General features: G+C 46.8%; 1 long non-coding RNA gene across 1 annotated transcript; it reads left to right on the top strand.

The window, feature by feature from the left end:
• The first annotated feature begins 14,036 nt into the window (after window positions 1-14,036).
• Window positions 14,037-52,861, top strand: LOC144148115 (uncharacterized). Its single transcript, XR_013317979.1, has 4 exons — window positions 14,037-14,203; window positions 31,465-31,500; window positions 42,675-42,710; window positions 51,354-52,861. It is a non-coding gene; the product is annotated as an uncharacterized LOC144148115 (long non-coding RNA).
• Window positions 52,862-72,089: the final 19,228 nt, after the last annotated feature.

The raw sequence follows: 72,089 nt of genomic DNA, 5'->3' as shown, positions 1-72,089 counted from the left end.
CGTTGGCCAGGCAGGAGACTTCGCAGCCCGGTAACGGGCGGGGGGCCTCTAACCCTGGTGGCGACAGCGAGGACGACACTGGCCAAGTCTGAAGTCTTAACCTGGACTTCAACCGCAGGCACAATAAATGTTTTTCCAATACAATCACGATGAATGCGTCAGAAAACGCAGCTTTGATCCCGGCTCGCTTGTGTGGCTTTCTCAACACCTGGCCTCTCCGCAAAACTGACCACTAAGTACCATGGCCGTACAGAGTCATTGATCGCACTTCACCTGTCAATTACCTTAATGAACCAGTTGCACGAACCACACATCATCGCCGCCGAGGGCGTCAAATTGCTCACATTGATCGGTTGAAGCTCTACTACGACCCTCTAGTTTCGAAGTACCCTTAAGTAGCCAGGATTGCTCCTTTTGCACCGGGGGGCGATTGCAACAAGAAGACAAGAAGAGTTAACGCGGCACAACAATGAAGAGTAGATACCGAAGCGCAATCCGCCAAATTGGCTATGCTCCGAGGGTTATCGTGAAGACGAAGGACAAGCTCGGACGTCCATGCCCACGATCTCGTTCCGGCTGGACTTGCGCGCGGCCCCGTTGTCTTACGCTTCCGCCTTCAATAAACTCCCACGACCAACTACCGACATGACTGCTGTTCCCCTTTGCAAGCATACATACATATATACACACACATACATACATACATACATACATACATACATACATACATACATACATACATACATACATACATACACACACACACACACACACACACACACACATACATACTCATTCTGTTACGGTGCGAGTTCGGGTAAATTCATTTCCATCCATTTCAATTCACGGGCGCTATTCCAGAAGGCCCGCGTTTCGCCTACTCCCGAGTTTCCAGCTGCTTGGGATATGAAAGTAGAGATAGTGGAGCATTCGATACACCTCGAGCGAAACCGCCGGGATCGTGCGCACCACGCCTAGCATACTCAGCGCGCTGCGTTGGGGCCGCTTACGTGGATAAAGTACGGCGCCTGCTATCTTCCGCATGCAGCACCTTCTGAAATTGCTCTTTAATGCTCACTCCCGAGCATAAACTAGATAACCCCACTGCTACTTCAAAATCCCCCGCGTGGCTGTTGGCTACGCCCGGTAAGGGGGGGGGGAGGGGGGGGGGTCCGTTTTTCTCGGTGTTCTGTTCTTCCACTGAATTATGTTTGCAACGTGGCCTGAGGGCAGTTCCAGTGCAGCTCTGCGCAAGCGCAAACCAAGTAATCAAGCGGGTCCACTGTAGCGAATGGAACGTGCCCTGCTCCCAACCATCAAATATGGCTTTTGTTTACGGCTTGCTTGAGTGTGCACGGCGGGCGCTTATCAGAAATCGTCCCGGTCAATTGAAGAGCGTGTTTGAGACTTGGCGAGTGCGTGTTAGGCGTTGAAGTTGTGCCATTAGTCATCGACTATGTTTTTACGGTGTATGAAGCAGGCTCCCATGGGAAAATCGTGTCGTTTTTGCCTCTCCTGTCGGCTTGTACTCCAGTTCGGACCAAACACCCTCGCGGCTGTGCCACCGTTAGCTGACGGTGGCGTGGGGACTTCATTTTTGTTTTGTGCTAACTTCTTGTTGCTGCTACGGGGCATCAAATGACGACTTAGTGGCTACAACTCTACGCCCCCACAAAGCGGACGCCATGGGTGGGTGTGGCTTCGATTGTTACGCCGCGCCCCCGAAGGGGCTGAATGTGTTTGACTGACATTAGAACTCGGAGGAAACTCGGGTGTGGTTTTGCACGGCCGAGTTGAACTCGGGACGCCCGTAGTGGCCGCTGCTGCGTCGTGGTTTATATTTATGGTCTCCGTAGCACGCATATTTCTGCCCTGACAGGTCTTTTAAATGAAACAGGAATTTCGAGCCCGTTTATTTCTCTCGATAAGTGCTTTACATTGGCTGTGCACTCATTTGGCGACAGACCCCCGTTTGCGATAACTTGGAGGTGGCTTTAGCTCCATGACCGTCGAGGAGCAAGTGTAGTGTGCGCTGCGGTTTTATGCGGCGGGAAGCTTTTACAGAAGCCTTGGTGGCGACCGCACCATCGACCATCACCAGTCGACTGTCAGCGGGTGGGTGCGCAACATAATCAGTGGAGACGTGTTTTGCAGACCTCGCCTTCCTTTTAGGTGGTTTGGCGGACATGGCTTCCGCAGGTTTCTACTGCACGTATATCCGTCTGCAGCCGGAGCGTGCGCTTCTGTTATCGTCTGCTGGCAAAGCAGTTTCGAACGAAGCGTTGCATGACCGTGTGTTTTGTTTATAATCAATGCGGCAGACCGTCTACCTCGCGGGTTTGCTTAGCGCGCATTTCTTGTGAAAACGTTACTGACAGGATGGCTAATACGAATAGCATATGCTGTCAAGGAGACAGTCGACACACCGATAGTCGGTTGACGTGGTGTATTCCCAGGGGTGAAGCCGTTAGGAACGCAGGTCCGAGCGTTGAGTTAACCTAGCTCGTTTCTCGCGCATGCACATAATGGGGTTCATCTTCTTCCCCTGGCACGTCTTTGGCGCATATCCCCGTGTCTGGATTGAACATAATCCTGCCTTCCTCTTCCACACGGTCGAGGCTGTGACGGCGAATATCCCGATAGCTTGATGGCCTGTTGCACCTTTTCATTATCCTCTCTACAATACAATGAACGGCGCGTGCCTATTGTGAGAGGCGATCTTAACACCTTTCAACGGGTTTTGTTCGGCGTCACCGTCGTGTGGTAGGAAGCAGAACATGGAAAGCGAGTAAAACGGAGAGCTAAAATTAAAGCAACCGCGTGACGCCAGAGGGAGGGTAAGTGGGAGTGGGAAGGGCGCGAAGGAAGAGAGGATTGTGAGGGATTGAACTCGACGAAAAGGGGGGGGGGGGGAAACAACATCTTTACTTGCCGGCTAAAAGGTCACGGTGGCTCTCACTCCCTCGCTAGGAGGGGGGTGCCGGCCGCGACTGCTGGCGTGTGATCGCCGCAAAGAAACGACTGTGGAGAGCTTCTTCGAAGAAGAGCGGTGGACAGCAAAATGAAATGAAGCAAACAAACCTGAAAAGTCCTTTTCCTTGTTGCTATTCCTTCCTTCGTAACACATGGCCACTTCGGGGATGGGCCCGAATTTGACCCTTGAGGAACTAACGTGCCCGGTTCGCGAAATTCGTAACACTCTGCATTCGAACAGTAACACTTGTAGGATAGTGCGTGCAGCGTGAAGCCTGAACGTGATGTCACGGGAGTCACGTGATGACACTCGCAGAACCCCGATTCTAGGGAGGCTGTGGCGTGTTCCAGTCTGCTTGCACACTAAGACGAACAAATGAAACAGAAGAAACTGACGCAAACACGCAGCAATTGAAAAAAGAGCCGTTTAAAGTAATCCGTGCCAAAAGATAAAGAAACGAAAGCGAGGAAAAAGGCGCAAGTACAATAAATTAAAAAAGAAGTTGCTAATACATCTCACAAGGGTTTCGGCTTAAAAGCGCGTAAGCAGACTGGACCGTGGCGAGGAAATTTTGTGTCGAAAGTCCGAGCGTTTCGATAACGTAATACGAGCAGCAACTGTTGTGAATGGGGCGCGCTTTCATCGCCCGCTTTCTTTTTTTTCTAGTCGGCCATAGTCACGTGATAGCACTGTGTGCCACCAACGGCAGAAACTATTACTTAGGACGAAAACTTCCAAACAAATAGCTCATATAAACGCATGAAATAAAACATAAAGTGGATTTTGCAGCGAAATACAGGTTAAAAAGTAAAAGCACAATAAAATGAAGCAATTGGATTTGCGTGCCCCCAGTAGCCACCAGTGCAGCAGGGGAGCGAGAGAAACCACTGAAAGATGAGCCACGCCCTAGTAGCGCATCCTTGGTGCGCGCTGCCCTCGGCTGATTACGTCACCTCAATAGTCAGCAAATAGCATGAATTGCATTTTTAATGCATTTTAACCCTGCCCCGAAATATTATCATCAGCTTATTATGATCACCACAGCTCCGCCTTGCCCGAGTTAGCTCAAACTCGGGCCTTCTGGAATAGCACCCCAGTTCCGGTTCAACTAAATCATGTACCGAACTAGTGCGATGCGTAAAATCCTCAGCGAAGTGAGAAAAAAAGTTTTCTAGTTTCAAGAGTACAAATACAAAGTACAAACAAAAATAAAAAATGTTGGTGTTTCCAGTTACAGTGATGCATTATCAAAGTGAAGTTTAAACTGCTTTTTTATTTTATTGTTTCTTTATTGCGAATACTGCAAGCCAGATTTTCTGGCCCAAGCAGGAGGGGCAACTGGCAATACACAATCATTTATACAAGGGTCAAACTTTTTTTAAAGTAAGAAAACAAACAAACAAAAAATAAGGCACATCGGTAAAGGCATGGCACACCGTACAATGCACATACTCAGTGGTAAATACTCGCATGGAGCTCTTCGGAAAAATTGCCGGCCTGAACAACTGTTTCCGGAAGTGCATTCCATTCCGAAATGGTACGGGGGAAAAAACTGAGCTTAAACTGGTTTGTTTTTGCGAAAATAGGCTGAAGGGATTGAGTATGCGTGTTTCGCGTCCTTCTTGTGCTTAAGGGTTGAACTAAAGTCGATGGAGTTATTTGCACTTTAGACGTAACAATATTGTGCAAGAATGATAACCGGGCCAAGCGTCTTCGAGATTCTAAAAATTGAATGCCATTGTCAGACATGAGCTTCGAAGGAGACTCGTAACGCCCATATTTGCAAAAAATAAACCGTACTGCTTTTCTTTGGACGAGCTCTAGCATGTAAATATCCTTTTTAAAGGGCGGATCCCAAACCAAGGAGGCATATTACAGTTTGGCTCTAACAAAAGTATTGTAGGCTAAAAGCTTGACGTGACTTGGGGCATGTCTTAATTTGCGCCTCAAAAAACACAACTTCGTAAATGCAGCTGAACAAATACGTGATACATGGAACGACCAAGTTAAAGTATAGTTTAGAGTGATGCCAAGGTATTTGTACTCTGCAACGTCTGCGATTGCAGTGTTCTGCAGAAAATACTGAGAACGAAAGAAAACGTTTTTTCGTATTATTCTTAAAAAAGCACTTTTTGCGGCATTAAAGGGGCCCTGAAAGGCATTTTGAGCACACTAAATGAAGTAGCGCAATCGTTAGATTGGGTCGTCAAGGTCATCTGGGCCAAGTATTACTCTTTTACGAGCAGCGGAAAGCTCACACTTTTGTTGCAAAGTTTGTCGCTTTTTTCTCACCCTTTCCTTCGTGTTTTTGGACGCCGCCATCTTCACATGTCTACATCATCGATTCCCCGATGTTCGTCATGAGCTAGACATCCTGCTATTGGGCGGCTTTTTCACGCACTTCTGGCAAAGAGATGAGTCGTCTGCTCAGCGTCGACTCGCCGGCTGATCTGCCAGCGTAGTGCCGGAGTGCTTGGACATTTTACGACAAACGAAACAAGTGTAAACAAACGCTTAACCGTTCGTATTGAATGCAACACGGCCATAACACGACATGGATATTCTCTTACCGGAGTACGTTCCATAAAGAAAGCGTTGAAGCCCCGTGGCACTTCTTTCGTGCAATCGCAGAGAACGCCCTGAGCCGAATGCCCGGGTTTGACGGATACATTTTTTTCCACTTCAAAACAATCCAGAGATGCGTTTCGAACGAACACAACGTCACAACATGCGTTGCAAGTCTGAACCGCGATTGACAGACGATGGGTTGCCTCCTCCTGCCCGTCGTAAATTCGGCACTCACCTCGCGCGCGGTTTGCGGGGACGAACAGCAAGTCACTTAACTCTGGCGCGCAAGCCGAGATGGCTTTTAGCCACGCACACTGCACATACCCCATGCGAGGTCGAGTCGTACGTCGCTCGAGAAAAATAATCCAGACCATGGGAAGCACTATCCACCCGCAGAAGCACAACGTCGCATTTCATCGCGAAACAAAGGCGTCCACAACACACACACCATCGCCTCCTGTAATGCCAAACGCATCTCACACTTCCTAATGAGAGTGAGTGGTACGACTGCAGTGCCCACATGTCGCGAGGTGGGGCCCCGAGCTGAACCGGGATCACGCAAGCGTAACTGACCTCTGGGGCGGTTTGTGCCTTGTTGCCAAGGCAACCGATGTTTGAGATCGTCAAAGAAAGGCGCTCGCTCCAGCGCTAGAAAGCTCAGAGCCGCGCCGGAGCATGTTTTGCCAACGTTGCCGCTCTCCACCACGCGTCGCCCCAAGCTGAACTGGTCACATGATTGAAGCGTTTTGCGCACGGGTTCTGTAACGGTTTAAAATGTCTTTTTCACATGGCGCCGGCAGGAATTACCACCACCGCAAAATAAGACCCGGCACCAGCGGGGCCACATCTGATACGGCGCTTTTTGGATAAACAGTGCGCGGTGCATGAAAGGGACCGAGCGCACGATCCAACCCGAGCGGCTGCGAGTTCGCCGCCGATTAAAAGTCACGTGCTGCACTGCAGCAACGCACACCGCGAAAGGGCAAGGCCAGGCCACCGCACACATGCGGCCAGATTTTTCGTTCGCTTATCCATCCTTGAGCGGAGTGCGGAATTCATGGTGTCAACAAAACTTGCCCGTAGCAGACGGCAGTCGGAGGAGCGTAATGCGGAAGTACGTCACCGCTGACTAGCGCAGCATCATGGGAGGGAGTGCTCGCGCGCCGTCAACAGTTGAAAAGAGGAGGAAACGCGGCGCGACGATAATGCGCGGTTTTTGATTTACGATTTCTCAGCTAATACTCATCGCTTTAACAAAATTCTGGCGGGAGGAGATTGCTAATACATTGTCTTATTTGGTTACATGTACATCCATGCATCGGCGGAAGGTATTTCAGGACCCCTTTAAGCATCATTCCCCACTCCTCACACCACCTCTCTATTTGTACTAGGGATGTTTGCAACACCACACAGTCGTCAGGTGATCGAATTTCTCTAAAAACAATACAATCGTCGGCAAACAGCCTAACAGAGACCGCTTCAGGAATTACAGACACCAAATCATTTATATAAAGAAGGAACAACAGTGGCCCCAGTACACTGCCCTGGGGTACACCAGACGTGACAGCAAGAGAATGAGAGAAACAACCATTAATATCAACATACGGTTTTCTGTCTGATTGATAAATAAGCTCTAATCCAGTTCAAAATACAATCGGGAAGGCCAATGAGTTCAAGTTTATACAAAAGCTTATCATGCGGCACTTTGTCAAAGGCCTTACTAAAATCTAGGAACACCACATCAACTTGTCCGGACTCATCCAAAGTTTTAGAGACGTGATGAACTGTTGTGACCAATTGCTTAACAGTAGACATTTTTTTTCCCTAAAGCCATGCTGATAAGACGACAAAATGTTTCTTTCAGCAAGAAATTCATGAATGAATCCCGCAATAACATGTTCTAACATTTTACAGCAGCTACTTTACAGCGGCTGAATATTAAAAGTTACAGCAGCTGAATATTAGGAAAACAGGTGAAGTTGTGACGATTTACCATCTACTTTTCCGCCCTGACCTTCTGCTATCATAGGGACTACATAAAGCCAACCCCAACGGTACGACATTGGGATATATTTTGTACCCTTTCTCTTTTGTTCTTGAATTTGAAATCTTCACTATGAAATCGCCTATTACGCTAACCACCATACCCTAGATTTAGGCCTCGCTGCGCGCGCATTTACATACCAGTGCTTAATACCAGCGTTTAGTACTAGCGGCGTGTATTTTTATCAGTTGCAGCATAAGAAAAACATCATGTATTCAGCAGCCACATTATTGCTGCAATGTATTCAATCGTTTGGTAACCTATAATAACTTATCTGCCATCGTCTCGATGGTGTGAGCCAGAAGTTAGTTAACAGTAAAGTCATTAGTATAAGCAAGGTCATTAGTATTAGTAGTAGTATATCTCACTTCCTCTACTAGTCCTCTTTCTACTACTCATCTATCTTTTCCCAATTCCCTTTCCTGCAGACTAGCATTTCGACGTACGCATGTAGACAAGCCTCCCCGCATTTCCTTCTTTAATAAAGAGCTTCTCTCTCTGTCATTGACTGAATGCTCTGATCATTGGAAAGTATTTCGCGATAAAGCTGTCACGGATGTGTGCGTTACAACAAACATGTCATCATTCCGCCTGACCCGCCGCCATCGTTTTTTCCGCTACATTGCAGAATCTTATGAGAGATCGTGCCATTCCGAAATGAAATGTATGTGATGGCACATTTTTTTTTTCTTGACGTCCTTTAATTTGTCAACAGCAGCATTCCCCGTCCGGAACCAGTAGGAGTACCAGGAGAGGAGCGAGTTGGGCAGTCATTAAAACTGCATCTTCGAAAAAAACAAAACAAAGCTGAAATAGACAATACTACAGAAGCAGAAAGGCAAATGAAACAGGATGGGACCGGGCTTCCTTAATGCATGTGTCATCTGCTTTAGTGCTGTTCTTTCTTCCATGACGAAATACGTAGTGCCTGTAATTTCTAGTGATGCAGTTTCCTGCAAAAGAAATAATTGCGTGCCATACGCTTACAGCTCTGCCTGGTATATCTCTGATTTGTGCCTGCTAAAAAACTCGATCTTGTACGCTCTACCATCCTGGAAAACTGGCGATTATACCAAGCACCACGCCACTCGCTTCCATTACATTGATACCACATTTGGTTATAGCACGTCGGACAAAACAAAGCGTGTGTATAGAGCATTATAACGTTCTGGTGTTTCTGCTTATCAATTTTGCTTATTATAGCCGTAACCCGCCGCGGTGGCTCAGTGGCTAAGGCGTTGCGCTGCTGAGCACGAGGTCGCGGGTTCGATTCCCGGCCGCGGCGGCCGCTTTTCTGATGGAGGCGAAAAGCAAAAACTCCCGTGTGTACGAGGTTTCGGCGCACGTTAAAGATCCCCAGGTCAAAATTAATCCGGCGCCCTCCACTACGGCGCGCCTCATCGCCTGCGTTGCGTCGGCACGTTAAACCCTACAATCAATCTATTATAGCCGTAATAATTTAAAACCGCGTGATGTTTCTTTTCTTTCTTGATTTTACATATAAACATTCCGGCGACTACAAACGCTTACCCCCACAATACCCTACTCCATGCAATGTACCCAAACCTGTACCCCGCATCTTGCAAATACTGCCCCCATCCTGGCACCCTATACCATCTGGTATGGGGGTGTCAACAAACCCCGTCCCTTACTCCCAAGCCCCAACCTACTTACGAGCAGTGGGCGGCACAACTGACCAGCTCCGACCTCTCCTCCCAGCGTAGCCTGGTAGAGAGGGCCCGGTGGCCAGTGCAGGCCAGGGTATCCCGGACTAGAGGAAACCCCCGACCAGGCGGGTGCCCAGACAGCAGCACCTAAGACTCGCATAAATAAAGTTCATTCCACCTCCTTACATAGAAACACATTATTTAAAAGTATGGCGAGTTTGATACCCTGATGTTATACCTTTGCTCCGAGGCGCTGCTGACATTGCAGAGCGCCAGATTAATTTAATCTTCATGGGAACGCGTTAAGTTAGCACTCTACAAATTGACTTTCTTCTTTTCCGCCTACATCAGAAAAAACAGTTGCGGAGAATGGCGATGGCTGACCTCTATGGTCGACCGCTCTGGTCGAGCGCTGGTCAACCGCTCCCGACATGTCGTAGACACCAGAGTCACGGCCTGGGGGAAAAAGAAGGTCCCCTTCATCCACAGTAGTCGGAGTGGCGCTGGCTACCACAACCCAAGTAAAGGAAATAATTAGCTTGAAATAAACACCCAAGAAAGTGCAGGGGGTAACAGCCCCGCCGGTAGCCTAGTGTTCATCGCACCAGACGCGTATTCTGGACGTTGTGGGTTTGAATCCGACCCGGCAGGCATTTTTTCTCCACTTTCTTTGTTTCGAAAAATATACCTTTTTTAAAAAGATTAAACTGACTTACCTATTTTCCCCTTTGCTTTTCATTGCTTTCTTGACTTCCTACCCTTATATCTGTCTCCATTCAAGGAGCCCCTTATTTCCCATTATGATTCGCCTATGTATAACGACCCTAGGGTCTCTGTTCTGTCAGTCTTGGTGCCATAGGTAGCTTAAGAGAGTTCAACACTGGTAGACCGCTCCCGACATGTCGTAGACGCTGGAGTCACAGCCCGGAGGATAGAAAGAAGGCCCCGATCACCCCCAGTAGTCGGAGTGGTGCTAGCTATTACCCCCAAGAACAGGAAATAATTAATCATCATCATCCCCACCAGCCTATCTACGCTCACTGCACAGCAAAGGCCTATCCCATTGATCTCCTATTATCCCGGTCCAGTGCTAACTGCGACCAATTTATCCCCGTAAACTTCTTGATCTCATCTGCCTACCTAACGTTCTACCGCCCCCTGCAACGCTTGCCCTTTCTAGGGATCCACTCTGCTACCCTTACTGACCAACGGTTATCTTATCTTGCCTTCGTATTTCATGCCCTGCCCACGTCCATTTCTTCTTCTTAATTTGTACTAATATGTCATTAACGCGAGTTTGTTCCCTGACCCGCTCCGCTGTCTTCTAGCCCTTTGATGCTACACCTATCATATTCCGTTCCATTGCCCGCTAAGTAGTTCTCAATTTAAGTAAACCCTCTTAGTGAGCCCCAAAGTTTCTGCCCCGTAGGTGAGTACCGATAAGATACAGCTGTCATACACTTTCTTCTTCAGGGACAATTGTAGGCTGCCATTCATTATCTGAGAATGACTGCCGTATGCACTCCACCCCATTCTTATCCTTCTAATTATCTCTGTCTCATGGTTGGGATCCGGGGTCACAACTTGGCCTAAGTAGATATATTCGCTTACCACTTCCACTGCCTCGCCACCTATCTGAAACCGCTCTGTTGTCCCGAGGTTATTGATCATTACTTTGGTTTTGTGCGTATTAATTTTCAGGCCCATGGTTCTACTCTGTTCGTCCAGTGCGGAAAGCATGCTTTGCAATTTGTCCCCTTAGTTACTTAGCAAGGCAACGGCATCCATCAGCAAATCTGAGGTTGCCTTGAAATAATTGCTTTGAGATAAATACCCTATAAAGCGGACGGGAGAACAGCCTCGCCAGTAGCATAGTGGTTATCGCATCAGACGCGTATTCTGAAGGTCAAGGGTTCGGATCCTACCCGGCGGGCATTTTTTCTCCACTTTTTTTATTGTTTCCACATAATGTATCTGCTTCAAAACTAACTAAATGACCTACCTTATTTTCGGTTTGCTTTCCATGGCTTTCTTGAGTGCCTACCCTTATGTCTCTCTCTCTCTCTCTCTCTCTCTCTCTCTCTCTCTCTCTCTATATATATATATATATATATATATATATATATATATATATATATATATATATATATATATATAATATATATATATATATATCTATATATATATATATATATATATATATATATATATATATATATATATATATATATATATATATATATATATATATATATATATATATATATATATATAGCGAATCAGAATAGGAACTGAGGGGTTCGTTGTAAATAAGACAGAAATAAAGTTTGGCAGTCACGAAAACCTCGGAAAGCAAAGGGGGGGATACAGTAGATCATAGAAAGAGATAAAGAATTTGGAAAGAAAGAAAGTGGAGAAAAAATTCCCGCCAGGTGGTATCCGAACAAACGACCTCCAGAATACAGACTGGTATTCTGGAGGTCGTGGGTTCGGATCCCACCTGGTAGGCATTTTTTCTCCACTTTCTTTCCAAATTCTTTATCTCTTTCTATGACCTACTATATCCTCCCCTTTGCTTTCCGAGGTTTTCTTGACTGCCAAACTTTATTTCTGTCTTACATATATACATATATATATATGAAATTAGAATCCCCACGAAAAACATAACAATATTGAATACGTGTAACGTTTTTCGTAGTGATCCTAATTTAATATACTATTCAGCTCCCAAGCCCTGTACTGTTATATATATATATATATATATATATATATCAAGGTTGCAGTCGTCATTGCCAGTGCTAGTCGGCTGCTTCCGAGATATTTAATAGTGCCGAATGACGTGTGTTTGTCATGTTTCTTTAATACAGTGCTAAATAGGCGAAAATATAAGTCGAGAAAAAAAATCCGCCGTTTTTCGGGAGCGGGAGTCGAACCCACATCTCCGCATAACGCGTGCGGTGCGTTAACCAATTACGCTACCCCGCAGCGGTTCCCCTCTCGACTTTTACCGGGAGGGTTTATATTTACAAGTGCTCTGAGGCCGGTCAACTAGCGCCACCCCTCGACTACCGCGGGAGACGTAGAACGTCTTTTTTCCCAGCGGCCGCCACGTAAGACGTGGTCGGAGGTCGGGGTTAGCAATTGGCATATCCGAACTTCTGGAGCCAGAGTCCTCGTAATGCATGTAGCAGAACAGAAAGATACGGGATGAGGGACTCAGTAAGGACACATATCAAGGTTGCAGTCGTCATTGCCAGTGCTATTCGGCTGTTTCCGAGATATTTAATAGTGCCGAATGACGTGTGTTTGTCATGTTTCTTTAATACAGTGCTAAATAGGCGAAAATATAAGTCGAGAAAAAATCCGCCGTTTTTCCGGGAGCGGAAGTCGAACCCACATCTCCGCATAACGGATATTCCAATTGCTAACCCCGACATCCGACCACGTCTTACGTGGCGGCCGCTGGGAAAAAAGACGTTCTACGTCTCCCGCGGTAGTCGAGGGGTGGCGCTAGTTGACCGGCCTCAGAGCACTTGTAAATATAAACCCCCCCGGTAAAAGTCGCGATTGGAGCCGCTGCGGGGTAGCGTAATTGGTTAACGCACTGCACGCGTTATGCGGAGATTTGGGCTCGACTCCCGCTCCCGGAAAAGCGGCGGATTTTTTCTCGACTTATATTTTCGCCTTTTTAGCACTGTATTAAAGAAACATGACAAACACACGTCATTCGGCACTATTAAATATCTCGGAAACAGCCGTATAGCACTGGCAATGATGACTGCAACCTTGATATGTGTCCTTACTGAGTCCCTCGTCCCGTATCTTTCTGTTCTGCTACATGCATTACGAGGACTCTGGCTCCAGCAGTTCGGATATGCCAATTGCTAACCCTGACCTCCGACCACGGCTTACGTGGCGGCCGCTGGGAAAAAAGACGTTCTACGTCTCCCGCGGTAGTCGAGGGGTGGCGCTAGTTGACCGGCCCCAGAGCACTTGTAAATATAAACCCCCCCCCCCCCCCCCCCGGTAAAAGTCGAGAGGGGAGCCGCTGCGGGGTAGCGTAATTGGTTAACGCACCGCACGCGTTATGCGGAGATGTGGGTTCGACTCCCGCTCCCGGAAAAACGGCGGATTTTTTCTCGTCTTATATTTTCGCCTATTTAGCACTGTATTAAAGAAACATGAGAAACACACGTTATTCGGCACTATTAAATATCTCGGAAACAGCCCAATAGCACTGGCAATGATGACTGAAACCTTGATATGTTTCGTTACTGAGTCCCTCGTCCCGTATCTTTCTGTTCTGCTACATATATATATACAAAAAGAACGTTTTTGATAATGTTTCGGCCGCCGCACCGGCCTTCGTCAGATCTGATCAGACGAAGGCCGGCCCATCTGCCGAAACGTTATTCAAAGCGATCTCTTTTCCAAAGTTTTCGAAAACGTTTTCTGTATTTTTAACTAGATTCAAGGAATACCTTCTTTTGTATATGTACGTGTCTGTGTTTGCGCGTGCAAGCGTTTGAGAGCGGTTGTGTGTGTCCTTAAATAGCCCGCTACCTTAGGTTAACCCAAAAAGAATACAGGACAAGCAGTCTGATACACTGTCAAAACAAAGCTAACGCAGACTCTAGCTGTGACGGATTAGGACCATACTGGGTCTCTGAAAATTGCGTCGTGACCTTTTTGTCTCCACGAGAAACGTTGAATTCGCTATCGACCGTTGATAGATGGGAGAACTGTACTCTCGTCTATTCTTTGTATAGCGCGATTGAAAAGCTCCGCAAAACTGTCTTTTAGCGATTACCTTTGCACTGAAATGTTAAGCGTGTTGGGACCCACAAGCTGCACCGGATCATAACGGTCTCGCTAGAACCGTCACGACTGCACTCACAATGAAGCTCCAATGCTTCCTCCTCCTGCTCTCAATGGTCATCAGTATCTTCGGTATGTATTCAATTTTTTCCAAGCACTTCCAAGGCATGAATAGCACTCCAATACTAGAAGCAACAGTGGCAAAGGGGGCCGCCTTGAAAAACATAGAGGTCTTTAATTGCTGGCCTATAGCGGTACAAACTTTGGGGGAGTGTGTTAGCTAACCTGTAGCCGGTCACGTTGCTCTGGTGAAATAAATGATGGGCACTTGGTAATCGAAATAGTGCGTAGGTTTTTATGCGTTCACGTTCGTTCTTACAAGCTTATAGACATGTATACAACACATTGCACCAAATCGTGATGAAGCAGTGCTAGGTACTAACACTCTGCTTACTTTTCTTGCGGAAACAGGGCTAGAGAGGTTCTTTGAACCCTCTGAGCATATACATTTTATATATGTGTACATTTCCCCTCCCGTTCCCCGTTTTTCTTTTATTTTCTTTTTCTCTCTATTTTCCGCTGTCACCTCACTGTACTCACCCCATCTGGAGTAGCAAGCCCTACCGTTAGTGGGCCTTACCTGTTCAGCTTTCATTAAAGGCGTTCTCTCTCTCTCTCATTGCATCAGCAACAAACGCACCCGCAAGATTGGTTGTGCACACAAAAATTCTCAGTGCTGTCCAGCTAAACAACGGTTAGGGATTATCGCGTCACTGAAATTACCGGTGTAATACCCAGCAAGATGCTCGCATTCATCCCCATCACAGATTTCTCGAAGTCCAGATTTCATATGAAAACACGCCTCATGAATGCGCGCAGTTCCTCTTCGACGTTGAATATCAATACCTGGGATGAAGCATGGTGGTTTGAATTCAACTTTCAGATTTTCACATGAATGCGATACAGGGGTACCGTGGCTGAATTTGGCGCAAATTGTAGCTTGGGGGTTGATTACCGGCGTTATACGTGTAAATGCTTGAACGTCCGCAGATGTACGCTCGCACATTAGTCCCAGCACCCCATGCCGTACAACATTTCGCTGACTTGTAGTTTGCAGTTTAGTTGAGAAGAACATGGCACCAATGACGAGAACAAACGTTCCTCCTTGTATTTTATTATAACCAGCTACGTGAGCCTTTCTGGAATAATGAAGGTTAAATACACCCCTCCCACACCAGGCGTTTAATTCTTAAATGCATGAGCATTATTTATGCAAGGATGGGATTTTTTTCTGCACGCGGACCAGGTGCTCCGCCGTACACTTGAAGCCGATCGTTTCAGAGGTTTGGTAGCCCAGCCTTCTTGAGTTTCTACACAGTCAACTCAATAGAAGTGCAACCTACCGCTCCCACGTTTTATAAAATTCTAGAAAGTTAGAGGGCGTAGTCGCGAAAACGTCTGAGCAACCACTGTCAGACGCCATTTCAAGTTTCGCAGATAAACCATTCACACTCACCTACATAGGCGTAACAGACGTGTCCCCAATTCGCGGTTTTAAATCGCCGCCACAAAGGGAGAAACCCAAACTGTATTACAAATGGAGGCTCCCTTTTGCGCTCTGCCAATTCGTTAAACCATATTAACCCAATTAGACGTTGAATATTTGCCAGGGTAGTCATGTGAAAGGCGAGCAAAGTTGGTTATCTATTCACAACCTTGTACAACTCTTCCGGCATGCTTAAGCACGTGGAAATGAGGTAGCACCTTCTGCCCTTTGCCTGTCGCAGAGCCACCCAAGCTAACAAGGAGCCACCATAAGGGTATCAGTATGTCATGTACTATCTGAAGAGTTGCCCGTTTATTGCTTACACAAACAGACATTATTTTGATGTTAAACTATAAAACCCTCAAGACGCATTATCATAAATCGCTTTTATATGTTTGCAAGCCCTTATATCGATGTTGGTTATTCCTCTGAGAACCGAAGATGGGGTCGGCGTATCCCCTGAAGCTGTTTCGCAACTACAGGCGTAGAACCTACGATGTTTACCAGCTAATACCTGAAGTTACGGAAAGTCAAGTTCGAATGGTAATCCACGAAGAAAATTCTCTGTGGGGTCCAAAATCGCTGACCTATGAATCACGCAGCATTCTGGTTGGCTATTTAGATATCATTCAGCTATCTAAGCGCACGTTTTGTACCACCTACAAGGGCCGTGCGTATCCACGATGTCTAGTGGGCAACTCTGAACAGGAGATTTTTCCACAACTTCTACGCCATATGCGCAGTTCGGTGAATCAGGGGTATCAGTACGCGAAAGCTGATGATTTCTTGTTTGTCAAAATTTTTATTGTTTACACAAATACTAAATCCCCAGTTTATTTCTTAGCATTTTGAGTTTTCAGGATGCAGTACTATCTGTAAAAGCGTTTAGGGTACAGTACGATGACCAGCACTCGAAAGGCGCGTAATGTGGCCGGACCCTGACATTATTCTCAATAAGGGGGCCATTCCGCTCAAAAAAGAAAACTTTAAGGACACTCCTCGATTAGAGGCTGACATTTATGTCCTCTATAAACATTTCCAGAAAAATAGCCTGGTATTTTCATTTGCTGAATAATCTTCACAAGTATGAATATTAACACCAGTGTTATAAAAAGAGCTAGTCTATTTAGAAATATTTTTTCATATATAAGCATCTTGTTCAACAACTCCTTTAACTTTGCCTGGGCGCCTGAATCGAAGGACGAAGAGGTAGGCTTACAGACAGACAGACATATGGTCAGACTTAAGTTTCCGCGTTTAAGTAGCCCAAGAAAGACTATCGTGTGTAAAAATGTTCAAAACAACGCTCGTTTTAAAAACATTATATCAAAATGGCGTGGATAAAACTCGACTTCTGCACCTTTTCAAAACTGATTGAAATCACAAACAGGCTATCAGAGCGTCGTGTACTGGGCAGCCTCGAAGACGGCATGAAAAGTTGTGGACCCAGTTCTAAACTTAGGGATTTGCGACTCTAGCTTTTCGCACAAGCTCAACCCAAAGCTCGTAGTTTGACGCTGATCAGTCGTGCTTGGGCCAGTAATGCAGGTTAAAAGATTTTAATTCCGCTCTGGAATTGACAACCCTGTAAATTCCAGACTAGAAATAAATACTTTTGTTCTAATTGTGAACTGTACGTAACGTTCCACTTTTGTTTTAAATCGTCTGTCAATTCCTAGGCCTTTCCCTCTAAAGTGTGCACTTTAAAGGCAAAGGTAAAGGTAAAGTACAAGCTGAGGAGGACGAGGAACTATTAAATGCAACTTACAAGACCCTGAATTTGTTGCTGTAATGATCAGGAGTCCAACTAGTATCTCGCACCAGACCTACGACTCGCTCATTGCACGTTCCCAGCACTTGTATTTACAACACGAAAACAAGACCATAAAACGAAGAACTGGCGAAGAGTTCCCAGGACTTAGCACACCCACCCGGGCAGTTAGGCAAAACGCAAGTTTCTGGAGAATGTCCTCGCGGCGTCTAACCAACCCCAAGTCCCGGCTCGGATGTCAGCGTCGGTGACTGGCCGAGACTGCTGAGAAGTTGAGTTCCTCGGGCCTACGTCGCGAGGAAAGCGGGCACCAGGGCTGTTTGAGCGCTCCTCCGGAACAAGGACGAGAGGTACGCCGTGTCTTCGCGCCGGCCTGGAGGTCCAAGACGCAGGCCCGAACCACTGATGGGGCAGCTTCGAATAGCCCGTCCCCTCTTTTTTCCTCGTCTTCCTCCTCTTCCCACAGCCTGATCCAGCCATCTGACCGTCCTAGGGGTTGGCCACACACGCTTTCCGTTCACCTTACCACAGTTGCCTTTTAGCAGTGGTCTCCTGTTGCCTCTGACACATATTTCCTGCAACCGAGAAACGAAACTCACAGGGAGAACGTATCTTAACAGTTGGTTGAGACTGTCGGGAACCGCGGGGTAGCAGTGCAGCGCAAGAGAGAGAGTACCAGCGTGGCAGGCTTTTGGAATCGAACTGCCCGTGCGTGCTCATGCACCCAGCACGCGCAGCTCGTCTCTTTATTGTCGTCGTCTTTAATAGCCAGCACCTTGGCGCCGGATAAGAGCGCTGACAAAAGGGCGCTACAGGGCCCCCCGCCCAGACGGAATGTCGAACCTCACGTGACGGCGAGGCAGATGAACGTTGGATTTGGGGGCGAGGAGTTGAGTGTCTATGCCTGTGATGTCTGAGCGGAGTTCGTTGGGTGGCGTCTCGAGGTAAGCCGGTTTGAGGCGGTCCAACGAGACGACTTCTTCTCGGCCATTCAACAGTATGGTGGCGGACTTCTGGGTCTTGTTAAGGACACGGTACGGCCCGTCGTAGGAGGGAGTAAGAGGCGCCTTTACAGCGTCTCGCCTGAGGAAAACGTGTGTCGAAGACGCCAAGTCGGGATTCACAAAGATGCGGTGGTCAGAAGACCGAGGCGGGACCGGTCGCAGGTGCTGCATGCAGTCCTGTAGGCGTTGGAGGTACTCAAGCGGCTGGGGCGAGGAGGCCGAAGGGACGAACAAGTCCCCAGGTAGCCGCAGGGGTGCGCCGTAGACAAGTTCAGCAGTCGAACAGCCGAGGTCGCGACGAAGGACGGCACGCAGGCCAAGAAGCACTACGGGAAGGTGATCGACCCAGTGTTGTCGATCCAGACGCGCAGTGAGAGCACTTTTTAGCTGGCGATGGAGCCGCTCAACGATGCCGTTGGCACATGGATGGTACGCCGTGGTATGGCAGTGTTTTGTGCCAAGCAAGCGGCTGAGGGAAGTAAACAGAGTACATTCAAACTGCCTGCCTCGATCCGTGGTAACAATGCCGGGGCATCCGAAACGGCAAACCCATGCCGAAACGAAGGCTTTTGCGACCGTTTCTGCCGTGATGTCCGGAATCGGTACGGCTTCGGGCCAACGGCTAAAGCGGTCAATCATTGTCAGAATGTAGCGGCAATCACGAGAGGGAGGAAATGGCCCGACCAAATCGAGATGCACGTGGTCAAAGCGACAGCTAGGTGGCAAAAAAGACTGCGCGGGAGTCTTCGTGTGACGGGTCACCTTGGCTGTCTGACAAGCGAGGCACGAACGGGCCCACTGGCGGACATCCGCATTGATGCTCGGCCAGACGTACCGCTGTGTAACGAGGCGCTGAGTGGCTCGGATGCTGGGGTGGCAGATGTCGTGGAGCGAGTGAAAAACAGCACGACGAAAGGCAGCCGGAACGAAGGGTCTAGGCGCCGCCGCTGACATGTCACACCACAGTGAGCCAGGAACGAACGGATGAGGCATGAGTTGTAGACGGAGGGAACCCGGGTGGTCCCGGAGGGCTTTCAGCTCAGGGTCTTCAATTTGCGCCTGCGCTAGGCGTTCCCAGTCCACAACAGATGCAGCACTGCCGATGAAGGTAATGCGTGAAAGTGCATCAGCAGCCTCGTTGTCGGTACCTTTGATGTGCCGAATGTCCGTCGTGAATTCCGAAATATAGGCGAGCTGACGGAGCTCCCGTGCGACGTATTTGGAGGAGTTTGTACGGAAAACGTACGCCAGAGGCTTATGGTCCGTGAGAACGTGAAAGGGCTGGCCCTCCAAAAAGTGCCGGAAGTGCTGGATGGTGGCGTAAATGGCGAGCAGCTCACGACCAAAAACGCTGTAGCGCGTCTCGGCAGGTTGGAGCTTCCGAGAGAAGAAACCCAGCGGGTGCCACTCGGAGTCGATTCTCTGCTGGAGAACAGCGCCAATTGCAACGCTGGAAGCATCCACCATGATGCGAGTGGGGACGTCGATTCTAGGGTGGATGAGAAGCACCGAATCGGCGACGGCTTGTTTAGCAGCGTTGAAAGCCGACTGAGCTTCGGGAGACCAGGAAATCGCGGATGAGGAGCTCTTGGTTGTGCGCAGAAGCTCAGTCAGTGGATGCAGAAGTTCGGCACAGTGGGGTATAAAGCGTCGCGAGAAATTCACCAGGCCCAGGAACTCACGAAGCTGGCGGAGGCTGGTAGGTTCGGGGAAGTCCTTCACGGCTTGAACGTGAGAGGGTAAAGGGCGAATTCCTTGCGCCGAGATGTGATGGCCCAGGAACTCGAGCTCGGACGTCCCGAAGACGCATTTCTGGGCGTTGACAACCAGGCCAAATTGTTGGAGGCGTTCAAAGAGTTCTCGCAGGTGACGCTCGTGGTCTTGGGGAGTGCGACTCGCGACAAGGATGTCGTCAATGTACGCAAATACAGCCGGAAGGCCGCGCGTCACCTCGGCAATGAACCTTTGAAATGTTTGAGCTGCGTTGCGTAGCCCAGAGGGCATGCGCACATACTCAAACAAACCGAAGGGTGTAGTGATGGCCGTCTTCGGGATATCGGCAGGCTCGACGGGGATTTGGTGATACGCCTTGACAAGGTCCACTTTGCTAAAGATTGTGCACCCTTCCAAGTGGCTGGTGAAATCCTGGATGTGGGGTAAGGGGTAGCTGTCGTGGACAGTCTGAGCGTTGAGCGCCCGGTAATCGCCGCACGGGCGCCAGTCTCCACTTTTCTTTGGAACCATATGCAGTGGAGACGCATGGTTGCTGGACGATGGGCGGATAATACCGAGTTCCAGCATATGCTCGAATTCACGTTTAGCAGTCGCCAGACGCTCACCGAAGAGGCGGCGCGGCCGAGCTGCGACTGGTGGACCACGCGTGACGATGTGGTGGGTAACGCTGTGCTTGGGCGGCTGCTTTAAGTTGCAAGGTCTCGTAACCTCAGGGAAGTCTTCGAGGATTCCTGCGTACGGGCATGAGAGAAGCAGCGTGCGGATGCCAGTTGGAGCAACAGTAGACAGTACGCCCAGGATGGAAAGGCGTGTCTTGCTGTCAATCAAGCGATGGTGACGCATGCTGACGTCGAGGTCAAAATGGGTGAGGAAATCGGAGCCGAGGATGGGCTGATTGACGTCGGCTACTACGAAGACCCACCGGAAGGCGCGCCGCAACCCGAGGTCGAGGGTGAGGGACCGCAGACCATACGTGGCGATAGAGGTAGAGTTCGCTGCACGAAGCGTAGGTCCAGGTGACTTAGAAGTACGATCATCCTTGGTGGCTGGTAATACACTGACCTCAGCACCCGTGTCCACAAGGAAGCGCAAACCAGAAATGCGATCCGTGACCAGTAAAAGGCGGCCAGGTTGTAATGCGAGGTCCATGCCGCCATCAGTGATGATGATGATGATGGTTGGATGTTTATGGCGCAAGGCCAACTGGGGCAAAGAGCGCCAAAACAATAGTCATATATGAGGGGTGAAACCTTAAAAACTAAGTAAAGTCAGCAAAAACAAAAGTGAAATTACAAAACGACAATGAGCATGGCTGGTGTATAGGGCCAGATTTCATGATGCGTGATAGGAAATGAGGTTTAAAAATTTGGTGTCTAACAAATACTCAAACACACGTTTCACAGAAACAATGGCATCGTCACCTAGAAAAAACGATGGATGTAGGGGAATATGTTGTCTGTAGAGTTCTCTGAAGTGTTTGCGTCGTGTTGTGTGAAGTGCCTTGCATGTGATTAGTATGTGCACTACGCATAGGGCCTCTCCGCACCTGCTGCACTGGGGTCTAGAAGATCCCGTCAGCAGATACGAGTGCGTCGCATGGGTGTGCCCTATCCGCAGCCTACCCAAGGCGACTTCCGTGTGTCGGTTGTGTGAGTCAGATGTGTACCGTCCCAAGTGTGGCTTTATTACATGTAGTTTGTTGTCTGCCTGTTCGTCCCAGTGTGTTTGCCATGTTCTGCGCAGGTGTTGTCTTATGTGTGGCTTGAGGTCTGTGTAGGGTATCGCTGTAATGTCTACAGTGTTCCTGAGTGCAGCAGCAGCGGCCCTCTCGTCTGCCAACTCATTCCCAGCGATCCCTGCGTGTCCTGGGACCCAGCAGAGGACCAGCTTATGCTTTTGTGCATACACGGACATGATAGTGTTAAATACAAGATTAACTATGTGGTTTTTGGGGGGTGTATGCGATGACAGTGCGCGAACAACACTCAAAGAATCTGTATAGATGATGGAATTGGGAATTTGATTTTCAAGAATGTGTCGTACAATCAGTAAAATTCCATACGCTTCTGCTGAAAAAACTGTTGTGTGCACGCTCATGGTTCTGGCTGCATTAAAATTTGGACCATGAGCAGCGCACGACACCATAGTGGAGGTTTTGGAAGCGTCACTATAAAATTCCGCACATGTGTATTTAAACTGCAAAGACAGAAAGTACTGCAGTATTGCAGCTCGTGGTACACGATTTTTATCAAGTCTCATAAAAGAAAGGTCGCACGACACAGGGCGAACTTGCCAAGGTGGTAAACTGTTAGAAAAGGATGACCTGTACACGTCTAAAAACGAAGCACTGAGATCCGAGGCTCGCTCTCTCACTCTAAGTGAAAAAGGCAGAGGAACGGATGGGCGATTTACAAAGAGCAGAGATGTTGATGTATCATTAAATACAGGATAAAAAGGATGATTATTCAGCGATGAAATTTTAAAAAGTCCATGTATGTTCGTTGGTTCTCAAGGCTCCACTTATTACATTCGACATAAAGACTCTCAGCAGGGCTAGTGCGAAAAGCACCCGACGAAAGACGAAGGCCCAAGTGTAGCACTGGGTCAAGAATTCGCAAGGCTGTCTTAGTCGCTGACCCATATACCACACTGCCATAGTCCAAACGAGACCCAACCAAAGCAGTATACAAGCGAAGCAAGAGTTCTTTGTCGGAACCATAGGATTGGTGGGAGAGAACCTTAAGTATATTCATTGTTTTGAGACATTTATTTTTAAGTTCCTTGATGTGGGGAATGAATGTGAGTTTGTGATCAAACACCACACCCAAGAACTTGTGCTCCTTGTTCACAGGAAGCGACACGCCATTAAGAGTAATGTCTGGGTCCGGATGGACCCCACGCTTCCTGGTGAACACAACGCAGGAGCTTTTTGCAGGATTCAATTTAAACCCATTGTTGTCTGCCCAGCCGGCAAGTTTCTTGACACCAAGCTGGACTTGACGTTCGCAGATTGACATATTACAAGATTTATAGGATATCTGGACGTCATCTACATACATGGAATAAGAGATTGTGGGTGGCAGTGCCTTACCAAGAGAGTTCATTTTTACTATGAAGAGAGTGCAGCTCAACACGCCACCCTGTGGCACGCCATTTTCTTGCACGTGAACCCTTGAGAGTGCACCACCGACTCTCACTCGAAACGTTCTTTCTGACAGGTAACTGACAAGAGTGTTTAACATGTTACCCGAGACACCGAATGACTTCAGGTCACTGAGGATCCCGTAGCGCCAAGCGGTGTCGTAGGCCTTCTCGAGGTCGAAAAAGACAGTTAAACAGTACTGCTTATGCGCGAAGGCATCCTTGATGTACGAATCAAGAGCAACCAGTTGATCGTTCGTCGATCGCCCCACCCTAAAGCCTGCCTGGCAGCCCTCGAGAAGACCGTTGTACTCGAGGAAGTACACGAGCCTGCGATTTACCATCTTCTCGAAGAGCTTGCACAGGCAGCTCGTCAGGGCTATAGGACGGTAGCTTGAGGGGGACGACGGGTCCTTTCCCTCTTTCAGAAAAGCAACAACTATAGCCTTCCTCCAAGAGTTTGGAATGTGCCCCGAAAGCCATATCTTGTTATACAGGTGTAAGAGTGTTAGAAGAGTGTCTGCGTGCAGGTGTTGTATCATTGTGTATGTGATGTTGTCTGGGCCTGGAGCTGAGGGTTTACACGTGCTCAAAGCAGCCCTCAGCTCATGCAGTGAAAACTCTGAGTTATAAGAAGATGTTGACCTATTGTTATCTAGTATAGGTTTCTTTTCGGCCGTTTGTTTGTGTTTCATGAAAGTTTTTGTGTAGTGTGCTGAACTGGACACGTGTTGGAAGTGTTGTGCGAGGGTGTCAGCCTGGTCTTCGAGGGTGTCCCCTGTAGTGCTGACCAGAGGCAGGCTGTGTGTTTGTTGTCCCTTGAGTTTGCGTATTCGTGTCCATACTTTCCTTGTGTCTGTGTAGGAGTTAATTGATGTTATGAATGTACGCCAACTCTCTCGTTTTGCCTCACGGCGCGCACGTTTTCCTAACGCCTTGGCCCGTTTGAACAAGAGGAGGTTTCCCGACGTGGGGTACCGACGAAGGATACCCCACGCCTTGTTCTGGGCCTCTCGCGCTCGCCTACAGTCCTCATTCCACCACGGCCTCCGCTGGTTGCGCGGGGCACCACAGGCGTGGGGAATGGACTTTTCGGCGGCGTCGAGGATGTGCGCCGTGAGGAGTTGGGTAGATTCTTCAACGTGTAGGTGTCCTATGGATGTGTGGTGTAGTTTGGATGTCTCTGTAAATGTATTCCAGTTAGCTCGTGTTTCATTGAACCTATTATGGGAAGATGGACTGCATGGGCCTTTACCTATGTATGTAAGTGAGGTGGGGAAGTGGTCACTGCCATATGGGTCAGTTCCCACACCCCACTCGAGAAGAGGAAAGAGAACTGCGGAGCCAATAGCCAAGTCAAGACATGAGTATGTGTTGTGTCCTATGTTATGATATGTAGGCTGTTTATTGTTGAAAAGGCATGCTCCAGAGGATGTAAGAAACCTCTCTATCAGGCGACCCCGGGCATCCGTACGAGAAGAGCCCCAAAGAGAATTGTGAGCATTAAGGTCGCCTGTTAGAATGTACGGTTCGGGCAGCTGGTCAACCAGCGCCTCGACGTCAGAGCTCGAAAGTGTAACATCAGGAGGAATGTATATGGAGCATACCGTTATCAACCTATTAAATATTATTAAGCGTATTGCTACAGCCTCAAGGATAGTGTTTAAAGTGACAGGGTGGCATGCTAAGGATTTCCGGACGATTATGGCCACACCGCCAGAAGAGTGTGTGCAGCCATCCCTGTCCTTTCTGAAGACCATGTAACTATTCAAGAAATTTGTGTGCTTGGAATTCAAATGTGTTTCCTGAACACACATTACACTTGGCTGATTAGCATGCAGTATTTCGTATACATCGTCAAGATTTTTAAGAAGGCCTCTACAGTTCCATTGAATTATGTTTTCTCTTCCCATTATTTAGTGTGAGAGCTACTGGAGTGTGTGTGTTTGTTTATGTGTCCTCTTTCGGGGCTGTGACTCTCGCCTTTTTGGCTTGTCGGGAGGCTTTGGCGTCGGGACGCGTTCCTTGCGCTGCGTTGCAGGCAGGAACGGCCCGACATCTATCTCGTCGTCGGATGTCCGAGGGGTGCCCGACGGACCGGGCCCCCCGGACTTGGCCCCCCCTCGGGAGCCCTTCGTTTGAGCCGCCACCGCTGAGGGCGTCCGGGGCGCCAGAGGTGGCACGGGCGGTGCGGTGGCGGTGGGAGCCAGTGCGGGGCCCGTGGTGTCCATGGCACTCTCCAACGCACTGGAGGACGGGGAGGCAGGGACGGGAGCGGCACCGGTCCCGACGGAAGAGGTTGCCACCACAACCGCTGCTGCCTCAGCAAGCGGCGTGGTGGCGGGTTGGGCTGCCAGAGGCAACCCAGGGGGGGTCGCGGAGGGACCAGGTCAGACTCGCTGAACTGGGTCCCTGTGGAAACCAGACGCCGCTCCGCCCCCCGGCGAGCTGCGTCAGCGTACCTCCCCAGGGGGAAAGAGGCGAACCTCTTTCGCGCCTCTGGGAAGGTGATGTTCTCAGTTACCTTGATGTTGATTATCTTTTTCTCAGTTTGAAATTTTTCGCACTTGCGGGAGTAGGCTGCATGCGCCCCCCCGCAGTTTACACAAGAGAGGGTGTCAGATTGACAGTTGTCGCTCGGATGGTCATGCGACGCGCATTTTGCACACGTCGTTCGGCCGCGACAAGAGTTTGTACCGTGCCCGAACCGCTGGCACTTAAAACAGCGCCGCGGGTTCGGGATGTAGGGACGGATGGAGCAACGGATAAAACCTGCATTGATGTGTTGTGGAAGAACTGCGCGGTCAAACGTCAAGATAATGTGCTTGGTGGGAATCTCCTTGTCGTCTCTGCGGATAGTGATGCGTCTCACGGCAGTGACGCCCTGATCCTTCAAGCCGGCAAGGAGATCCGCATCTGTTTCGTTCAAGAGATCCGTCTCGGATATCACACCTTGCGAGCTGTTGAGGCTCCGATGTGGTGTGACCCTGATGTCTAGATCAGCCAGTCTAGTCTGAGCTAGAAGCTTCGTGGACTGCAGTTTTTCATTTACCTCGATTAGTAGTTCACCAGTCCTTTGTTTTTTGCACTTATATGATTTTCCTATTATGGCTTCAAGAGATTTTGCGATCAAGAAGACTGACTGCGATACAAGAGGTTGGGTTGGATTGAGCGATTCCATCACAAGAAATCGAGAAAAATTCTCCGGTTCAGGAAATGTTAAAGATGGCAATGAAGGAAAAGATACTTCGGTGCGGCCCCTTTTCAGGGACCGATCACGTTTGGGGGGGGGTTTGTAAGTACCATAGGGCATACTATAAAAGCAGGGAGACTGGGGTACTTTCTCCTTTGACCTTACCCTGTTAGTCAAAGAGGTCCCGGAGCTCCCTGCCTGGTAGACAGGCAGGGAGCCCATCGGCCGGAGCTTGACCAAGGCTCCGACGGCCACCGTTCGTGGTTTCTAACCCTCCACCTATAAACACATCGCCACGGTTGGATCCAGCTTATGTTTGGGGGCTCGGGGTCCGCGGTATCGCCAGTACCGTCACCAAGATTGCTCAAGGTGCCCCGTGCGGGGGCCATCAGTGATCTCGCGTCGCGTTTCCCGACCAGCTGCATGGGGAAGTGCAGTGACGGGCGCGGTGCCGGAAAGTGCGATGGTACCAGCAGATAGACGACCTTCGAGGGCGGCGCGAGAAAGAACCGCCTGGGGAAGACGAACGACGGCTAGGACGTGGGGAGGAGCCGCATCGGCGATCAGGGGATGTCCGAAGCGCTTCAATGGAAGCGGCAAGTTGATCGATCCGAGACTCTAAGCGGGACACGGCCGATAACTCTGCTGTCGAAGCGAGGCTGGCGACGGAGGCAGAAGTCGCGTCGTGAACTCTATCAGCAAGCTCGGCGGCGCGGTCGAGGCTCAAGTCCCCTGCAGCAGCTAAAACGATGCGAGTGGACTGTGGCAAGCGCTGCAGAAAGAGCTCCTTTAAAAGCGCACCATTCGAGTCCACGTTGCCCACGCCCACGAGCTGTCGCATGGTGTTGAGTAGTTGGGAAGGGCGGCGATCTCCAAGCTCTTCGTTGGTGAGCAGGTGCCGGAGGCGCGCGCTCTCGGACGCCGTAGTTCGGTCCAGAATACTCTGCTTGAGCCGCTGGTACGGAGCATCGTTCAAAGGTGCACCGATGACGTCTGCCACTTCATCAGCCACCTCAGGAGGCAGGTTGCAAAGCAAGTGGCGACACCTAGTAGTCTCCGAGGTGACGCGGTGCAGATCGAAGACGGCTTCGACCTGGGCGAACCAAACGTGCGGGTTCTTGCGCACGAAAGTGGGTAGACGGAGCGGTAAGACTGCGACGTCCGGCAAACGAGGGCCCGATGGCGCGAGGTTGCTGGGGTCGGTCATGTCTTAGTCCGGGTCACCACTGTCGGGAACCGCGCAAGAGAGAGAGTGCAGCGCAAGAGAGAGAGTACCAGCGTGGCAGGCTTTTGGAATCGAACTGCCCGTGCGTGCTCATGCACCCAGCACGCGCAGCTCGTCTCTTTATTGTCGTCGTCTTTAATAGCCAGCACCTTGGCGCCGGATAAGAGCGCTGACAAAAGGGCGCTACAAGACTTTACAATAAAATAATTGGCTCCCATTCACGCTGTGAAGGTGGTTGGAAAGCAAAGTTTTAAACGACACTCCCAACACTTGCCCATGCGACGTCAGTTGAATTCACACACGCTGCTCTACAGAGAGGAAACCAAAGATTCTGCCAGCCGTTACCTGGAATTCATGGGGGAGCCGTCCCGAACGCAGGAGCGTCGATCACGGCTAGGCTAGAGCGGCGGACGACGCCACGGCTGTAGCCCGGCTATGCGTCGGCAGTAAACGGAGTGGAGCGTCTTGAAAGGGGGAGGCAGCGGAACCTAGCCATCCTGATGTGCTAGCTAGGGGTTACACCAACGTGCGGCACAAGCGCAGACATCCAAACAATTCGGCATGTGAGCTTAGTGATTCCCATTTATACCGAGCTCAACTAGTTACTTTAATAAGTTTGAGAATTGCGAGAAAGCTGAGGGAACTTTTACAATCGCTATTTGTCAGATCTAGTTGCTCCTTTAGCCTTTCGTAATACTTGGTAAAACACAACCGAATCCGTTTTTACCAATTTATAAAACGGAGTCCCATTCGTAGTGCGCAAGCAGTGCGCAAAACGTAGCGTTTCTCTGGCGGCCAGCTTTCTGTATGTGGTATCTACATTTTCTTTTCACGCCCTGCAAACCAATCCTTAGCTTATGTTTGCCGTACGACCACTTAATTCCGTCGGGTCCGAGTTACCCAAGAGGTGCTGTCGAACAAGTTAATCAAGCCGTGCGACGGAAGCGCACAATAGACGGTAACCACGCCAGGACAAGCGAAAAACCACCGTCGCTAAAGCAGACGAAAAAACCGTCCAACCAATGCGCCGCCGGTGCGAGCAGGCAGCTGCGCGCGGGAAACGCTTGGTAATAGAGTCCTATCACCGCGCCATCTACACAGCGCTCCGGGAGCGAAAACCACCCTCCGCTTTCTCATCCACGTTCAGAGTTTCTTGTCCCGCACGCCACGAAGGAATCGTTGTCTGGTAGAGGTAGAAAGTTTTGCTTTAAAATACCCATACACACCTTCTAAACTGATACCTTTAGGTCGGCCTCCGCGGCGTCATGTTTTGCTCGTCACCCAGATTTTAACCGCTCAAAGAATAGGCAGGCATAGGAATATTTTGGGATATGAAGCACACGTTGTTCTCATTACCGTTCAACACAAACACGAACAAAAACACGAAAATGTCTTGTTTTTACTTATTTAATAGGTGTTCTTACAGTTCTTAAACCACGTCCATCTCATAAAAAGATTGGCTAAAGTTACCTTATCAAAACAATAGTGCTGACTAATACGAAAACGACACAATAACACAGAGCTGGCTTAATAAACACACCGGCATTTTAGGCAACGTAATTCCAGACCAGATTGCCGCTGTGACAGCATGCTTCAGTGACATGTATCTCCCACACCTGCGGTACGAGGACGTGAAACTATGATTGGGAGAGCGACTTCGCCAATTATGGCAGCAAACATACGAAAAACAAAGAGACAGCCAACTAAATGTAATAAAAACACACTCGAAATGAAACAAAACACGATACACGAGACAATACACTTACAAAACACGTTCTTCGCAGCTGCCTCAACTAGATTACGAATGGGAAACACACATGCCGTGCACTTGCACCTGCGCATTGTATCTTCAAAACCCTAGTTTAGCAGATGCGGCGCACCCACATTACTAATCTTCGTTCTAATTGAAAGTAATGAAGTGGACAGAAAACAATGAAAACACTTCCTGTAACTTTAGAGACATCTTCATCTACAGCATTCCCCTTTTCCTGAATTCCCTGTATAAGACATATTTATTTAATTATCGGGGTTACATTTTTACAACTTATTTGAAAGCTTATTATTCAAAGCTGAGCCCAAATAGAAGCCATCTCAATTGCTTTTAACCGATTTATTTTTTTTACTTTGCCCACTAAGTTTTAGTCACACCCGCCGCGGTGGCTCAGTGGCTAAGGCGTTGCGCTGCTGAGCACGAGGTCGCGGGTTCGATTCCCGGCTGCGGCAGCCGCTTTTCTGATGGAGGCGAAAAGCAAAAACGCCCGTGTGTACGAAATTTCGGCGCACGTTAAAGATCTCCAGGTGGTCAAAGTAATCCGGAGCCCTCCACTATGGCGCGCCTCATCGCCTGCGCTGCGTCGGCGCGTTAAACCCTACAATCAATCAATCAATCAAGTTTTAGTCACTCCGCAGACCACTTTTTCGAAAAATAGTTTTCTCGCCCTCTCCGCCCTCCGTTGGCCTTGTTTCATTAAAACCGAACTTCCTTTTTTCGTTTAACGGGCCGATTTTATATATTGTTGAGGTTGATTTTTCTTCATCTAGGTAAATTTTTTTGACCCTCCTAGCCTCTTAGGTGACCTTGCGCCATTAAAAACCAACAGTCGCCATCGTCATCGCGGTAAATACCGCATACTTTGGTTGATATTCTACGGTGTTTTTTTTTTTGAGTAGTTGACTTTTCATGTAACAACTCTGCTGCGAAAATTACTGTGAGCCATTCATCTGTAAAGAATGATTACAAATTATTCTTCTGTGTTTTTTAGGTAACGTAAGGTTTTTGGCATTTGAGGATTCACTCAAGTGATTTGGACAGTGCAAAACTTGCCCTTTCAGTGCGGTCCCGCTACCTTGTAAGAACTACCCCCGGTGTCCGCGCACTGAATTCAATCATGTGCCGAATAAGCAGAAAGAAGTATGACTCCGTAGTTTCCTTATATGCTTCCATTTCTATTATGGCAGCGGCCTAAGCAAAACAAGAGCAGGCAAGGAGACAGGAAGGTTGTAGGGCGAGCATGAATGAATGCTTGTTGGTACGCCGCGGGCATGTTCTGGCGAACCTATCACCCGATGTGTCCCTACTGATATCTGCATCTGAAAATGGATATGAATGGAGTGCCCATTATCACCGCTGAAGTTATCTGGGCTGGAATGTGAAAGCCCATTTCGTTACGTCAACAAGCTGGCTCGCCAGATTGCAATTGCACTAAGCCACAATTTCAAAACGATAGCAGCTTAAATTTCCTGCAACACTATAGTCCCGACTACGATGGCGCAGGCGGCACATGGCATTGGATACGCGGACGTAAGTCAACTAGTGCAACGTTAGCGCCCCGAATATTGAAATCACTGGTAACGCACTTTTATTAGCTTTCAGTATCATTGTATAATTTTCGGAAATTGTTATCGATGAGTAGACACCACCCCAATACGCACGTGACTGCTAAACCTGAACTGATTATGAGTGTGATTTCAGTTTTAGGCTCGCAATTAGTCGTAGCCAAGTGCTCGGTGGAGGAAGCTCGCGGAAAGAAGCTTGGGTAAAATATTTGTACACAATGCATTCTCTAACGTGCCGGAATTTTATATAAAGCGGTTTTGTAGTGTAACAGCTCAAATTGTGCCATTTCGTATAAGGCTGGCTCAGAATTAATATCATCTAAGCGAGTTTCGCCTTCTCTGTTGCAGTCACCAAAAGTTACACTCACCAAAAACCAGCTTCACTGCGGTTATTAGGTTAAAATCATAACACCAACATTTAACATTTCTACTTCTCTTTCCAGGTGACCCGACCGATGCTGTACCACTTACCCAACTCCGTAAGTTGCAGTAAACTGGTTGCTTGCACAATTTTTTTTCAAAGAATTAATGTCCGCACACGGTGAAGCTTACTTTATTAAAATAAAAAAAAATTTGAAGTTTTCACTTGAAATTCATGGGGCTAAACACCCAGAGCTACTAATGGTGTCTTCGGTCATAATCACTGTTACAACGACCTCACGAAGTATTTTAAATAGCTACAACAATACTGTAACCAGAGTTTTATTTAAAATTGTCATCGTAGAACAACCGAAGGCATTCGGTACATTTTTAAAAGCAGTTTACATTAACATCATTATGAAAGCACCATAACCCCGTAGCTCAAGTATTGTGCGTTATGTTGGCGTAATTTTATTGTCATCTTTCGGGGAAAATTGGTACCTCGGCCTGTTCTCATAACTCAAAATATAAGAAAAGAAGGACGTACAAAATAACAAAAATAAGTATTTTTTTTCTGAACGTGCTTAGTTAGGGTGGCTCCGAGTATGCAGCCGAGATTTCCTCTGATCAAAACTTCACCAGGAGCGGTGTCGCTGCGCAAAGGTATCACCTCCAACATTGGTTAAAAAAAGGGAAAGAGATGCGAGGCAATGTTGGTTGCCGATCACACCCACAAAGTGTGAGAGTTGTGTATGTATGTTGTGTTTATTGGCTCAAGGGCATATAGTACCAAAGAGCCCGAAAGTGTGAGTTGGCAAGGTATTGTCCGCACGTCGAGGACGTGGCTCGACGCGTAGATTTTCGAAGCGGTTAATGAGATATTCGGTAGGCAATGTCTACATGTCGCAGGGGAGGGGGGGGGGCTGTTAACTTGAGCTTCAATATAGTTTTGCGCGTTGGGATCAGGCTAAACTTTATGCAAGCCTCATTATGCTCATACTTTATGAAAATACTAAATTTAAAATGGGAAACAATGGCATTTCGTACACTGCACTCGCTTGGACTACGACCCGACCAATCCGCTCATAAGCGAAGTATGTCCACAAAAGTCGAAAGCGCACGCGTCTATCAGTTCTTATTTCATTTTTATATGTGTTTTAGAAGATTGGCTTTACAATCATGTAAGAAGGCATAAGTGTTAACCATTTTTGCATTTTCTGCGAGCACCACTCGCAAAACAAAGCGCACAAAAACACAAAACTGCTTTCGCGTACTTTCAGTGCTCGGACTGGAACGATAATACACCCCGTCATGTACACACATTCCAATGACATTTTTTCCTTGGTGTATTGCAGCCGTTTGGTGCTCTATTCAAAGGCTGGAGTTTTAGGTAGAACTCATACAACACTCGTCATGTCTCCATTTTAGTTCAAAACAATGTTACAGTTCGTTTGTGCGACAGGAATATGCGTTTCGTCTTCTCTGTCTTCTTGTGACTGGCTGCCACTGCGCCGAATCCTCTCCTCTGCAAAAAGCCATTGTTGTTCTTTAAATCTATGGCTCAATATATATTTCTGCAGTCCAGTCTGCATTTCTATATTTTAGACTGTACAGAGCGCATTGTCGCACACCGCGCCTTTGCGCATGGTTATGTCATCGTCATTCTGTCATTTGAGTCTCTCGCGATTTCACTTATATTGTCATAGTTAGCTTCGCCGTTTGGCACTATGAGTAATATTATTAATGCTGAGCGGCGACACCGCATACCCCGAGCCGCAAGCATAAGCTGCGTCTATTTGCAGATAGGACCCACAAAAAGGTGTCTGTGGGTGCCTTGTGTACACACCAGAGGCCGGGGTGTCTCTCTGTTTACCACGCCGGGAGCTCCCGAACCTCGCTAGGAATCAGGGTTACATAAATGGACTCGTATCCCGACCCAGGTTTTATTTGGTGCATGGTATTTTCGGCATTCTTCGCTGCTAATGCTATGCCGATAAGAAGGTCCGCACCGATTAATCAACGCCGTCTTCTGGCGTGCTATTCAGCAAACTACACCAATTTTAGGTATTTTTGTTAGTTAACCTCTCGATCCAGACACAGTGATCATAAACAAGTCAGTATGCAAAACCTGTCAGCTAATCAAACAAGTCGTGAGCAACAGCTCAGCCGTAAGCTCAGCAGCAAGCAGCTGTGCGTCCAACATGCTTACTGAAATATACACTGAACAACCCCCATGTAAACTCCTGAGCGAGACGAGCCTCTGTAACCTTACCGTAAATGTATCGCACAAAGCCCTGTGAACATTTCACATAGAGTAATTTTTAAGCTGGACTTAAACACAAAACTGAACGAGACCTATTACAGGGATTTGGGATAAGAAAGAAGTTACTACGAAAAAAAACAATCAAACGACATGGCCAAGAAATTCGGACGAAACACGTTTAATTTACGTTTTCACAGGCACCTTTCCTTAGTACTTCTACGTGGCCATCACTTCTTTTTGAAATCCGCCCAAAGCCAGCGTACATGATTCAAGTGTGAGCACTACGGGCACGGCTATAACACAGGCAGAGGAAAACCCACGTGTGAAAAATGTTTTCGACACTGTTGCCCAAATAAAACTGCTAAGTAACGTATTTACATACTCCGACAGCGTGCGCGCATGTTAAATATGTTAATATACACCTAAACTGAAGTAAAAACATCCCTTTTATGAAGAACGCAGAAAGTACACTTTTTGACGCGGATGTACCGAAGCAGCTCACCGGGGCATAGCAGAGCATGATTTCAGGAGCATACCAAATCAGGGAGACGAATTTGAGCCCGCCTTCGCCTACGCTGCGGCTGAACTAATCAGCGCACCCTACGACATTGCTTCTAGAACTGGAGAACCAGCCGTAGCTGTGGCATCTGGCAGTGCTGCGGCGAGCGCTTTATGCTTACTGCTCTGTTCTCTTGGGACTTAAGTGTGCATAACCACACGCTGCGCCGCTCCAGCCAACTGTGGCAGGTAGGGCTAAGAAGATAAGCACCACTGAAGTATGACAATCTGGGTATCCTGAGCTAGTTATCATAGCCTCGCACACACTGGGAAAGGTGCCAATCACAGAAACGTCTAAAGACCTCCCCCCCCCCCGGAATAACACGTTAAAACAGGGCAACTCACAAACCAGTAGTTCAAATATATCGGCACCGATAAGGTGATGGATCGTACTTCTGTGATCTATTCTAGCAGCAATATTACAATATTACAAAAACGGTTCTCTACAAGAAAATGTGGCACAAAGCTTGTTCACTTTCACTCTCATTTACCACATTCTCTCACAATATCGGCCTACCTAATGTGTCCACACGAGGCACCCTCACACAATAAACAGTCACTTTTATTATGAGTATACCCTTTTAAAAATAACAGAGAGCACTGCACCCATTTCTCTAGACATGTAAGGCTCGTTCTCCACCGATAAGTCACATCTCGTCAAACAAACTTCCGGACCGATCTTAAAACGGTACCTCTAAGAGCTTACATTTTTCGTAACATGCCAACGATATATTCACTGAACGACCTTACGGATCATATAGCTTTGAGTTCATCATAAAGCAGTAATTAATGGTCAGCAATTGGTTTTTATATTGATGGTAGATTGTATTACTGATAATTACTTCGGAAGTCATCACAATAATAAAAAAAACTCCTGTCTCTCCTACTGTTCTTGCTTATTTAACGAACCGGACAGAAAGTATCCGCGCTCAACACATAACACACCTTCCGAATAGACCTGGCAAATAGTTGACTGCTGATTTTTTTCCAGTCGAGCGTAATTTCCAATCCGTATGGTAGCGAAGGTTTTCGTGTAATGCTTGTAGGGTAGCCAATCAGGCCGTTCTCTGGTTAACCTGCCTGCATTTCCTGCACTGTTCCTTCTTTCCTTCCTTCCTGTTATGCTTAAATTCCTTAACAGTCACAGTACTCACCATCCTAACAGACATTTCATGCAGAGTGCGCCCTTTGGAAAAGTTGCAGAGAATTATCCGAGCTATCAATAATATATATCGAACTTCTTCAACTTCTTCAATATTTATGGAGTTTTTCAACAAGTCCTTCGAAGAGGTTAAGGCGGCGTTAAAAGGCGTCCACGCTTAAAACGGTGAAATCAAGGGTCAAAATTTCTGAATCTTGTCTCAAAATGTCTCAAGGCTCAGTCTTAGGCGGGGACTTAGCCATGGATTTCCTCAAGATTTATAGTACGCATTGATTGATTCGTTTATTTATTTATTTATTTATTTATTTATTTATTTATTTATTTATTTATTTATTTATTTATTTATTTATTTATTTAGTACATCTGAGTCTGTAAAGTTTTCCCGCATAGACACCACCCGCCCCCACATAGGCCGAGTCGCCACCTTGTCACTAAAGTTTCATTCATTGATTCATTCATTCATTAATTTATTATTACAACAGTCAGTTAGCCAGTTAGTTAGTTAGTTAGTTAGTTATTGTAGGGTTTAACGCGCCAACCCTACCCAGGAGATGAAGCGGGCCGTATGTGAGGGCTCCGGAGTAATTTTGACCACCTGGGGATCTTTAACGGGGGCCGAAATCTTGCACATATGGCCGTTTTTGCTTTCTACCTCCATCAGAAAAGTGGCCACCGCGTCGGGGAACCAAGCCCGCGTCTTTGTGCTCAGCAGCAAAATGCCATAGCCACTGAGCCAGCGCGGCGGGTTAATACGCAACGGGACGTCCGCCTTGCTTGGCATCTAATCTATTTGTTAATGCTATTAAAGCTCCTAGACACATCTAAAACAGTTCCTCGACATTACCTAAGGTTTTCATCGCCAATATTGACGAATCGATTTTTTTTTCGGGTGTTCCTGCCGTGCATATTAATAGTCATCTTCCTAGTTTTCTGCTGCTTTTTATCCGTTCGCCCATAAATAAGGTACCAGAAAGTCGCGTGAATATTTCGGACGCTAGCAGCTCGAATATAGACAGGTTTTTGAATCTATATCTCCAGTCGAGTGGTCAGACGTCATCCACATCACGAATCCCGAATCAGCTTACAATTGTTTTCATGAAAACTTCAATATAGGATACTAAAATTGCTTCCCGTACAGATCTTTTAACTGCGTACGCAAGGGCAAGAAACCGTTGATTACATAAAAGAGTTTGAAGAAAATATGTATAAAAAGTAGATTTTATGCGGAATTTGTTGAAACCAAAAATAACGACTAGTTTAATGGGTTGAAGGCCCGAAGAAGCAAACTGATTAGCCTCCTGCGTTACGAGAAGAGACACTGCATGCACAATATATTCGGTACTGACGTAATAAAAAGAGCAAATATTATTTGCAAGAGAATTCACTTCGTTTTTAATCTGATAGCATTATATGACATGACATGACACACAAGAATATTTGAAACGATGTGATCTTAACAAACAGAGAGCTAGAAAATGCCTTTAACGATTGCTTCATATCAATATGCAAGAGTGTCCACAACTCAGATTACACAAATTTCCTGAATGGAAGAACCCGATGTTAGCTTCCTTGGCCGCTGTCACTTTCAATGAAATTGTGAACTGTCTTCTTTATATGAAAAAAAAAAATGGTTGCACGGACATAGATGGCTTGGAAATTCAGACCGATTAAGCGTGTTCTAAACCTTATCTTACCGGTATTGGAGCATGTCTTTAACCTTATTTTTAATCGCGGTACTTTCCCTTAAAAATCATCAAATGGCTAAGCTAACTGTCTTGCGCAAGGGAGGCGATAAAAACGAATTCGGAATTTATAGACCGATGGCGCTATATTTTTAAAGGGCCTAGAGAAGCTTACACCCACTCGCATGATTTCAATGTACTGTGTATACAGGGTGTCCCAGCTATCATGCACCAAGATTTAAAAAAAGAGAAATCGCGTAACTCGAAGAAAACCTAGTACATAATGTTTGCAGTACTGTGAAGAAGCGGAGAGTAATTTTTTCGTTAATGAGACTTAATTAACTAATTGTAATTAATTATCTAACTCGAGAAATACTGTCCTAATCACTAAAGTGTCAATGAGGCACTTGTAGGTAACCACGAGGGGCATCTAACTGCGCTATTTTCAGCGACGAACTAATTGCGTACTCATTTATTCTGACTGATAAAGGAAACCCGCGAAATATGAAAAATACCACGTGACGACGCTTACGCGCGCATTGTAAAGCAGCATCCCCAAACAAAGGTGATTGAAAGCAACTGCTTCGCGTGTTACCCGCCCGAAGAGACAGCGCATCACCTTGATAATAGCATGCATGGAAGGAGCAGCAGCATCAAGATTCGCGGGACGCGTGTGCAGATAAGAAATAAACTCGGTCGTGATTTCTTCTTTCTTTCTTTTGTCTATTTCATTCTGGCTAAGTCAGAGGCAGCCTGTTTGAGGGCGTTGCTTTACGGTGCGCGCGGAGGCGCCGTCACGTGGTATTTTTCATATTTCGCGGGTTTCCTTTATCAGTCAGAATAAATGTGTACGCAATTAGTTCGTCGCTGAAAATAGCGCAGTTAGATGCCCCTCGTGGTTACCTACAAGTGCCTCATTGACACTTTAGTGATTAGGACAGTATTTCTCGAGTTAGATAATTAATTACAATTAGTTAATTAAGTCTCATTAACGAAAAAATTACTCTCCGCTTCTTCACAGTACTGCAAACATTATGCACTAGGTTTTCTTCGAGCTACGCCTTTACTCTTTTTTTAAATCTTGGTGCATGATAGCTGGGACACCCTGTATAAGACTGTTAATATATCATCCATTTTATGTATGTGAATTCTATTATGTATCAAATGTGTACAATTTATGTTGTGTGAATGTGCAAATTTTACGGCGTACCATCACTGCTAATCAACCACCTGTGAAATGTTTGTAAATTTTACGTGTTGAAGGTCTGTTCTCGTTTCATCTGCTTTGTAAAGGGGATGTGAACCCCGTCAATCACTTTCTGCGGCTTTTTGTTCGCGCTCCTCAGCACTTCGGGTTGCAATGAACTGATCTGATTTTAAAAAATACTTAAATATTAATTAGGTGGCAGAAACTAGCAGAACTACCGCAATTCAAAGTGTCTGTTCGACTAGCTTCCACGGTTCCGGAATAACAAGAAATCGTGGTCAAGCTTGGATGAAAAATGTAAACAAGCGCGCAAAGATCCCGAAAACATATTTGAAGCTACAATGGTGGGATTATATTTTCCCTCTCTCGCACCGCGCTCCCGATTCAGAAGTCCGCAATGCGGTGTTTCTGCAAGTTCCTAGTACGACAAGCAAACTATGCTTAGCTCTTTCGCCGTCTCAGTTGTTACGTTTTCTCGCTTTAGAAGCAGAATTGGCTACTTGTCAGAGTTTTTTTCTTTTGCCAACGCCATTGGCCTTTTGCTGCTGTCACTTTGGTTCCTTGTTTTTCTTGGCGCCTCGGTGACTGTAGACTCAATCCTACAACTGCGAGGCAATGGCGGCGGTAATCAGAAGACGCAGATGGCTAGTCGTGTTTTGACGTTTCATCTCCATGGCACGCTCCGGTGTTGCGATGCGAAAGCCGATCTCTGTAGTCTCGCAGCTCGCTTTCTCCAGAAGCTACCACCCATTGCCTGTTCGGCGCTCCTCTATCACTCACTCTGTTGAGAGAGCGACGCCAAGATGTAAAAATCGGCATAAAATTTAACATCTTGCCTAAACTTTACCTCCCAGAAAAACACGCCATAGTTGGCAATTAGAAGGATACGTATCCAACTATCTTCAATGGTCCAGCCTCCAAACACGCCCAACCTAATTGGGGCCAGATGGTGAGCAGCACAAAGGAATAGTAGCGGTTTTTTGCACAAACTAGGCACCAGAACAAGCAATATACGTAAACGAATACGTGCGTGCAATGTGAACAAGCAAAATCAGCCATTTCTTAGTGCAACCAACTATACTGCGAAATATCTCGCGAACGCCTTGGCAAAATTTCTCGGAATGTACAGCCGGCGAAGTTCTAACAGTAAAGCTGCTCAAGCGTTTATTTCTGCCGTGTAGCGTTACTGAAAACTCAGCCGAGCCGAGTGCACGTGAGCATGCGTCTCGTCAGGAGCGGCCGGCGACAGCCATCTCGACCTTCGAGAACACTGGGCTTGTGTTCGTGGCGTAATCTCTCGCGTGCTGTTCTCCTCGCCAGCTAACATTCGTTTGCCCTTAAAGTGGGACGCACAGACGCGGTTTTCGCGCTGCAGACGCTGAGTTTTTGAAGCCAGTTGCGGCGGGTTCTAGCACATGCTAATGCGGTCGACTTGGGGAGAGATGTGAAAGCCTTTGGACGAAACGATCTCGGCCTGCCAGGGATCAACAAGTTCGGAAATCTATGCTAGGTGCAACACCCGTGTCTTCTACAAAGGGAGAGGGCCATCCAGCTCTGCTGTTTTCCCAGCCTTGCACCAGCAGCGGAAGCTGCGCATTTTTTTTAATGTTGCGGGAGCGTGGACAAACGGGTGGGTCGACGCCTTTCCACAGTGGGAACCCATGAATTGAGCAAGAGTAGTGGACATGCGCACAAGGATCCGCGCGTGCAACAGTCGTCGGCTTGGTTATTCCCACAAGCATGACACAGCCCCTTTCCGCTGGTGACCAGTCGGGTATCTTTATTGGCGGGCGGCGAGAGAAAATTTGTGTGCGCCTTGTTTACGGCAATAGATATAACAAAATGATTACCAGCGGAATAGGGTTGTGTTTTGCTTCCAGGAAGTCTAGCAGACGACGGGCGGGTGCAATTGGGGTACACAACTAGGGGGTTGAAGGGAGGGTATTAGCAACACCAACGATAAATGGGCGGTACGCAATACTAACACATGCCCTGACAGCTTCGAGCTCACACACAATATGATTAATACCTGATAGTATAAATTTGCTGATCGGAATCAGTACACCACCGCCGGGACGCAATGTTCGGTCGTATGCAGAAATATTTACACTACAATGATATGAAAAAAATTCGCTGTTTTGAAAATTGGCATGTAGCCACGCTTCCGTTAAAGATGCGCGTTTACACGTTTATAAAGCCACGTTTCCGTTAAAGATGCACCAAGCATAACAATAGCATAGTTAAAAGGTGCACGTTTGTTCATAACAATACGTGTATTTGCATGTAGTATGGAAACAACTGGAGCGGTAATATAAGCCCGCCTTCCCTCCGGAATTCCTATGCGGAAGAGTTGCATGGTACGACCTTCTCACAAGCGCTAAAAGACCGAAAATGTGTGTCTTCTATGCTATCGGTCTCTACGTCATTGGTGGCAGCGTTGCGTTATGCCACCGGCGCGGCAGTGTTTAAAGCTCGGGATGTTACGTTAAGAATGCTATCTTGTTATCCATAAGCAGCTTATTCTGTTTTAGTGTAAACTGTGGGGAATGTGGTTGACCTTTGGCAAATTTCAGAAGTTCTCCCCGAGCATTCTAGTTGCTGGCAAAAAGCCATACGAAACCAAAATGCCGCTTTGTTTTAATTTGCGACGCAAAGAAAGTATATCTTTTTGTCTGTTTGAAGTTGTTTGACTTCAGGATAATGGGGCGGCATTTAGTACTTGAAAAGGCGCCAAAATTTTGGATGCGTTCAACTGCATTGGGAGGGAAGTCGCTGATAAGCATTGAAGTCGTCGCAAGAGTTTTTTGTTGAGTTTGGGTCGACGTCTTGAGCTAGTCAGGAATGCTGTGAAAGATAAGGTTATTTCTTCCGGAAGTATCTTCAAGTTCGTCCAGCCGGTAATTTAAATTTACTTAATGTAACATCAGACACTGAGTAGTTTCCTGGTTAGCAGCAAGATTGCCCTCAAGAGCTTCTTTCCTTTGGACTTCAGTTGAGGGGTATTAATATGTTTTAATATTTGGGACAGCTTTGCGTCAAGCGGTACTTGCGTAGCCTTCATCTCTGCCTGACCTTCATCCGGTTCTAGAGTTCCTTCTTAATAACTTTTAGCACTTGAAACGTGTGACTAGCGTCCACAAAGCTTTCGACCTCCAGTTCATTATCTGAGCTAGAGCGAGATCATTGTTTTATGGGGTCCAGGGTTTGTCTCGACCTCCCTTGACTGAAGCAACAAAAGGGCTAGGTCCACACAATCACGAAAAGTATCACGAAGCACCCGTGGCTCGAAAGTAGCAATAAACTTCGAGAGTCACATCGTTTAGCGTATAAACAAGTCCGGTCACACACATGCGGAGAAAATGGGCGATACCCGTAAGCCATACTGAGCTGAAAGCTGCTCTCGTGCCCCGAGAACCAGGCTGCGCGGGTCTGTTAAACACTTGGCAAACGGCGGTGGCGCTGTACACAATGCCTACTTTTGCAGGGCAAGGATCAATTCGTTTACTGTCTATGGGGTGATAGCTAAGGCGTAGTCCCGCCCATGACCGCGAAGTAGTTTTACAGCGAAAGCTCTACTCCGCGACATATTTCCTTCAGCCGCCAGCGCGCAAGCTACGCCTTTCTTATCAATTCTCTTGCTCAGTCCTTTGCCCCTGCAGCACTACACGAGTAGGCACGGGCGAAATGACTGCCTCGCCTGGTCCTTATTGCCCAGCGGCGGCTGAGCAGTTTGTGCTTGCGGTTCAGTGCACGTGAACGGTGTGACTAGAAGATGGTTTAATGAGTGATATATGAAAACCATGAGCTGACTCAGTTTAAACGATGGAAGACAATAGAAGTACACGATGGACGCACACGATAGCAGTGTTTCGCTGGCGCGTTTTGCGGCGCTTGATTCGTCATGCTTGACATTCATGCGACTACCACTGGGCTGTATGTGCGCGGCTTCAGGCAATCAAAACAATGATTCGATTCATTCAGTACATATAGCTAGAGGGCAGGCGGCAAAATCTCAAGCTAAGGCAAACTTTTAAGGAAAACTGTATGCGTAGTCCTTGCTTTCGCTTTTTAATGACTGGGTTTATAAGTGTTAAACCTGAACATGTTTTTTCAGCAGATGGCAAGATTGCCGTATCTGTGTGTGGCGAAGGAGGGAACTGCAGTAAGTCCATACCAGGAAGATTTGCGAAGCCAATACTCGATACCAATATATCATACTGCGCAGAATGCAGCTCGCGTCCAAACTCTTTTGTGGCGTTTCAAGCACCTATTATGTCGTTTAAATTAGGATAGCAATTTGCGCGATCTTGGCAAATGCATGTTTTTGTACAATTTTGTTTGTAATAGTGTTTGTGACAACCGCGCTTGTTTTCATTCCGACTTTGCATAACCATGTACTTATTGAGCATACCTCTTTGCAGAAAAACGTCTCCTTGGGCCAAGCGAAAACCCATTCAGTAAGTCTTAATTGGATTTTTTTTATTGTGGATACTTTCTACGCTAAAATAACGCAAATAAGCTGGGAATGTGCTGGGAACACAAATCAAACACGGTTATTTGATCTTTAAAGTGACTCCCGATGTTTAGTACACCAACGAAGAGTGTGCATCTCCGCCGGTTGTGTGGTGGCCTACACATGCATCCCTCAGAATTGGCTTTCTGCGGAAGCTCGGGCTCAATTTGGCATAGAAGAATACAGGATACATGCCACTATATGTTTACTTGCAACCATAATTTTTTAAGCGGATACGAGTGCATTTTTGTGGATACCGGCAAAACCATTAGTGGCTTTTGTTAAAAGACATTCTTTCCTCAACTGGTATGTACATGCCCAACTGCACTGCCACAGCACCATTGGTTCTTAAGGTGGCGTATTCGCAGTTGTATTACTGGCCGCATTTTTTCCAGATTTTTTTATGCAGTGCGCTAAGTAAATTCATTATATCGAAACGTCCAGCTTCACGTGTTATCCAAAGTGTGGCGGACCAGAACTCACATCACCATTTGACGTAACTCCATCAGCTGCCCTAATCCCACGCACTGGTTTTGAGCGTGGCTCCCGCTGTACGTTTTAAATGCGACGTTTTACTGGCAGTCGTTGATATCGAATGTTTGGTTGTTGACGGAAGCTTGTGCAGCTTAACCACAACAGAAATCCGTTGAGTTTTGCCCATCATCCAGTTTGTCACTGTAGCTCAAGCTTGCAAATCTGTGGAAAAAATGATGCATGGGAACTCGGACTGCAGAAAAACTCGTCTAAATTATTTTTTTAACCATATGCCGCTGGAAATTGAAAACGTGTCCTCTGAATTCAAAACATGTAACCTGGCACATGATTTCATAGTGCTGACAGCTCGCGTTGGTGGCTGTTTTCATTAATCGTGATATACAATAACGGAACCAAATTTGGCATGGATAAAAAACTGGCACTTGATTTCTTCTTACACGCGGTGCTGTAATCATACCAAACAATTCTTCGCGTGAACGTATTTTATGTCTTTTATTAGTTCTGTGGTGTTGAAAATACTTCGATTCCCCGTGAAAAATATCCTTTTTTTAGCACAGTGTGGTTGAGGAGAGGGAGGTTAAACGCGAATGACTTCTCAAGTAGGTACCAAAACCAAAATATTCCCAGAAAACACTGCAGTATAGCAACTTGGTCATGGGGAAAAGCTTTAGCGAAAATAAATACTGGAGGTATATGGGTTCCCCGAAACGGAATACAAGCCTGACTGTTTTACGTGAGGTTCCTGTAGTGTGGAAGGACGATAATTTTTAAATTTTGAACACAGAGCCAAAGATGAGGTGTATGAACTTCGTTGTAATGGTTATAAACAATGTTATGGCGGTGCGACCTTGCAGCATTTTTTTCATTTCCTTCAATTAGTGAACCTCTCTCATCTGAACCACTATACCCACATTGCGTGCATCCAATTAATGATTGTCGACGAATTGGTTATGTTATGGGTCATAGCTGCTACAAATGTTGGGTATTCTTGCTTCTTTTATTCTTTAAGAAAATTTCGCCCAAAAAAACAAATTACCTTTTAAAATTCGTACACTTTCAACTATAGTCTCACTCGCCTTACGCTGCCACCTGCAAATGCCGGCGGCTTTATACTTTATGCGGTCCTCCCCCTTAGGCTGATAAAACTGCCGCTCCGGCTTATTCGGTAACCGCTCACGAAGGCGTGAAAAGAAGCGGTGCACACATAGCCTACCCTTGTCCCAGACTGAGCGGACTTTAAAGTAGCTTTACGATCCCGGTTTTAACGGGAACGTGTTATTGGAGCTCTGTTCAAAGAGCTCGCCCATCTCGCTTTATGTTCACAGCGGTTAGTGGCCTCTATGGCAGGCAAGTCAATGGACCCTCCAAGTGGTAGGCATGGCCAATGAGCTGCTTATTTTTCGCTTTACTTTGTACCCCAGTGCGAAGACGGCTATGAACAAGCACTTCTGCGATCCTCTGTCAACGCGAGCTGTTAACAACACGACATACATCAAGATTTATGTACAAGTGTTGAAGTGACATTGAAATGATGGCTGTTACAAAACGCTAGTGTAACTGCATGATGAGGGCAGTACTGCAGCAGCCACGGATTGGCTTTATCAAATCATCGCATGTTTTAAAGGTAAGGTAACATGAGCCCGAATGGCTTTACTAGCAAAACCACCTGTGAGCTACGTCGTACATGCCGAAAGCCTTCGCAGTTTTGTATAAAACGTGCTTTCTTCTAATTGGCATGCCAGGATAAAAGCTTCGAGGTTCATAATTCCGTAGTTTTTGCAGACACAGTGGTTGTAGTGTCTTACTCGGGAAAATGCACCCTGATGAGTAGCTGTTAAACTCCCGTTTAGGTGTACTTTCTTGTGAGCACCATTTAGACCTAGTTCCCGCTCAGAGACGGATGCAGAGTAAACAAAATACATGAAAGAACAACTTGTAAGTAACTTTAGTTTATTTATTTTAACCCCATGCCTTTTCAGTGGACCTTCCATAACAAAACCTTCGAAAAGTAGCATGCGATGCGATTCATTACTTTTGTCTAAAAACGAAAGCAAAAACATCGGCATGCTGTGTCGAATGCGCGATGCTGTATGCTTCTCCCCTCCCTTCCCCTCATCGTGGGTGTAGCTTCCGTCACCCTTTCTTACCTACCACATACCGTTCAGCAAAAAAGCATCTTGCATTGTGCAGCGCTTATGCATTCTTACAGTTTAGAAGCTTCAACAACCACATTTTATTACAGACAATTTTTGGAAGAATGATGACCATAGGTTTGCACCCATACGTCGTTTTTTTCTAAGTGGCATTTTGATGTCTTGTTTTTGCTCGCCTAATTGTTGCTTACCCGGCCCGCAGTCTAGTTTCTTTTTCTGTACCCACGTCAAATTGTTTTTGTGTGCGCGCATCTTTCTTTTTTTGGCTTATGTACTGCACCTGTGTTCAGGCAATTTGGAAAAGATGTTCATGTATACCTCGCCGCACGGGGAACCTTGTGAATCGAAAGTGATGATATTGCCAACACCGCGGACCCCAAGTCCCCACGCTCACGGTGGAGCAAACCGTGGTAATTAGCTTTAAGGTGAATGGTAGAAGTCTCGAACGGTGGCCGTCGGAGCCCTGGTCAGGCTCCGGCCAATGGTCTCCCTGTCTGTTTTGTTAGGCAGGGTGCTCCGGGACCTCACTGACTATCAGGGTAAGGTCACTGAAAAAGGAACCCCCGTCTCCTCATTTCTGAATTTTCAGCTATCGATCCCAGATTTCGAGGCGCTGATAGATCAGCTTCCCAAACCCTTCATCATTGTAAGTGACCGGTATGCAGAAAATAATGCTCTTTCGGGCTCTTCCCGCACGGATACCCGTGGTCGCCTCATTTGATAAACATGCACCGCTCCCTCTAACAACGAAGATAGTTTAACAAGAAGCTTTCTCGTTTTGAACCAATTATTACGTCTCAGCTCCAGCCCCACAGGCAGAACAATTCTGAACCAACTATGCCTGTGCTCACCGCTTCAACACCCCAAGGCCAATGTGACTCAGCTGCCACATAAAATTATCCAATTCATTATGGGACCCCACTGCCCCGTAACATACATCCGGCACACCACTAGGATCGCAAAGACCCCAGAGCGAAAGCCATCTTCAAACGGTACGGCCTGAACTCCACCACAGTATACACAGACGTAGCCTCCTACCCCGGAAGGAGACATATGACCGCTGTTGGGACTACAGCTCAAGCCCTTTTCACAAGTGCATCACTTCCTACCACCCATGCACTACAGGCCGAGTAAGTGGCCATCTCCCTAGCAATTTCCCAAATCCCTGCAGAGAACATCATTGCCAACAAGCATGTAGAACTTGTAGAACAAGCATGTAGACTGCCAACAAGCATGTAGAACTTTCAAGAACCGCTTCATTTCCCGGCCCGCCACAAATATTCTACTGCAGCAGCATCCACAACACCGCGTAAGCAATATTTGAGCTCCAGCCCATGCCGACGTCCCGGCAACGATGCTGCCCGCTAGCATGCCCGACTTCTGCCACACCAGGTTAGTCAGGAGTTCGGCGAGCCATGGCGTGTCTGTCCCATCTTGTCCTTCAAAGAAATCACACAACACTACCGTGTGGAGCGAAGAATGTACCCCCCTCCACATGACAACCTCACAAAAAAATGAGAACGCCGCCTTCGAGACAGCCAGAAAAACACCTTTCCCCACCCAACTAAAGCCCACATTCTGGCCCCCTCCCTGTACTCCTCGCAATACCACTGCTGCAACGGTCTGCGCACCTTCTACCATATTATGTGGGGCGCTGATAAGACCCCAACCTACCCGCAGCCCTTCCAATCCCCTGAGCACTCGGAGAGAGAACTGTCCAGCTCGGACACTGACGACCAGCTTTGGCTGGTGATGGGACCCCAAGGAGCAGAGGGTCTCAAGGGATCCTGTAATAAGGACTCTTCCTCAAGGCGAAAAGCCTAATAGGGACGTTTATTCCTTTCTTCCTTCTCGTTATGGATTCTTTGTTAAGCCAGTCCCACATTGCGAGTATGCGCTACTGTGGAAGTAAACACCAGTTTTCTAGAATACCCACAGCAACTCTCGGGCGTGCACTCCATAGGCCCAACGTTTGTTTTTGGATGCATGCCGCGAATCGGTACCTGTTGCTTGGTGTTCACCGAGCTATTTTTTGAGTAGGCGCCGGTTTGCGGTGTCACACCCCAGATGTGACTTTGGGCATAACGTTCTAAACCAAAAAATTGAAAGTTATGCCTAATGGCTTAAGGCTATCAGCCTTAAGGCACGCAGATTAAGGCCATTATCATCCTATGTCGGCTTTTCGGTAACGGCTGTCCTTGCTAACCTCACAACATGTTACGTCTATTTATGTCGCGCTGTCACACGCCTACGTCACCTCCTCCCTCTGCCGCACATCAACCTTCAGCTGTTGGGGCACAACGGAGCAGTGGCCAGGCTTCGCAAGGAAGCGTTTTAATTTTGCTGCACTTCACCCGCAATCATCATCATCGTCAAAGAAAGTTGGCTTTCCTGCAGGTTGTATTCGTGTTACAGACGCCATCAGTGAGAATACTAAAACTTCGTTTTAAAATTCTTAACATCCTAGGGAGAGTAAGTTCTCAATATGAAACCGCCTACATATCATGATATCGGAAACAGCACTTATTCACACCTTGATTTAACTCTGCAGTTTTCTCTGCAGTTTTCATACCTTGAGTGCATAGGACGTGGGCACGGACCCAATAACATATATAGGTAAAGGCACAAGCACTTCATACTCCCACAAGAGCTTTAATGAAGCAAGAGCAACCTGGAATATATGTACAGAGATATCTAAACTCACTCCACAAATATACGACATCTACACGTTGAAGGGGTAACCCAACTCCTCACGGCGCATATCCTCGACGCCGCCAAGAAGTCTATTCGCAACGCCCCTCGTGCCCAAGCAACCGAAGGAAGCTGTGGTGGAAAAAGGACTGTAGCCGGGCGCGAAAGGCTCAGAACAAAGTGTAGGGTACTTATGTCAGTTCCCTAAGCCCGACGACTTCGTATTGTTCGAACGGGTTGAGCAATTTGGAAAACGTGTGCGCCGTGAGGCAAAATGGGGGGATTGGCGCGCCTTCTAACAGCAATATATTCTTACACAGACACACGTATACGTTGCGTGCACGTATACGTAACCTCAAAAGACAACAGATACAGAGTCTGCCCCAGGTTAGTGCAACATGGGCGACATTTGAACACAAGGCTAACACACTTCCACAACACTTTCAACCTGTCCAGTTCTGTACAACTAAAACACTTTCATGAAACACAAAACGTCGAGTGAAAAGAAATCTTTGTGTGATAATTATTAAGTCAAACGCCTCGTAAAACTCACCATGATCACTTCCTGACCTGAGGATAGCTCTCAGCACATATAAGCATTCACCTCCATGCGGAGACAACAATACATACCCCATGATAGGTACATGTAGGTACACTTTAAACACTCCGCATGTATACAACAAAATATACCTTTCGGGAAGCTTACAAGGTCTTGAAGGGTGGCCGTGGTTGTTGACTTCCTGAGTGAGGGACATGACCCTTCCTATCCTTCAAGTTCTCGTGCCATCACCCTGGCAAGCTGCCTGTATAAGCTCCTTTAGAAGATGATTAACAGGAGACTCGTGTACTTGTTAGCATAGAATGGTCTCCTCGAGAGCTCCCAGGCAGGCTTCAGGACGGGGAGATCCACAAATGATTAACTTGTGGCACTAGAGTCGTACATCAAGGATGCTTTCTTTACTGCATAGGCAGTACTGCATGGCGGTACTCTTTCACCTTGAAAAAGCGTATGATAACATATGGCGATATGGCACCCTCAGTAACCTGAATTGTTTCGGTATGCCCAGTAACATGTTAAGTACGGTTGCCAGTTACATGTCTTAGAGGAGGTTTCATGAAAGGGTTGTAACTGCACTATTTGGGGTCCTTGTGCAGGAAAATGGCGTGCCTCAAGTCAGAGTTTTAAGCTGAATTTTGATTATTGTTAAGATAAATTTGCTTAGGTAGGAATTGGCGCCCTCAATTTTCTGTTCAATTTCTGTTGACGACGTACAACTATCTTTCAAATCCTGTAATTTAAATATTTAGGAACGCATAGTGCAGCTTCGTGTGAACAAACGTGCTGGCTGGGTAGATACAAATGGGTTACAACTGAACCGAGAAAACGTACTTGCGTTGTGACCTCCTGCAAGTGTGGTATTCATGCGGAACCGAGATTACCCTTAATCATCTGTCAATTCCTGTAAAAAGGGAGCATAAGTCTTATGCGTCACATTTGGTGAAAAACTTCCAGTCATTCTACACGCCAAATACCTTAAGCATAAAAGCCTGAAAACAGTAAACATCGGAAAGTGCTTTCCCAGCCACCGTTTGGCGCAGACAAAGAACTCCTTCTGAGCGTCTATACCGCCTCGGTCGGGTCTCAGTTAGACGACGGAACTGTTGCGTATGGGTCGGCCATAAAAACCACACTAACGATTCGTGATCCAGTGTTCCACTTAAATCTCCGCCTTGCGTCGGGTACTTTGTGAACTAGCCGGGCCCTCAGTGGAATTTAACAAACGGTGGCTGGAACATCAACAAATGAGCGTACATTTATTATAGGCTTTCAAGATTATATCCTTGAATAACCATCCTTTTAAACCTGTTTCCCACTACACAACCTCAACCCAGTTTCTTTGACCTTGTCACTGAGGGCGAGACAGGAAGGTTCTTGTCTTTCCATTTGCTTTTTAGATGCGTAACATCGTCTTTTACTACCATACTACCACCATGACAGCTGCAGCCTGTTTCGTGTGACCCATCTTTTATGAAACTTGATAAACGCCGAGTGCCAAGAAGCGCCATTTTGCAGCACTTCTTGTCCTTGCAGTATAACTACCAACGGGCAGACTTTTACAGTGACGCACCAAAAACTCCAACTATGCTGTCTTGCGCTGCTCATGTTTGCAACATTTATGCACGCAGAACCATGCGAAGAAACACCATGATTTCCTCAGCGGAATTTATTACTGATTCCACAACGCATACTTGAACACAAAGTACCCAAGGTATTCACATATTTTTGAAGCATTTTGCGCGCATTGTCATCACATCAGCCGGGCAAACACCACATTGTAAATTCAGCTTTTAACACTATCATGTCTATACACCCAAAACTTGAAATGCCCCTGTTCTGCCTTCCAGGCCACGCTGGGATCAAATGGGTGCTTTAGATTTGGTGCTCTCGGCCCTTTGATGGCCTTGCGCCAGGAAAGCAGACTATCATCGTCATCATAATGTTCATTTATTCCTGTACCATTTTTATACATTTTGAGATGTCATGCTACCCTACAATTCGCTATAAACGGCCCGTAGTCTGTGATTACATTTCTTTTCATCAAAGCAAGAACGAAACTCACAGAAAATAATCGGTAATATAGAGTTCTCTCAAAGCAAGGATAACCGCAAAATTTTAGTGAGCATAGCAATGCCAATAGGATCTTTTTCGTTTCGAAATAGCCCGCGTAAGATACCTTATGGATGTTGTAAAACATTTATGGGAATACTTTTGAATAATGTTTCTTGTTTTATACATTGTATGATTTGACGGAGTATTAAGTATGACGAGTCGAGAGGCTGTAAGATTTTTTTGCGGGCAACGGAAAGATAATCTATTATCAATGCAGTGAAGCAGCCCATCATCTGTTCTTTTTTAAAACAAAACGAGGACTTTATTGTACTGTGAAAATTTTAGTGGCATCCCGCGAAGCGGTTTTGTTCGTTGTTAGGTATGCGGAATCCCCGATAAATTACAATAATTGAACAGGCATAATTTTTTTCTGGAATTATGCACGGCCGACAAGCATTCGTGGCTACTGTTATTGTTTCGAAAGAGTATGGTTGCGGAAGTCATTTTAGTAGTCTGGCTATTTTTGGTGTTTATGGCGGAGCATGCAGCTGTTGTGGACACTGCTGCAGCAGAAGTTCATGTGTAAGCTACGGTGGAGCCAACAGACTGTCAAAGGTAACGGGAAGTTTCTCCGCAGGTGGAGGCGGAGACCTTGGCCTAACAAGCACAGATTCTGTGGACACCTTCGGCGGAAACGAGGGCGCACATTTTGGCGGAAGTAGTGGAGGGAGCCTAGGATCAAGTGGAGCCCTTGATGGAAACTTAGGAGGACCTGCTACTAGCGGAATATTGGGATCAATGGGGGGCAGCGAATTTGGAAAACACTTAAGGAATGGTGGAGGCAACTCTGACGCCGAAATTGGTGGCGCCGGCAGCGGCGCTGGGCCACTCGGTGGCGGGTATGGCCCATCAATGGGCACGGGTGGGTCACCACTAGGCGCAGGTGTAGGTGTAGCCTCTTCTCCTTTAGGAGCTGGAGTCCCTGTACCTGGCGGTGTTGGTCCTGATGGTGACATTACCGGAAGTGGTCCTGGGGAAGGAGAACTAGGTGGGGCACCGAATATCGGTGCACGTCCGTTTGGCGTTAATCGACCAGGTAGTACTACAGCCACCGGAAATCCACATAGTAGAAACGCACCCATGGATGGAGATTATCACGACGTTATGGCAGGGGCTCGTCCAGCAGAAGAAGGTGGTGCTGGTCCTGGTGCATCCGTAGGGGAAAATGGTGCAGGAACGCCTAATTTGCCAGAAAGTTCAGGCAACAGGCCTGGTTCCATAGCACGTGGATCTCCACTGGAAGGTTTAGTTCCTGGACGTCCTCGAAATGGCCCACGAACGCCTAGCATGGGTTCCGCTGGCAACGGAATTCCTTCGGAGGGAACTCGAGATCTGAGTGGGAATTTAGGAGCTGGACTGGGAGGACTTGGAGGTGGTGCTGGAGAAGGGATTGGAGGCTTAGGAAGAAGACCGGACGGGTTTGAGGGAGAAAGAAATAGACTGGGAGGACTTGGAGGTGGTGCTGGAGAAGGAATTGGAGGTTTAGGAAGAAGACCGGACAGGTTTGAGAGAGGAAGAAATGGACTGGGAGGACTTGGAGGTGGGGCTGTAGAAGGGATTGGAGGTATAGGAACAGGACCGTATGGGGCTGAGGGAGGAAGGAATAGTCTTGGTATAGGTGGCGGCGCCACGGGAGGCTTTCTAAGTCGCTTACGCGCCCGTATACAAGCTCGTGCTCGCGCACGTGCTGCTGCTCGCGCGAAGGCCCGAGCACGTGCCAAGGCTCGCGCCCACGCCCGGGCTCTCGCTCGTGCAAAGTTAAGGGCTCGCCTGCGCGCAGCTTTTCATTCAAACCTCAGTATTGGAGGGGGCATAAATGTAGGCCTAGACAAAGCTGCGGAGATGAGTGGAGACGGACTCTTGGGCGGGGGCGCAGGACTTCAGGGAGAAGGTGGAGCCGCTGCTGGTCTCGGCGGAAGCGGGGATGCTGGTGCTGATGGTGGAGTAGGCAGCGATTTATACGGTGGTGCAGCAGGATACGCTGGTTCTTACGGTGGTATACACGACGGGGCTTACGAATTTTACCGTAAATGATGAATGTGAATTTCGCACTATTTGCCGGTAATAAATGCCATAATCGAAGCGGCGACTACTTTCCAAATGCAAAAAAAAAATTTGTTGTGCTAACCCGGAGTGGTTCAGCAACGTTCCAATGTGCATTTACCCCTTCGGATAAACCCTGTCGTATCCACGCCGGTACTGGCCTTGTCAATCGATTGTATTCTAATTTCAGAGTACACAAATCCCTAATTCCAACATACTATTCCTTCTTACAATAGCGCTTTGAGCATGTACAACGTGCTTGCACGTTAATTTTGTTACGCAGTCCACAAACACGGCAAACGCCGTTCTTTTAGTCTTGGCTCTGGTATTTTAAATGGGAGTAATAACCGGCGGCAATGGCTATCTCAACTACGATGTGGCTTCTTCACGTAAACATTTAAGCTGTGCATGAACATTAATATAACTCCTATTTTTGTGGCATATTCTATCGTCACCACAGGAAAATAAAATATTCGACGTAACCGTAGTAAACGCGGGCATTTTAAAGTGTGCTCTGAAGCACCTTTGAAAGGGCTTATTTCGCTTTGATAAATGGTCCTAATTTGCATAAGATACAGAAATTTGCAAGCTGCTACTTGGCACATAGACAAAGACGAACGCGCAAGAAGCTTTGACGCCTGCGCACTATAAACTGGCAAAACTGGCGTTGAACAGGCAGTTTAAATGAAAGAAATTCAGTATCATCCGCGAAATATAGTGCAGTCTTATTCGCACACTAAGCTAAAATTCGTCCGCAAAGTAAAATTTTGAAATAAAAGCACGGAAAAATAAACGTATTATACAAAGAGCGAGACTTCGGCTCCGCATTAAAAATTACTTTAACGTCTACCAAAATATTCGGGGTGAAGCCCCTTTGGGGCTGAGTGTATTGGCGTCTCCTGTGGCCGTCCTCGTCGTGATTGCCGTCGTAATCGTTCTATGCAGTCACGGTACTAAAACACAGGTAAACTCGTCTACGCCTTGCGCCAGAACATAACGCGTACTAAAAAACACCGAGACACTCATTCACGCATCGCGCTGGAGCGCTTCGTAACGCGTTCTAAAAAACCCCGGGACACTCGTTTGCGCCTCGCGATAGAGAGCTTTGTGCTTCAAGGTCAAGACACTTTTAGAGCAAAGCTGGATACTTCTACCCCCAACGGTTTCATCTCCGTCGGCAAAACGCCAAGGCGCCAAGAGAACACTTACACACTCCATACTTCACCCCTCCCTAGGTTTCACGTTAGAGGAAGTGACGCGGAATTTTTTCTCACTTCACGAACCGGCATCATTTAGGTATCGGCCTCAATGTGGCCACATTGAAGATTTCAACAAAAGTGAGGTCGAGTGGTGACGGCGAGATGGGAACGTGACCAAGAGTGAGAGCCAATAGTGAAGGCGAGTAGTGAGCGTGAGCACGAGTGATTACTAATAGCGCGAGCAATCGGTAAGCGTAAGTGCGAGTGAGTGCGCCAGGAAAAATATATTTTTTGGAGTGAGCGAGCGAGTGAGTAGGCGTCGTCCAGTTTTGACGATCTGTGCGGGCCAAGAGAAGCGTGTCGAGGTTGGCGTGTCCGGCACGTCACTGAAGGAGCAGGTGGGAGAGTAGAAGAGGTGAGTGAAGGTATGCGTGTGAAGAAGGCGTCACATCTGGGCAGCCTCGGCTGTGAGAGAGGGTTGAGGAAGAGGAGTTTGTCTGCGGAGGAGGCGGTAATGTTGGGTGATGTCTCAGTATGTGAGAAGAGCCAAATAAGACATCTATAGGGATAGCCGTGGTTAGGTGTAAAAGAAGCGCCTTCCCGGGTTCTCAGAGCTCGGGATTGGTGGTAGGCAGCCTTATTACCACCTATGCCGGTGCGGGCCGGGATCCACAGCAGCGTCATGGCTTGAGAAAGGGGTAGAGTGTGAAGAATTTAGAGGGCATCCGTTCTTTGACCGGAAGGTATGTTCTCTGAGCAGGCTTTAGGAGCTGTGCATAAGAATTTCAGAGTAACAACAGCGTTTGTTTCTGTCCTCCCCTTTCGGTTCGTTTCGGAACCGGAACAATACCGAAAACCGGAACCGAACCCGAATTTTTGCCCGGAACCGGAACGAAACCAAACCCGTATATTTCCCGCAATTTTGGAACTGAACCCGAACCGGAGCAAATCGAAGGAACCGTTCCGAACTGGTTCTGGGGCTTGAAAACTGTAATTTCTAGTTTTTGGTTATGTTGCTCCACCTTGTGTCTGAAGATATTTATAACACTCGTGCGACAGCGCCACCAAATATTATGCATAGTCTGAAGTCTCACAATCCATCAGGTTTTTTTCCTATTATTACCCTGAATTTAATGTAAAGTTGCCCGCATATACTATCAGTTTGTGTTAGATACTGGCCGTTTCCCCCAGTTTTCTTTTGCATTTGGAATATTTTAAGCTTGAACGTATATTCCGAGGCAACATATCATGGCTTTTCATCGTGGTTCCCATGTACATGGTGTTCAATATTGTATAATGTTTTTCAATGTGTTGTTAAGTCGAATGCATCCCCGCCACCTTGTGAAGGCTTTCAGGGACATCTCAACCGCTGGAGTGTTGTAAGCTGGGCTAGTTGGTACTGCTACATGGTGACTAACTACACAACAACTGGGTGAAGACACAAAAGGGGAGGACCAGGGACATCATCAACTGCTAGATTGATGTAAGCTGGGCTAGTTGGTACTGCTACATGGTGACTAACTACACAACAACTGGGTGAAGGCACAAAAGGGGAGGACCAGGGACATCATCAACTGCTGGATTGATGTAAGCTGGGCTAGTTGGTACTGCTACATGGTGACTAACTACACAACAACTGGGTGAAGACACAAAAGGGGAGGACCAGGGACATCATCAACTGCTGGATTGATGTAAGCTGGGCTAGTAGGTACTGCTACATGGTGACTAACTACACTAAAACTGGGTGAAGACACAAAAGGGGAGGACCAGAGACATCATCAACTGCTGGATTGATGTAAGCTGGGCTAGTTGGTACTGCTACATGGTGACTAACTACACAACAACTGGGTGAAGACACAAAAGGGGAGGACCAGGGACATCATCAACTGCTGGATTGATGTAAGCTGGGCTAGTTGGTACTGCTACATGGTGACTAACTACACAACTGGGTGAAGACACAAAAGGGGAGGACCAGGGACATCATCAACTGCTGGATTGATGTAAGCTGGGCTAGTTGGTACTGCTACATGGTGACTAACTACACAACTGGGTGAAGACACAAAAGGGGAGGACCAGGGACATCATCAACTGCTGGATTGATGTAAGCTGGGCTAGTTGGTACTGCTACATGGTGACTACCTACACAACAACTGGGTGAAGACACAAAAGGGGAGGACCAGGGACATCATCAACTGCTGGATTGATGTAAGCTGGGCTAGTTGGTACTGCTACATGGTGACTAACTACACAACTGGGTGAAGACACAAAAGGGGAGGACCAGGGACATCATCAACTGCTGGATTGATGTAAGCAGGGCTAGTTGGTACTGCTACATGGTGACTAACTACACAACAACTGGGTGAAGACACAAAAGGGGAGGACCAGGGACATCATCAACTGCTGGATTGATGTAAGCTGGGCTAGTCGGTACTGCTACATGGTGACTAACTACACTACAACTGGGTGAAGACACAAAATGGGAGGACCAGGGACATCATCAACTGCTGGATTGATGTAAGCTGGGCTAGTTGGTACTGCTACATGGTGACTAACTACACCACAACTGGGTGAAGACACAAAAGGGGAGGACCAGGGACATCATCAACTGCTAGATTGATGTAAGCTGGGCTAGTTGGTACTGCTACATGGTGACTAACTACACAACAACTGGGTGAAGGCACAAAAGGGGAGGACCAGGGACATCATCAACTGCTGGATTGATGTAAGCTGGGCTAGTTGGTACTGCTACATGGTGACTAACTACACAACAACTGGGTGAAGACACAAAAGGGGAGGACCAGGGACATCATCAACTGCTGGATTGATGTAAGCTGGGCTAGTTGGTACTGCTACATGGTGACTAACTACACAACAACTGGGTGAAGACACAAAAGGGGAGGACCAGGGACATCATCAACTGCTCGATTGATGTAAGCTGGGCTAGTTGGTACTGCTACATGGTGACTAACTACACAACAACTGGGTGAAGACACAAAAGGGGAGGACCAGGGACATCATCAACTGCTGGATTGATGTAAGCTGGGCTAGTTGGTACTGCTACATGGTGACTAACTACACAACAACTGGGTGAAGACACAAAAGGGGAGGACCAGGGACATCATCAACTGCTGGATTGATGTAAGCTGGGCTAGTAGGTACTGCTACATGGTGACTAACTACACTACAACTGGGTGAAGACACAAAAGGGGAGGACACAAACAAGCCCTGTTGCTACCCTCAAATTCCTATGCACTGCTCTTAAAGCTTGCTCACACAACATACCTTTCGTTCAAACAACGGATTGGTCCTCTTCATCCGACAAAAGCAATTTCACGTGGTTGTTCACCAGGTAATCCACTATACCGTTCCAGTTGAAGCCTTTTTCGGGCCTAGCTGTAGACCGCACGACGGCATCCATGCACTCCCTGATACAGCGCTGCTTGTCACCCTGCGGAGCAGGACGAGTGATGCCAGGGGCCAAATGAACCTTTTCCATTTTTGACAAACGGGGCCCAAAGGCAACCGTCTTGTCTAATGCTGAACTTGCAAATGGGGCTCCGGAGCTGTACGTCACCCAAAGCGACCACATGTCCTTGCATTCAAGTGTATCTTATCCTGGTTGGGAGGGTAGGCTGGACGATGTATCAAAGCGCTTCCGTTACTTTGTCATCGAAAGCTATTGGTAGATTAAAAGCCTAGCATATCAACCGATTTTTTGTTTAATGCAAACTTTTTTTCCCTCATTGTGCGAAAATACGTGTTTGCGTGCGCGTGCTTGTGTAGGAATTGGATGGTAACAAATACGACGGCCGTCGGGCAGGCTCCCTGCCACCAGAAGTCGCTTGCCCATCCGAGAGGGCACCCGCTCGCCAGTGAATTACCTGTCTACCGGCCTTCCTGCTAGCCAGAAGATTCCGGCGGGGATGCGTGATTGGAGACGAGGTGCGGCCCGTCACCAGCCGCTCAGGTGGAGTGGAGACGCAATCTGCACCACCGTGGCAGTCGATGGTACAAAAAAACGATTATATACGGACGGTCGCCTGCTGAGTGGACGGACGGGGCAGTGGGTAGCCCGCCGAGAAGGTACGTGTCCCTTGCCAGAAGCTTTAGCCAAGGTTGCCACAAGGGGGGAGGCGGAAGTGGCGTCAGGGGCACTACGGCGCTGCCCACTGGCCAGGAGGCTACGTGCCTGCCTGCCGGAAGACTGCGGTGAAGCTGCATTTGGAGACGAGATGGTCCGTGAAGGGAGTTGAACACAAGGCGGTACCACGGCGGTTCCGTCGAGCCACGTTTTAGAGCGCTGCTCCTAAGCACCCGCTGCTCTCGTTTTACGTAGGCCCTTAGGGTGGGCCTCGATGTTAATGAGAGAACGAAGAGGCCAGCAAATAAAAAGCAAACTGGAAAGTGGAGGATGAAAGTATGGCAAAAGTGTGAGAGGAGGGGGGGGGTGCTTTAGGCCTTAGCCGCGCGAGACATGCTCCCCGGCGGCGACGCGCTACGTTATAACGCCTGAGTATAGCGCAAGCCGTGGTACGTTCGCTGTTGATGCGATCAGTTCCTGAGACGCAGGACCTATACACCGTCGCCGAGAAGACGACGGTTCGTGGTTTGCTTAAATTTCACATTAGAGAGTATCGAAATCACCAGTCATTTTTTTATTTATGAGATTTCGGCTTTATGAGCCAAGAATAAAATCAAATTAAATTATGTAAATAAACTGCCTTAAGTGTCCCTGCGGCCTCTTATATCACTTCAGTTGATTGTAATCGTCGACCTCCCATGGAAAACTTTTCGCAGTGAATTTTGCAGTTAAAACAACTGTGCAAAACTTCCGATAAAATCATTGACTCTTCCCTTTGCGTCTGGAAGCACTGCGAAAGCTCCAACTATCACACCACGCCTTTCGATATAGCAGATACACCTTCCGTTTCTGCATTGCTTTTGCGGCTTTCTTATAACAGCGGATCTGCTTAACCTTGGGCTTGGCCCTGTGGTTCTAGCAAAAAGAAAAAGGGAAAAGAATAAACCTACGCCGCCTTTAATGGTGCAGCGCCGCAGAAAGAATGTTATAGCAGTGAAGCCGGCTTTCGCGCCTACTCGAGTGTGAGCAGAAGGGGAATATGTGTATGCGCACTCTTTACTATACCATTTTAAAGGTGACGGTCTTTTTTGGGCTACTAAAATGCAAAAACGAATAGGAGCAGCTTGCAGTTGTGCTGCAAGGCTGGACAAACAGTGCAGATGAGGGTCTATTTAGCCTCTTCCACCCTTGGATCCGCTGTCAGTGTTGTGGACCGACCAGAACGAACTTGTCCTCACCCGTCAAAAATTACCTAGCTCAGCAAGAACATCGCGAAAGCTTAAAAAAAATTCCCGCGCCTTCCCGCGAGGGGAACACGAGTAAATGCAGAGCATTGGGGCCTCAGTACTGATTGAAGGCAGTGTTGCTTCCATCGCTTCTTCCGTGATGCTGGAGTAGCAGACACGAGTAAACGTGGGCACGAGCGTCAACCAAGGAAGGAAGGAGCAACGCAGTGACTGAAACACGAGCGACCGCTAGCCGCTATATTTGCAGCGCGCGCAGTAGAGGGAGAGCAGTACGGGGGGGGGGGGGGGGAGAGCGCGCATGCGCAAGCAGCGCGCGCCCTTCCACGCCCCACCGCGCTGCTATCACGCACCTGTTACGCCGAGACCGCGACGGAGCGAACGGGCTGACTACGACGCATGCGCGCGCCAGCTGCTGTTGAGAGAGAGGAGGGAAGGAGAGGCGCGCCTGCTACGGACGCGGAACTGTTGACACCGTCCGACGCAGGAACAGGCGAGGCTAAGAAATGCTCTGCATTTAAAACTTATTGAATCCCAGCAAAACCTAGAAAAACATAGCAATATCGGAAAAAGCTAAATTTACCCTTATCCCCGCTGATTCTCCAGCCTTGTGCCGCTAGTGCATGCTGCACCATATTTAACAGCAGAGCTGTTGTAGTTGGCCGCAATCTGGGCGGCGTCATCAGAATACTTCTGGTTATAGTTACTCCCGCCGTTTGCCTCGCACGTGAGCACGAGCCTTACGAAGAGCGCCAGGCGTCGCCCAGGCTTGCGCGTGGCGCTCGAAAGAAATGCCAAGAAAACAATTCACGTGCGTCGGCGCCTCAATGGGGGAGGACAAGATAGCTCGCGCTACAGACGCCCAGTTAGCGCAGCCGGTTGCCGCCGGTTCTAGCGCATTCTGACGCAATGTACTTTGGGAGAAATGTTAAAGGCTGCGGCAAAAAACGATCCGGGCCCACCAGTCATGCATGAGGAAGACGGCAATATATATGGACAAGAAGATGACTACTACTACCACACTGACACGCGACGAGTCAACATGCAAAAAAACATCGTTATCATCACCATCATCATGAGCGTGTCTACGGCCACTGCAGGTCCAAGGCCTCTCCGACAGATCTCCAATTATCCTGATCCTGTCTAAACTGCGACCGATTTATCCTCGAAAACTCCTTGATCTCATCTGCTCACCTAACTTGATGTCGCCTAGAACCAGAACCCGAACCGAACCCGGAAAAGTCCGGTTCGACATTCCGAGGGCATGTGATAAAAATGGCGCCCGTGAATAAATTTCAGATGGCGTGTAGTGAATCATATAATCCAACCAGATGGGTGGGTTGATGAGTAAGAGTAAGATGAGTAAGAGGGCGATTGCGCCCTCCTCGGCGGTGCCTGAAGTCGAGGTGAATACGGTGGTTCAAGCCTGCGTGTTGGTGCTACATTTTTTCTCAAAGGCAGTTTCTACTTTTCGATGGCGCGAAATAATACCTGCGGTGAACACGATGAAACGTAGGGACATTATAGATGAAGAAAAGCATCACTTCTTCAGTTCCGATAGGTGCAATAGCAACTATGTGACCAGCGATTATTATCACTGTATAACATTTATAGCGATGGCCATCAATACAATGGGTTCTTGTTTTTCTGACCCCGGACTGAACAGCATATATCCTAATGCCTGTAACTGAATTTTAAACAGGCCTTTACACGTCGAATTCTGGCGCTAAGGACAAGTACCACTTCCATTCCTCGTCAGTGTGTCTTTTTGTTGGTTATGTGCGTGTTTGTGCCGGCATGTGTGGTGTGTGCACATTCTTTGTGTTTGTGCGTTCGTGTGTTGCACGCTGCGCTTATTCTGGTAACCAGATCTTCATACCGTATTCTAGCGCATTTGTGGCAGCAGGGAAGAACTCTAGGTAGACAATCCTTTCAAACCGGGTACGCAGCAGGAGATGCTTGGCTTACAATGAGAGAAGCTTCGTTGGCAGATAGGCATATTTGTCCAATTAAATCTCTTCAGACGGCATTGAGTTGTGTGCTGTAGGTAGTCGGAATAATACCTTGGCCCACTTCACCAGGATTCCAGTTGCACGCCCAGGTGCTAGCATGAGGAAGCCGCCTCTTAAAGAAAAAAAATTAGGCATTTCTTTGGACGGAAAAGAGGATATAAGTGGGCGCTGTCTCCGAAACACGTCCAATTCCCTTTGGCTGCGAAGAAGCTCGGCATTTTCTCTGAAGGACGGCACGTTTCATCTTGCACAAAGTGGGGCGAGTATTCGGACGCGTGAAGATTATGATAGAATATTCTGTGCAATGTCGCTTCACTGCTTCCAAATTCCCTGCTAATAAGAAGTCCTTAGGTGTCTCTACGCAAAGAAAAAAAATTAGGGAAGCTTGCACTCACGCGCAAGACTTTAATGGCGAAGCTGTTGTAGGTGAGCATTGCCAGAAACATAGTGGGTTTCAGTATCATTGTTTATTTGTATAGTTGGGGTGTTAATAATCGCCGTCATATGCATCGAGGAGGACGTCTTCTTCGCTGGGAGTGGTGGATGCAAATTCATTCTCTGCTGTGTTGGGTTCAAACAGGCCTTCATCATCGACTCGAAGCATCGCTGGCGGGATCATCAAGTCTCAGTTTCAGTTTCAGTTTTATTTCTCTCGTATTTACAGAAACATTCAATACAGTGTTTGAACCCATAGCCGATTGGTTAGTAGTGGGTCCAATGCAAAACACAGTATATTTGGAGCGACAGCAACAAATACATGTTAAAAAATAAAAGGTAAGTGACCATAACACAACGTATAATAATACAACATAACATATCATAGGACAAACCATATCACCAGATAGTCACACACACACACAGTCATAATAACTATTACATTCAAACAAAAAAACGCAATGATCACGGCGTATACACACATTGGAAATTGTGTTTTAAAGCCACAAAACAGTTCATTTTATTCTTCACGTTACTAGACATGCAATTCCAGAAGTGGGCGCCAAAAACTGATTTAATCCTTGTCCGTAGGTATCACGGCAAACCGGCAAATAAAATGGTTATTAGTTGCAGCTCTGGTGTTTCCTCTAGGGCTAACAAATACTATACTCGATGGCAACGGATCGCCGTTATGTTATATGGTGTGAATAATTTGCGTAATTTTTTCGCTTGTGCACCACCGGGGCGGGTAGTATTCGTGTAAGCTGGAAAAGAGGTCTGGTGGGTTCTGTACAATTTGAAAGTTTTATAATTCTTAGAGTGAGCTTCTGCAGCACAGTAACCGGTTCCAGATACTATGTCGTGTACGTACTGTCCCAAGACTCCAGGCAATAGCAAAGTTGGCTCTGAACGAAAGCGAAGTATAATATCTGTAGTGAGCCAGGATCAAAACATCGCGCGTTTTTAGTATGATATGGCATGCATAGGCCAGCTTAGAACAGCAGTGTTGAATTTGCGACTTCCAATGCACATCTGATTCGAAGATGATTCCTAGATACTTCTTCGAAGGAACGTGCTGAAGTTTGTTTGTTGTTTCAGGAAATAAATACTCAGTTGGAACCTAATTGCTTTCTCCTTGGGTGGGAAATGGTGTATTTGGTTTTATCAGTATTAAGGAATAGATAATTGTTGCTGAACCGGGCCACTAGCCTTCAGAGATCATGATTTATTTTGGGTTGAATTTCGTCGATCGTCGCGCCTGTGAACATGAGAGCCGTGCCATCAGCGTACATTAACGACTGTGAATGTTTAAAAATTGATGACAAATCGTGTATGTACATGGTGAATAGAGACGGGCCCAAGACTGAGCCCGGGGGTATCCCGGTTAACACTGTTTGCGCGTCAGGTATGAAGTCCTTAATTGTTCCGCATTGACTTCGATCTGTTCGCACTGACGCATTGACGCATTGAATTCGATTTATGCGTCTTACCCCTAAAACCATGATTATGGAGTTTACTCAATAATTTGGTGTGATTAACTGTGTAGGCCTTTTTAATATCTTAATATACTACTATGGCTATATTGTTGTATTGAAGGGTAGTTTTGAAAATTTGGCTTAAAACTAGTACTGCTGAAGATCTTTTCGGAGTAAAGCCATGGTGACTGTGACCTATAATACTGTACGTCGATATATACTGCTTGTTAGAGCCGCTGAAACTTTTCTCGAATAAGGTATTTATAACACTCAAAACAGAAATGGGTCTATGACTGCTAGGTTCCAGTTTGTCGCCGTCCTTGAAAATAGGAACTATATTAGCGGTTTTAATTTGATGAGGGTAGATTGGCTGGAATCGGCAGCCATGGCTGGAATCGGCAGCCATGAAAAGAGTGGAATGGGCCGGTCCGAAACCTATCGAAAAGTGCCGAGTGTCCGTTGTCCATCAAAGCTTTGCAAATACACAAGGCGTCGTCGTGCCTCTTAGGGCCGTATTCCGAGCCCCTCTTCCACTCCATTTCCTCCCTCCATTCGGCTGAGGGGAGGATTCCGCAAAGCTTATACATGGAATTCAAGGATTCCTCTACTGGAGGCTCGAGTGGAAGAAGGATTAAGAATGCCTATGTTAACCCTCCATTTCCTCACCATCCGAAGTTCCAAAAAAGACCTTCGCATTACTGTTCCGGTTTGCAACTGGCGTGCGCGCATTTCAAAAAATTTCGATCGCAAAGAAAACGCAGGAGCACTGCTTTGCCCACTAATGCTTCCTTTTTAACCACACCACAAGAAGTACTTATGTGTCTCGTAGTTTTTGTTTGTGTACCGTGGGCGATATTAGTGGCGCTGCACCTTTTAATGACGCATGACAGTCCTACGCCTAATTCTTGCAAATATATTTCCCCTTTACCATGTAGTTTTTACCTTAATGCTAGGTTTTATTTCGTAACAGCAAACGCAAAGTCTTTTCAAAGAATCAAACATTGCAGCTTCGGATGTGTATTTCTCTTTTTCTTCAAATTTATATCGTTTTTTCTTCGCTTCATTTAATGGTGAGATACATAAACCATGGCGTTAGTGTTCTTAATTGGACGACATGTTTGCTCACACATTTAACTATATGGTGCAAAAAAGTAATCAGCCAATCAGCAAGCACGACGAGGCAACGAAACTAGAATAGCAGGCACAGAACTTTTCTTAAAAATAGAATCACCTTGCAGAAAGGGACATAAATTCAACTAAGCAGTTTATATGGGTAAACAAAACAATTAGCTGCTGATGTATGCCTGGCACCAAAAGCTTCAAGTTACGAAAAATGTTAAATCCATTCCGTCTGCACCTTATTTATTGCCCGTAAATCGCCAGAAAGGGCCGGTACGATTTTTGTATTTTATCATCGGTTTATAACGGATTTTCAAATTGTCTCCGGGCCATTTGTTTTCGCCAAATATAGAGACGAGTAGTCAAGTTTAGGTAAAGTTTAGTGGTCAAGGACGCTTCAAGTTAGTGCGCAAACATCATTGTGAGCTTGCCAGAGGGGGGCGTTCGTGTGAAGAAATGCTTCACTTGTGAAACGAACCGATATTACAAGTAAAAGATTGTTATATTCCACAAATTGAAAACGCAAAAAACTCCAAATATATGGGATAACAGTCATTCTCTGAACATTTAGGCCGCATTTAGTGGTGTCAATTCTCCCGCAAAAGTGCCTCCCCGCATTGAGCCAGACTGCGGCTTCAGACGCGCGGGCTCACTGGCACCCTGGACTGCATACACGCGTTTTTGTAGCGTAAGCTACACTGGCAGAGGTTGAGCAGTTTCGCGTGGACCTTGAAGGGCCGTGCTGCGCAAGCGCGAGGAGCATTGGATTGGATTGTGTTGCAGTGGATTGGACTTCAATAGGATTAGATTGGATTGGATTTTGATTGTATTGGATTGGGTTGGATTCAATTGGGTTGTATAGAAATTCAATCCAATTCGAGTATGAGTGTGTAGAGAATTGGGTCTGCACATTCGCCGGTCTGCGCATTCCACAGGAGTGACGTCATAGCCGCGGCAGAAGCACTGGTGCCGAAGCGTGCCCAGCTGGGCGCCTCAGTTGCACAGTAGCCAAGTCTGACGCTACGCAGGAGCCGCTTGATAGCCGTTTAGCATGGCTTCTGGAGAGCCGTGCAGCGCATGCGCGAGGAGCAGTGACTGGACTGGACTGAACTGAACCAGACTGGATTGGATTGAACTGGACTGGAATGGACTGGACTGGATTGGATTGCATTGGATTGAAAATCGTTTTAGGATTGAAAATCGTTCTCTCCACACCATGAAATTTCCAAAATTTCAGGGTGTGGAGGGAAGCGTTGTGCCTGTTAATCTACGTGTACGATGAAAGGAGTTTTCGCGCAATTTTGCTACTAACGGGGTAAGTTTAGTCACAGAAGTACTGGGGGTTCTCGTCAATTATGTGCGATGAGAGGAATACAAAAACAGCTTTGTCAAGTAATCAACTCTGTTAGTTTTTTTTTTTGGTGTAGAGAGGGTGAGGGTGAATACTGCATACCTTTGGAATCCATAGCAATAATTCAGTGTCGTTACTATGATTGTTCACCTCTGCTGCCATGTCATGTGTCCCTGCCTCATTGTCCCAAACGAGCCACATGTTTGGAGAAATTGCCGTGAACATCCTTATCCCTAGTAGCCACAATTCTTGCGACTATGTTAGCCAGCTCACTTCCTCACACGCCTGAATGTCCGAAGCTTGAAAAAGATGAGCCGGCACAGCACTTGTAAGAGAAAAGATGTCCGATTTCCGTTGATGAATGCGTGATAATTGATTGAAGGTGTTATAAAAGGTCTTAAAAATAGATGGACTGTAGGAATAGAGTTGAACTGGAGAGCAACGCAAGTTGGCAAGAAGGAGCTCCATGAGCTTCATCAGTGTGCTGGCATCTGCAAAAATAATGGGTGGGGCTAGCAAGCATGCGTCGCAGCACTGCCACCACTGTATCGCAGTCAGACATGATGAGCAATGCCGCGCCAGCTGAGGTACGAGCTGCCAGTGAAAGCACAGAGACCAGGCTTCAGAATTCCACTGTCGATGCTTGCGGCTGTGAGCAGCTCAAATTCATAGAGATCTTGCCGGATCCACGCACGTCTCAATTGGAAGGTTGTCCAAATATTTGTATTTGAGAGAGTGAACGCAAAGAATCGTGGATCCACGAACAGAAGAAACATGCGGACCTGGGTGCTGAGGTGCATGTCCAAACGTAATGTGCTGGCGCCGTCCACAAAAGTGACGGGTGTGGCCTCGGTCACCACAGTTGTTGAAAACTGCTGATGTTTAGTAGACGGGTGACTGAGCAAGCCATTTGTCGCGTTGGTTGCATCCTTCGCAGGTTCAATGAAGTGCTGTACGGAGGGCACAGAAAGGGGCCTGTCACTCAAAGCAGTTCTGTGGTTTTGTTTTCACCATCATTGTTACATTGCACACTAGAGCTGCGCTATGGTCTTAGGTACATGCATGTTACATACCGTGCTTGTGCGCGCACAAATGGTACCACCTGCTCATTCAACTGTGCCTCAATATTCATGATCTTTTAGATGATTCGACCACGCACAGGTCGAGCACATCTTACCAAGCGCAAAGGGACCAACGATATCTTAGACGCGAACAGCCTTGCTTGTTTTGTATTCCAGTCCAGCGTTTCCGTTACGGCATACATCGAGTGCCACTAGAGTGGAAATGTTCGAACAAATCGTATTTTTTCCTCTTTTACATACTGCTTCTCAATGTGGCGTGGTTTTATTCGAGGTGTGGTTTTCTCCAGCGTGTTGCCACAAATTCCGTGCCAAATTTTGTCATGGCCAGGCTTCGGCAGCTAAAGTAATACAAGGCTTGTACTGAACCAAGCAAATCCCCATCAAACTTTTTCTTACCCGCTGCAGACAGAATATGTCAAGCGTGGTTGCCTCTCCATCTTTCTTTCTAAACCAAAGAACGCCCAATATTTTGAACGTTGTGGTTTAATATTGGCAAAGCCTTCACCATTTTTCCTGAGAGAAACCACGACCATAATACATCCTTTTACAACTGGAAGAGAAGTACCTTTGTCTTACAGCACGAATGTATCAACAGCTACTTCTACCCGTTCTAATGTTTCATGCAACTCGCGCATTTTATATTACTCCGAACGTAGTGACACATGGGTTCGTTCTACCTTAATATATATACTTCATTCTATCTTACCGCCCATGAGCCTGCCACAAACGTATTTAAGCATTCAAACATGATCAATTCTCCCTGCAACGTTGCCTGATCAGCTGTTACTGTTCGATCTAAAAGCCAGGCGCTTCGGCTGCACTATTGCAACACCAACTAAACCGACATTCAAGAATAATGTTTATGGCACGCAAACAGGTTCTCCTTCTCACATTTGCATCCAGTTAACACATGTTATTTATCGCTGCTAAAATGCTTAAAGCTCTTTTCCTGGCTGGGCAGTACAGAATCGTAAAGTTTATCGCAAAGTTCTTGTCATTTAAAACAAAGCATAGTATTCTGTCGCAAAAGGCAAAACTAAAAAACACAGGAGTCTCCATCAGCGAAGATTTTTGTCGTGAAACGCGTCAATCACGAAAGAAGTCGATAGAGTTCGGCAAACCTAGCGGGCAGACCTCGCTCCGTTCTAACAAGCTTACAATCAACAAAAAGACTTACATCTACAGCGCAGCCACCGACAGTGTATGCGAAATTGAATTTTCCAGAAGCACACAAGCCGCTGACAACGCTTTATCTGCTGGCCCCCAACATACTACCACATAGCTATCTTCCGCACAAAACGTACACAATGCATTCATCTTATTCACAAATGCTCGAAGTGTTCTTAACAAATCCATAGCCCTTTTTTCCGCTGTTGATTCTTGCTCCGCTGATATTGTCATTCTGACTGAAACCTGGCTTTCCGCGAAACTTAAGAATAGCGAGATATTAGACTGCGAAAAATCGTATTGCTTTTACAGATACGACCGCGATGTTCGATCCGCTGGTGGAGTGCTTATTGCGGTCAACGATAGACTTATTTCGCATGTAATCCCGGTAGTGACGCCACCTGAGCTTGTTTTCGCGAGCATATTTCTTGCTAGCCGAGAATTCATAATCTGTGCCTGTTATAGATCACCAAGTGCGCCAAATTCTTTTTGCACCGAACTTCATGACGTAGTCGATAAACTGTGCCTCAGATACCCTAACCCGCCTCTGCCCGTTTTAGGAGATTTTCATTTTCCAAACATACAATGGTGACATGATTCTGTTATTGTTCAACAAAATTCTGCGCAGTGCGCAGAATTTCTACACTTCTGCGGTGATTTCAATCTTACGCAACTTGTTGACATGCCAACGCGAACTACTACTACATCTTCTAACACGTTGGACTTAATTTTTTCCACTACACCAGATTTGCTATCCCCTATAACTTACCTACCAGGCATAAGCGACCAGTCCATACTTCATTTTACGTTTAAAGCTCGGGTACCTTCAAATAAGTATTTTAAAGTGATACAAGACTACAGCAGAGCTGATGTGCCGTCAATCAAAGCTGACCTAGAGGCGTTTCTCGCCGACTATCTTCCTAACTTTTCCGAAAGCACGGTTGAAGAAAATTGGTTCCTTTTTAAGAACAAGCTGTTATCTCTGATGGACAAATGTGTCCCAAAAGAAAGGTAACAAATAACCCACGTTCATCTTGGTTTACAAATTCATTAAAGCGGCTCCGTAACAAAAAGAAGCGCGTGTCTCGTCGCGCGAAGCGAACAAATCGGCCCGATCACTGGTCGGCCTATCTTAGAATTAATACTGACTTTAACGTAGCCGCTTCGAATGCAAAGGAGTCATTTTATACTGATACGATGCCATCATTGTTACAATGTAACCCACGAAAGTTCTGGAGCATAGTCAGCGGCAGTGAAAACAAACTTATTCAACTTGTTCAATCAAATACCCCAGTCTCCCCAAGTCAATGCTGTTCCATTCTAAACAATACATTTTCCGCTGCTTTCAATCGCGTTGTTTCTACCGTTATGCCACCTTTCACACCTCCGAAGTTCCTGCCAATGGATCCCATTATTATTGATTCTGTTGGTATTGATACGTAATCTAAAAATTTCATCCTCTGCTGGCCCTGACTGTATTATTTCTAAAATGCTCAAATGTACACATGTGTATTCATCTGTTATTCTTTCAAAACTTTTCGAGCAATCTTTGTACCATTCTATATTGTCTCGCGATTGGAAGGTGGGAAAGGTGTCTCCGGTTTTCAAATCTGGTGACGTTCATTGCCCCGATAATTATCGCCCCATCTCATTAACATCTGTGCCTTGCAAAATGCTAGAACACATAATATATTCCCATTTAATTGAATTTCTTGAGTCCAATTCCTTTTTCACAAACTGTCAACACGGGTTCAGAAAAATGTTTTCTTGTGAAACGCAACAACTAACATTTACTAACGATTTGCTCGCAAATGCTGATTTGGGAATTGAAACCGATTGCATTTTCATAGATTTCGCTAAAGCCTTTGATAGTGTCCCACATCATTTATTAATTTTCAAGCTCGGCAAACTAAAAATCGATCCCAAACTTTTCGAATGGATAAAAGACTTTCTTTTCAACCGTTCTCAATTTGTTATTGCTAACGAATACTCATCTACTTTATCTCCGGCAGAATCAGGCGTGACACAGGGATCGGTGCTAGGACCGCTTCTTTTCCTTCTTTACATCAATGTCCTTCCAGACTGTGTTCAATTCTCGTCAATTAAGCTATTCGCGGATGACTGTGTAATTTACCACAAAATTTCTAACCTTGGTGATATTCAAATTTTGCAAAATGACCTTAAAGCGTAACTAACTGGTGTAATAAATGGCTCATGAAGCTTAACATTGCGAAGTGCAAAAGTATGACGATATGCCGGCAGCCCAATAAAACATATACGCATGCGTACTTTCTTCACGATATTCCTCTTGTACATGTTAACTCATATAAATATCTTGGTGTACTTATTTCTGATAACCTGTCATGGAACACTCACATTGACCACGTAATAAAGAACGCTAGTCGCATGCTAGGTTATTTGCTCCGGAATTTTTCTGCCGTGCCTTCATCTTTAAAATTAACCCTGTACAAAACAATCGTCCGTTCCAAATTAGAATACGCATGCGCCATATGGGATCCTCACCAAACCACGCTTACCCCAGCTCTAGAATCTGTTCAAAACCGTGCCGCTCCTTACATATTATCATCTTATTCTCGTCTTGCCAGTGTCTCATCCATGAAAAATACGCTTAATCTCACCAGCCTTTCACACCGTCCCAAATGCTCTCGTCTTTGTTTCACAAAATTTATCATCACAACCCTACTTTAAAGGATCAACTTATCACTCCCCCCCCCCCCCCCCCCGTTACGTGTCATCTCGAATTGACCATTTCAGTAAAGTTGGTGTACCATATTGTCGTACTGATATGTATCATGAATCATTTATCCCCAAAACCAGCGTTGAATGGAACCGCCTCCCTCCCACCATCGCTGCCATCATTGATGCCACTCTTTTACAGCAGCCATTCACAACGCTTCGTGTTGAATCGCTCTTGTGTTCTTGATTTCTGTTTCTATGCCGTTTGTGTAAAACAACTGCACCTTATGTACGTATCTTACCACTCCTTTCTGTTATGCCCTATGGGTCTTGAAAGTATTTTCCATAAACAAACAAATAAATAAAAACGAACACTGCAATTGAAAAAATGGGGCGTGATATATCAATATTGAATTATGTTTCTTCCAAATGAATGATTGAATAACATCTTTGTATGCAACAATAGGTGGAGTTGTTAGAGCACCCGCATCCGCATTAAAAATGTGTCTTTGTAGCGGTAACAAAAAATATTTGGCTCCCGATTGTCGTTTGGTTTATTGAGAGGTGAATCACAACTGCTATTGGAGCGCTGTCTCTATCGCTATAGACACAAAGGTTTCCATTCCACGTCAGGCTTTCTGTTGATGTAGTTTCACCGCGGGTGCTTAATACAGCAACAAAAGCATTAACATGCATTGCAGCAGCTTGCCGAAAAGTAGCATATTTCTGTCACCTCTGAACTCCCCATTTGAAGTCTCCGATTCACGTCAGTTTCCGCACAACAGCGGGGTCAAAATCAATGCGATGCCGCTGTGAAGTCCGTCTTTGGTAGCCGCAATCTAATCACTTGTCATTTCTGATATATTAAAGACAATAGCCTTTCTTTGGCTACTTGAACGCGGAAGTTGTGGTCTGTCTGTCTGTCTGTCTGTCTGTCTGTCTGTCTGTCCCTCCTTTGAGCCACACGGCCAAAGTAAAGCAGATTCTGCAGATTAGGTTTAAATACCCACAGCCAAACCTAAACGGCTACGTCCTGTGGCAATGTTCATAATTCTCAACGTTGTTGAGCGAAAACAAATATTACGCTTATCTTGGGCAATTCATAAGTGATGCTCGAAGTATTTTCTTTGTTACAAATACACGGATGGTTGATTTAATGAAAGATACCTCTACAAAAATACAAAAGCTGTCGCCAGTGATTTCCCTAGAGGCATTTAAAAAAATCGAACGGCAAGAGTAACGAAAGGTTCCACTAGATAGTTTTCACGTTCCGCTTGAACCGCACGTGGAATAAGTAGGGTGCTTCCATTCACGCGCGCCTCCTTCGTACGGCAGCGCTGGCACCAAGGCATCCGGCGTGGAGCCGTAGAACGCGGTAAATCTAAATTTGCTTATGCAACGCAGCCGT

This window comes from Haemaphysalis longicornis, unplaced genomic scaffold (genome assembly GCF_048455015.1).
Source record: "Haemaphysalis longicornis isolate Haplotype H1 unplaced genomic scaffold, Haemaphysalis longicornis Haplotype H1 scaffold_77, whole genome shotgun sequence".
Classification (NCBI taxonomy): Eukaryota; Metazoa; Arthropoda; class Arachnida; order Ixodida; family Ixodidae; genus Haemaphysalis; species Haemaphysalis longicornis.
The sequence above is the reverse complement of the archived record's forward strand: the minus strand, read 5'-3'. Positions and strand labels throughout refer to the sequence as shown.